The sequence below is a fragment of the Sminthopsis crassicaudata genome, chromosome 4 (assembly GCF_048593235.1).
Source record: "Sminthopsis crassicaudata isolate SCR6 chromosome 4, ASM4859323v1, whole genome shotgun sequence".
Taxonomy (NCBI): Eukaryota; Metazoa; Chordata; class Mammalia; order Dasyuromorphia; family Dasyuridae; genus Sminthopsis; species Sminthopsis crassicaudata.
This window is the reverse complement of record NC_133620.1, coordinates 271060267-271116805: the sequence shown is the minus strand read 5'-3', so window position 1 is coordinate 271116805 and position 56539 is coordinate 271060267. Positions and strand designations below refer to the sequence as shown.

General features: G+C 35.5%; 1 protein-coding gene across 1 annotated transcript; it reads right to left on the bottom strand.

Moving 5' to 3' along the window:
* Nucleotides 1–531: 531 nt before the first annotated feature.
* On the bottom strand, nt 532–53268 carry LOC141540729 (adhesion G protein-coupled receptor F5-like). The gene is given in 8 exon segments (XM_074264714.1): nt 532–594; nt 2117–2223; nt 2446–2481; nt 2484–2624; nt 6085–6255; nt 15892–15958; nt 32189–32315; nt 52842–53268. Coding segments are annotated over 7 exon segments (690 nt in total). The 5' UTR covers nt 32294–32315; nt 52842–53268.
* Nucleotides 53269–56539: the final 3271 nt, after the last annotated feature.

Below are 56539 nucleotides of genomic sequence, written 5' to 3'. Positions count from 1 at the left end.
TATGTATCCACCTATTTGCCTACCTATTTATTTTTTATGTAACTCTTACCTTTTGTTTATCTGTCTTTCTTCTGTCTATCTGCCTACCTACTTTCCTATCCAACTGCCTTTCTACTTGTATATCTTTATGTTCATTTATCTACTTACCTTTCTATTTGTCTATCATCTATGTATCTATCTATTTATTTATGTGTCTATCTACCTATTTATCTATGTATCTATCTAGCTAATCTACCTATATTACATTTTTAAGATAGAAATAGAGGTTCAGATGAATAAACACTTGCTTATGGTTACACAGCTAGGAAGAGTTTGAACCAGGATTCAAATTTCAAGCTTTCTAACAAAAGATTCAGTGTGCTCTACACTGTCCCATGGTTTCCAGTTATTCTTCCCAATTTCTAGGCAAGACTGAAGGAATTAAATGCCTTGTCTAGAGACATACAATTAACAATTTGGAACTCAGATTCAATTCTTGGCATGTCATCTATAAATCCAGTGTTCTTATTATTAATAAGAATAACAATATGCTTACCTGAAGCCTGTAATCACCACTGATTTGAAGCCTGGTAAAATACTGTAACCTTCCCAGAACTGAAAAAACAAAAAAGTTAGAAGAGAAGTTAGATTGCATTTTTTCCAACAAGGAATATAGCTTTGGATATAGCAACTTCAATTGAGAAATTTCATAAAATTTTAAAGCCTATCTCTTATTTTCATTGTCAATAGTAAGAGAATTTCCCCCTTTAATGAGTATATAGCCCTGCTATCAGATTCAAAAGGGTTTGTTTAGTAACATAACTAAGAGTTTCCAACTGCCTGACATCTCATTAGAAAGTCTGAAGATCTGAAGGAGCCTATAAAGTCCTTGTATTACATATGCTTCTTCAGAGCCTCTCTTTCTCTGAAAGAGAACTGAGTCTGCCATTGAGCTCTGACAAAGCTTTCTATCAATGTAGTAACTTTCCCCCTTGCTTAAGTGAATATGCCCAAAGACACTAATCTTAACCATGGACCAGGATGAGGTAGTGTTGGGATCAAGAATGTGGAAATGTTCTGACCAAAAAGATTTTATGAATTCAATTTTCAGAGTTTAGGAAGTTACAACAGAGATGAGACAACCGCACACAGCCATGCCTAGAGTATCGAAATTTAGAGCATCCTTGCAATGCCTCTATTTCTTTACCCAAAGTAACTACTTAGCATGTAGTAAAAACAGTTTTTTTAGTTAGATGGCAGCTTCATCCCCAGTCTCTCTAGTATGCATCTGTCTCTTTCTCCCTCTCCCTCCCTCATTCTCTCTTCCCCTTCCTCCTTCCTTCCCTTCCTCCCTCTCTCCCTCTTTGTCCCTCTCTCCCTCCCTCCCTCCCTAACTCTCTCTCTGTCTCTCTCTCTTTGTTTCTCTCTGTCTCTATCTCTCTGTCTCTCTCTCTTTGTTTCTCTCTGTCTCTGTCTCTCTGTCTGTCTCTTTCTGTCTCTGTCTCTCTGTATTCTCTTTCTCTCCTTTTTCTGGAGTTTGGCAATGGAGAACAGGATATGGTTGTGTCATGGGGGTCTTACTCCTTATGGAATAGTTCATCCCAAGGAACAAGCTCTTTTCTGAGGTCTTCATTTTGTTTGCAAATAAATTTGTCCTTAAAAGGCGATGTTGGAGTACCTTCTTTACTTGTTGCCCTGAGCATTAGAATTGCTTGCTTTGGCTCTGCTAACTGATGCTTAGTAAGTGTCAGGGCCAGCAGTTTTTGGATAACCTGTCATTTTGTGCCTGCATGTAGCTTTAATGAAATAAATTAGAATCACTAACTCTTCTGTCTATATCAGTTTTCCTTCCACTTACAAGTAGACCCTTTTCCTAAGACTCTGCCATATATTCTATATTCCTATTAATAGTTACACAGTCTAGAGGAGCTTATCTCCTGAGTCTTAATCTGTGTAAGCAAAACCCCAACCTGCTCTTTATTTGGGGAGAATTTGAAAATGACTTTAACACATGGAGAGTGGACAAGCTCAGCTTAAGGCAAAGTTACTGAAAGTATGCTTAACACTGCTCACTGAGATTGGAAAGTGAGACAAAGAGAAAATTGTTGTTTTAAAGGGCTCCCATGATGGCACATACCGCTCTTTCCAAATCCGTTTTGTATGACCTATACAGGGCAGAGGAGGAGTTCTTGAGGTCATCCTGAAAGTCCATCTTGAGTACGACTGACATCCTCAGTGTAATATCTTTTAATTGAAGAAAAAAGTAAAATAACATAAAAATTACACTAAAATGAATAAAGCAGGAATGGGGGTGTGAAAAGAGTGTGAGAATGGGGGGCATTTTTAAATCTCAAGAAAATTGTCTGCAATACCAGAATAGAGAATACTAAATAGTCTAGAGAGTTCCTCCGCTAATGTTAGACAAAACAAAGAAATAGCAAAGACACAAATGGAGCTGCTTCTAACCTTTTAGAATGACTTGCTGACAATAGGGTCCCTTGCAGGCATTTCCTTAAGGCAGCTACAGTCTTCTGGGGCTGAGTTGTGATAGCTTTGACAAGTACGGTTACTGAGGCATACTTCAGGGAGCCACTTATATCCACTTTCACAGGAACAAAAAGTCTCATTTCCATTGGGCCTGCATACTGGCATCAGGCAAAAAACAAAAGGTAGGGAGTTGTGATTTTTTTTTGTTTTTGTTTTTCAATAGGTTTTATTCAAGTACAAATACAAGTATAAATAAGGTATCTATGAAAAGTACAAATAATGATTGTCTCTTATATGTCTCCTGAACACGACTTCAATTCCTTCCTCCCTCCCTCCCTCCCTCCCTTCCTCCCTCCCTCCCTCCCTCCCTCCCTCCCTCCCTTCCTCCCTCCCTCCCTCCCTCCCTTCCCTTCCTTCCTTCCTTCCTTCCTCCCTCCCTCCCTCCCTCCCTCCCTCCCTCCCTTCCTCCCTTCCTCCCTTCCTCCCTTCCTCCCTTCCTCCCTTCCTCCCTTCCTCCCTTCCTCCCTTCCTTCCTTCCTTCCTTCCTTCCTATCCAGCATCTGGAAAGTGCTTGGAATATAGCAGGTACTTAATATATGCTTGTTGAATCATTGATTAATTATATATAATTTCCCCAGCATTGTAGGAAATCCAAACTGGACTTCAGCCAAGAACGTTTTTAATTTGTCTTAATACTATATTTTCTATAGCCACAAAAACACACTGGTATAGCATTATTATACTGTTAGCTAAAATACCATGCTGTGATCCTTTCTCCCATTTACCTGTCCTAATTAATACAATAAATAGCTTTCTGGATGCAAGCGTAACTAAGTTTGTGCTATGTACATTTCAAGGCAAACTTGGCCACTTCTTTGCAACTGGTTTGTACTGGAAGAGTACTGAAGGACCCTTGCAAACAAAAGCTGGTTAGATTTTTCCTAGGACTGGTATGCAGAAAAAAAAATGATTTCTTAAAACTTTCAGTGAAAGAAAAAAAAAAAAAACAACAACTAAGATCTTGACTAGACTCTCAGATTGTGGTGCAGAAGATGTATTCAGGCTTTACATGATCACAGAGTAAACCAAGCCAGGAAAATCAGATCTGTGTTTTAGAAGGGAAATAGACTGTGTTGGCTTTACATACAACTTGAATAGAGATGCTTGCCCAAAGTAACTTGAGAGGCAATGCCTAGGCTCTCTTCCTGTGTTGGAAAATACCTCTCCTTTGCCCTGAAATTCCATCACTAGATATTGTTACAAACAACCAAAGTTGAATACAAGGTAATTAAGAGTATCAAGTTTGGCTTCAAAGGAAAAAAATTCCTCTTTTTCTTTTTTTGCAGTCATAGAGGTTTTATAAGTGTGGAACATTGCACATTCTTTCTGACTTGGTTAATGTGTTTGTAAGAATTAGTTTTTCCTTTTTTAATTCTTTATTGCAAGGAATGACTCTCTTGGGAAGTGGTGGGGGAAAGAAGGTGAATGGGAATGAAAGTAATAAAAAAGATGTGTGTGTGTGTGTGTGTGTGTGTGTGTGTGTGTGTGTGTGTGTGTGTGTGTGTAATTGGTTAGACTTGTGATGGAAAGTACCATCTGCATGTAGAGAGAGAACTATGGAGACTGAATGCAGACCAAAACATAGTATTTTCACTTTTTTGTTATTGTTTTTTGTTTGCTTGTGTTTTTTTCTTTTTTTTTCACTTTTAACCTGATTTTTCTTACACAGCATGAAGAACACAGAAATGTTTAGTAGAATTGCATATGTTTAACCTATGTCAGATTGCTTGATGTCTGTTGGAGAGAGAGGGAGTACAGAAGGAAAAAAAATGGAACACAAGGTTTTGCAAAGGAGAATGTTGAAAACTATCTTTTCATATATTTGGAAAAAGAAAAGAGTATAATAAAAAAGAAAAATGTAATTGGTTAAAATATGTTCAGAGACGTAGTTGTATCCACTCTATAGAAGCAGATGCAAAGAATGTGGAATTTAGCAACATGTTGAAACTATATCTACTATCAGAACCCATCTTTGATTTGGTCAATCAGTACTTGGGAATTGCCTGAAGCATATAAAAGTTGAAGTACTTTGTTCAGGGCCAAGAAGCTAGAAAGTGTGGAATTTAAATTTAGGTCTTTTTATGTGTATATACCATCCATTATCCACACTTCCTCTTTCTCTGTGTAAGTGTAGTAATTTAGAGTGGTTGTCTGGTGGAGAATTCCCCAGATATCTGAGAAAATGTTCTGTCCCATGTTGTTTGTATTATGCTTTAAGGTAATGAAGAAAAGCCCTCTATATTAAAGGAGCTGACTCAGAACAATAAAAAGTAATCTGAGCATTCAAAAGAGAACAAAGAAAGGGAATGTTGGGACTACCATGTAAAATGTGATGATTGCTTAAAAAAACTTTTTTGGCTGTTCAGCCATTTCAGTCACATCTGACCCTTCCTACCCATTGGGGCTTTCCTGGCAGGGATATTGGAGTGGTTTGTCATTTCTCTTCAGCTTATTTCACAGAGAAGGAAATGAAGGCAAAGAGGGTAAAATAACTTATCCAGAATCACACAACTAGTGTCTATGGTCAGGTTTTAGGATGTTTTAGAATGAGTTCAAAGCTGGCCTCAGACATTCACTAGCTGGGCAAGTCACTTGAACCTGTTTGCCTCAATTTCCCTATTTGTGAAATGATCTGGAGAAGGAAATGGCAGGTCACTCCAGTATTTTTGCCAAGAAAATCCCAAATGGGATTATGAAGAGTTGGATATGATTGAAATGGCTGAATAACAACAATCTTAAATTTAGTACTATAATTGATGAGGGAAAGAGAAGGATAGGGTTTTGGAATTTTTAGATATTGATAACAATTGTCCTTCAGCAATATATCTTCCAGACTAGGAACATTTTCTATCAATGTAGATTATCTGCCTTGAAACTTTGAGTCTTAGAAAACTTCCTAGGACCTTGGGAGATGAAGTAATTTTCCAGGCTTGTATAGTCTCTATGCCAGGGACAAAATTTGAATCCTTGTCTTATTGATTTCAAGGTTAGCTCTCTGGAGGAGAAAATGAGGTTGATGACTTTGCATAATTTTCCCCTCAATGATGCCGCCCCCTCCCCATAATCACTATTTAAAACCAATTAATTTGTAAGCTATGGCACCACCTCCCTGATGAAATGGTGTGCCTCCAGAACAATGGACAAACAATATTTAGTAAAACTCAAAAGCTACTGAACTTTGTTTTTTTGGACTCTGATCCAGCCCTCCTCTTCTTCACTTTTACTTTGAAACAGATTCCCAGGAAGCAGCTTTGTGGGTTCTTGAGTTTCCTGCCCCTAGGAACTGATGGCCCATGGATTGCAGTATTTTGGGATCTCTTCCCACATAGTCCCTTGCATTTCCAGATCCCCCCATAGAACTGAATTTTTTAAAAAGTTGATTTGAGAACATGTTTTATGTTACTTAAAGTGAGTCCTGAGATTGTGAACTATGTCTCTTCTCAGTCACTGGGGGAAACTTGCTTATTAAATGATTTTTTTTTCAAAGGAAAGAGCTCTTGAAGATTAGTATCCTAATGTATACGTCCTCAAAGGATGCAGTGATGACTTGGTACTTACCTGTTGTAACTTTCATGCTTAAAATGTCAGTGCTCAGGTTGGCATTTATCCCTGGAATTGGAAAACTGAGATTTTTTAAGTAAGATTTGAAAGACTCCAGGAAGGATGCATTTTCAAAACTTATCTCAATCTCAATATCATATTCTTGTGGTGCAGGGCTGCTTGTGGCCACTGAAAAGAAAATATGAGAAGAAACACATCAGGAAGGGGAGAGGGAATGATGGATGGAATATCATTCATGGTTAACAGATATTAATGAAATGAGTTGGTAACTGCTGTGGTGTAATTCTGTATCAGTGACTTTGAATAAGGCTTTTACCAGGAAAAAAAAGTATAAATTTCTAGTAGAAGCCTAATTTATATATCTACATATCTATTTACATATATGTACATATTGTTGCTCAGTCATTTCAGTTATGTCTGATCCTTTGTAATGCCATTTTAGGATGATAGAGATACTGGAATGGTTTTCCATTTTCTTCTCTGGCTCATTTTGCATATGAGGAAATTGAGGCAAACTGGGTTAAGGGACTTACCTGGAGTTGCACAATAGTGTCTGAAGTCAAATTTGAACTCAGGAAGATAAATCTTTCTGATTCCAGGACTGACACTCTATGTATGATGGCACCATCTAGCTGCCCATCATATTCCCTTGTCTCACATTTAATCAATCACCAAATCTTGCTATTTCTGTTTCCACATTTCTCACCCCCAGCTTCTTCTCTGCACTTATTCAGCTAACATCTTAATGCAGTCCTTTATCATCTCTCTTTGAGACCAAAGCAAGAGCTTCCTAATTGATCGCCATGATTTATGTCTCCCTACAGCAGTCCATCATTTCATCCAACTGCCAAAGTGATTTTTTCTTAAATCCAGATCTGATCATGTAGCACTCATAGTTAATAAAATTTAGTGATTCCCTACCATCTTTTAGATAAAATATGCATTTATCTATATAGCTTTTAAAGTCTTTACAACTTTGTCCCTAATTAACTTTCTAGCTTCATTGTATACTCTCCATACAATTGACAATATAGAAAAAACGTCCTCTCTCTTCCTCACACATTTCTATCTCTATGCATTTATAAAGACTGTCCTTTCTGCCTCAGATGCACTCCTTTCTGACCATCACTTCCCAGAATCCTTCTCTTTCTGACAGTAGCAAATTTTGGGAGCATCCTGATTCTGATATGTAGCATATTACTATAACTACTCCTTTTAGCTTTCTTATCATCTATATATTTTGATAAATGTCCATTTGTACCCACTGTACTTTATACATAGTTTTTTTCTGTGTACTAAAAATATTTTATTTGTTTTTTGTTTGATTCATCTATGATAAACTACTAATCATCACCTTTACCCCACCTCAACCCCTTCTTTTTAACAAATATACAGTAAAATAAATTAATCTGGTGGCCATATCTGAGAATTGTGCATTTGTAGCCCATTACTCTCTATCAAGAAATAGGAAGTACATTGCATTATTGGTCACCTGAAATCTGGCATTGTTAAGCAGAAACTTATCTACCTATGGGCAAGTAGGTGGTGGGACAGTGGATAGAGTACCAGACTTAGAATCATCTTTCTGAGTTCAAATCTAAATTCATATACTTACTGGATCTGTGACTCTGGGCAAATTATTTAACCCTGTTGACCTCAGTTTCCTGATATGTAAAAAGAGCTGGAGAAGGAAAATGGTAAACCACTCCAGTATCTTTGCCAAGAAGAGTTGGTCACAGAAAATGGGATATGACTAAAACAACTGAATAGTAACCTACTGAAAACATTACTTTGTGAACTAAGTACATTTGGAAGAACAAGACATGTGGCATGAAAATTCTGTCTTTTAAAGCATTTATTTCTGAAAAATAACAGTGATTTTTCTTCACAGTGCAAACATAATTCATTGGAACATAGGAGTCAAAGGAAATGGATTTCAATCCTAACCCTGCTTATGCAACCTGGAACAAAACATTCCCTTTCTTCATCACCCCTTTACCAATCTAATAGGAACAGAGAGAAGTCAGCATTTAGGATTATACTGGTAAACTCCTCTAATCAAGGAAAGAACATTTTACATAAGGGTAGGAGAACCTAGTGCTAAAGTGAAAAGTCCCACTGATAGTAATAGCTAACACTTATTTACTTTACTAAGCCCTTTGGAAACATTATCTCAAAACAACTCTGGAAATTAGATATTATTATAATGCCTATTTTAGAGATGAGGAAACAGAGGCAAATAGAAATTAAATGACTTCCCTAGCAGCTCAGTTAAGAAGTGTCTGAGACAGAATTTGAACTCAGCTCTTCCTGGCCCTAGGCTAAGCACGTACTGACTGAGTCACCTAGATGTCCCACGTGATTCAACCTCATTACTATAGATGCCACAAAAGAGAGTTTCCTCTTGATTCACTACTTTTATTTGGCATAGATGTTTGAAAAAAATTTAGCAGAAGAGTTCTTTGCAGGTTAATGCTGATTAGTATTTCAGAATTGTCTTTCACTTCCAGTACCTGCTTTGTAGTTAGCTCTTGCAAAAATATTTTTAATTGGGTCTAAAATTGATATATTAATGACCACACAACTCAATCATTCAGGAAGCAAAGGTGCTGATAGTTATTCAGTAAATATTACCTACTTAACCACCTTTATAAATGCTCTCCGATCAAGGACATTTACTTTACTTTTTGCTTTACTGAGACTGAAGTCAATGTTGAAAGGATCATAGGACTTAGAATTGGAAGAGACCTTATAAGTCATTTGGTTAAAAACCCTCATTTTCCAGATAAATGAAACTGGAAAGTAGATGGTATTATTATCCCTATTTTACATATGAGTAAACTGAGTTTCATTGATTTGCCAAAGAGAGTCAGAACTAGATTTGGGATGATCATAGATCCAGAGCTGAAAATTGAACTCAAAGGTTAGTTAGTCAAACCTCCTCCTTTTACAGATGACTAAACAGAGTCAGAGACCATGTAACCTTTTAATTATTACTATTCTCTGAATTTTTCTGACTTTGATGCCCTATCTGGAATGTGGTCTCTTCCAATAATCATCAGTACCAGAGAGGGTGGATCTATCAGTAGGCCCAGAAGGCATAAGCAAACAATGACTTCCCTTCTTCTTTCTCATGAATCCCTGATGTACCATACTTATCTTGAAGGAACAATTCTGGAAAGTTGGCCCCAAACTGTAATTAGTGATGTTGGCTTCTGGGTTGTAAAGGATTAAGCAAACAAAACTATTCTGCCAGGCAGTCCTGAGAAGGGCCACTGCTTCCAGTCCCATCCAGTAAAAGTAGGCATAAATTAAGCTTCCACTCCCCAACCCAATGAAACATAAACATGTTGACTTCATCTAGTAGATGATGTCCTAGTACTCTGGAGGGTGGGGAGGGAGAAGGAGATAATTCTTTATCAACATTACTTCTTTCTTTTCTGTTCTTCCTTTGGTCCCAAATCAGGTGAATATCCAATTAAACAGAAATGTTTCCATGTTCCTTTATGGAAACCATTCTCAGTGGAAGGAACTTATCAAAACTGATCTCTCATTTGGATGGATTACAGTCCTATGAGTTTCTTCATTATATGATTTATGGAAAACAAACAATTTTAATCAATGGGTAGAAAGTTGTCCTCAGAGCCACTTTTAGTTTTTTCATCTGTAAAATAGGGAAGGAGAAGGATAGTGTTAGGTGTTCTCAAAGGTTCCTTTTAGAGCTGCATCAACCTGAGAAAGCTCTATTTGGTCAAATTTCCCATTTTAACGGAACAAGCCCAAGAATTTGTTCAAGATTCCACTAGTGTGAAATGATTCTGAATGGAAAAAAAAAAACAGAAACAGGAGAACATTGTACACAGTGACAAAAATATTGTGTGATGATCAGCTGTGATGGACTTGGCTCCTATCAAAAATACAGTGATTTAGGACAATTCAAATAGGTTTGGAATGGAAAATGCCATCTGCATCCAGAGAGATGGATGACTATGGAGACTGAATGTGGATCAAAGCAAAGTATTTTCACCTTTTTGTTTATTTTTTTCTCATGTTTTTCCCCTTTGTTCTGATTTTTCTTGTACAACATGACAAATATGGAAATATGTTTAAAAGTACTGCACATATTTAACCTGTGAAAAAACCCCAAAAACAAAACCCAAAATTCCTCTGGTAGAAAACATCTAAGATGGAATTTAAACTTAGGATCTAGGAGGATGAAAGGGGATAATGACAAGGGGAATGATTTCTTTTGAGGCACTGTTATGATCACCAGGGGGGAATGAAAGCTCTTAGTCTCTTAATTGCTACTTAGGTTTTCTCCTTTGGAAAAGTAAAGGGACAAGTGACTACTTTATAGACCTCTTCAAACATAGACTACAAGCCTAGAAACAAGCCTAGAGAACAGCAGGCTTTTGCACTTCCCTCCCTCCAAACCTCCTACATCACCCACAGCCTCGAGGACAACAGTAAGCACTGCATTTTATTGTAACAAAGATTATAACCATGAGAACACAGTGATTCCCTTGGCAGTCTCATAAACAGTTCACATTTCCTGGATTGGAGTCAGACCATTGGTTGCCAGATTTGCAGAAAGAGCTTGGAATTCAGTTTGTTGTACGGCACTTCAGATTGGTACGAATCTTGCCCTTGTTTGAAAAGATATTAAGAAGTAACTCTACCTGGTGCATGTTTGGGAAGCCCTTAGCTGGAAAGGACCCCAGACCCAACTCTTTCAGTTTACAGAATGGGAAACTGAGACTTAGGGAAGTTAATTAAATGGACCAAATTCACATAGATAGTAAGTATTAGAGGTGAGAATCAAACTCAGGTTCTTTGACTTCAGATCAAGTATTTTCTATTAAACCATCCTGCTTTCTCTGCTTTATGCATATCTTGATCTGTATCTTGCCCCTCCAGATGACTCTGGACCTTGCACAGTCCTCCCTCACTTAATTCTAATTCATTTGCATGTCATGGCATCACCTCCCTGACGTCATGTCCTCTTTGAGAACAAAGGACAAATAACAACAACAACAATCTGCTAGAGATCCTTTTTTATGATAATAACTATAACTATAATAATAAATATAAGTTAATATATTATCTAAATAACTATTTATTACAATAATAGTAATTAAACAGCTAGCATATAAAGAAAGCTTTGAGATTTGCAAAAGTAAATAATATCTTTTTTGATCCTTATAACAATCTTGAGCAGTTGGTACTATTATTATCCCCATTTTACAGATGAGGAGAGGAAAGGAAAGCTGATTAAGTGATATGCCCAGTGTCACATAGCTAGTTAAATGTCTAAGGCAGATCTTCAACTTAGAAGTCCTTCTAATTCTAGGTCCAGTGTTCTATCCACATGCCACATAAAGACGATATTGTTATTGTTCAAAATAGCATGATCTAAATAATTATGAGGCTTAAAATAGGGGGCTGAGATTCAGGAAAATTTGTGTTCAAGCCTTGCCTTAGGTAATGGGATTTTTAAACCTCCTTTGTGTCATGGAACCCACTGACAATCTATTGAAGCCTCTAGACCCCTTCTTCAAATGATGCTTTTAAATGCATAAAATAAAAAAAATCAGATTACAAAGGAAATCATATATATATATGTATATTTAAGCCTCATAATATATATCTTGCATATAGTTTTTTTCAATAATAACTTTTTTTAATTTTCAAAATACATGCAAAGATAGTTTTCAACATTCACCTTCACAAAACCTTGTGTTCCACATTTTTTCTCTCTTTTCCCTCCACCCCTTTGCCTAGATAGCAAGTAATCCAGTATATGTTAAACATGTCATATATAGTTTTATTTACATATTTATTTGCATATTGTCTCAACTATTAGATTATTTCCTCCTTGAGGTCAGGGACTGTCTTGACTCTTTTTTTATCCTTAGTGTTTAGCACAGCCTGGCACATTTGTTGTTGTTATTCCACTGTTTAGTCACGTGTGTAATTCCATGGACTTTTGTCTAGGAGATTTTCTTGACAAAGATACGAAAACAGTTTGCCCTTCTCCAGTATGTTCCTATTTACATGTGAGGAACTGAGGCAAATGGGATTAAGTGACTTGCCCAGGTTCACATCCTAGTAAGTGTTTGAGTCTGAATTCAAACTTAGATATTCCTGGCTTCAAGCTGAGTTTGAATTTACATTTTCTGGACACCAAGTCTATCATTCTATGATTGATCTCTATCTAGAATCACCTGTCAAGGAGATTATGATTCTGTCAGTCATTCAGGTTTGAATTGGTCCTACAACCAACAAGGCACTGAATCCTGTCCATTATTCTTCAAGATCTGTCTTATATCCATCCATTTCTCACTCTCTTCATTCTCACTGCTACTATCTTATTCCCTTATTCCCCATTCTCCTAACTTTGTCTCTAAATTACTAGAACATCCTCCTGGGTAATCTTCCAGACCCCAGGATTTCCCTCTTTGCTCTTTTCTCTCATCTTCTTCTCTTAAAATCCTTGGTTTTCTTTATAATTTAGCTTCAGAAATACCATCTTCTGTCTGTTCTTTTTTATAATAATAATAGTTTTTTTCCATAATAGATAGTATTCAACATCCCCCCTTGGAAAACCTTGTATTCCAAATTTTCTCCCTCCTTGCCCACCCCCTTTCCTTAAATAGCAAGTAATCCAATATAAAGTTAATATGTGCAATCCTTTTAAACACATTTCCACATTTATCATGCTGCACAAGAAAAATCAGATCAAAAGGGGGAAAATGAGAAAGAAAGAAAAATCATGCAAGCAAACAACAACAAAAAGGTGAAAATACTATGCTGTGAGCCACATTCAGTCCCTACAGCCCTCTCTGTGAATGCAGATAGCTCTCTCCATCATAAATCTATTGGAATTGCCTTGAATCACCTCATCGTTCCATGTCCATCACAGCTGATCATCACATAATCTTGTTGTTGCTGTGTACAATGTTCTCTTGAAGTCTTTTTTGATCCTGTCCCTTGTCCATTAGAGTCAACCTCCCTAAACTACCTCATAATGGTTTTACATATTTCTGCTTTTATTCAATCATTTCCAATTCTTTTTCCATCATGGCATGCCAACAATATTTGTGAGGTTTTCTGGTCACATTTGCCACTTTCTTCTCCAATGGACTAAGAATAAGTGACTTTCTCAGAGTCATATAACTAATAAGTATCTGATGTTGGATATGAACTCAGGGCTTCCTGATTCTAGATCCCTTGCAATATCCATTTTGTCTCCTAAGAGCCTCTAGTTATATATAATCTCTACTTGATATATGTATGTATATTTATGTATTTAGAAAATATAATGTATATATTAGATGCAACCTTCTTGAAAGGACCCAAGTTTTCTTCTTAAATCCCCATGACTTAACATAGGGCTTGGCATATAGTAGGTACTTAATATCAATTCCTGATCGATTGATTGTCATAATTCAACTTCTTCATTTTTTATAGATTAGGAAACCTAAGCTTGGTGTAAATAGAGGTTTGGTAGGGATGTGTACATATGCCTCCAGATTTAGGGTGCATCAGAACCCTTTGCAAAACTGTAATTTTGTAAATGTAAAACATCAAATCTAATGTCTTATATCAATCCCAGAAAACTTTTTCTGGGACCCTAGTAAGTGAAATATCTCAAAGTTTTCTCCCATTTTTTGAAGTCATGCCTTTGCCCTGGGCCTGAGTACTTTTGAGGTATTACCTACCTTGGGGGAAATATCTGACCTTCATTTGACTCCTGGGATCTGGTGAAAATACTAAATCCCAACAAAGCTAATTTTTTTTCCTAAAGCTGTTACCACCCATCTAATCCACTCAAAACTTCAAGAGCAAAGGAATATATATATATATGTATATATATATATATATATATATATATATATATATATATATATATATATATGTATATATATATATATATATATATATATATATATATATATATATACATATATATGTATATATATACATATATATGTATATATATATACGCGCACACAGACATACACTATATATACATATATATGTATATATATACACATATATATGTGTATACATATATATTAAGTTGAAATGATATTTTTCTTACAGATTTATCATTACAAATACTGTTTTTGATAACAACACTCCAGCAAAACTTTGGGGATGTCAATTTCCCAACTTAAAAAGCTGTTTCCCTTTCATGGGGAGAACTAACTTTTTTCATTGACAGTGTCAGTCAGGAGGAAAAAAAAAAAAAGAAAGAAAACCCACTCTCAACAGGAAGTTCAGGAAAACATTACTTTCACAGCTGTAAGGTCACCAATTGCTTTAGAGGAAGCAGAGATCCTGAGCCCAAGAAGGCCTTGGCAGGGACCTGAAGCAGGAACTCATCTTCAAATATTTTGATTTGGAAAGCAAAGATGTTTGAAAATACCAGGTTGGCCCCATCTCTTATCCTTTTCCTGTCATGGGATAGTCAGGTCGTGGGATGAAGTTGGGAAGGAGAAGTTTTATTTTTAAAGGCAGAAGGCTGGATGACAACCTTGTTTTGGTTTGAGTGCCTTTGGGAGGTAAGACAATGAGGGAACAAAATGAAAGCTCACTAGGAGATATAACCAATAGCGATAAAAAGGCTGCTGAATTAAGAATCATAGGCCCTAAGTTCAAATCTCATATTGAATGCTTACTAGGTCTATGATCCTCATATAAAAGGGGCTTTTTGAACTTCTGCAGATTTATTATTGTTTTATTGATTTTGTTATGTCTGACCCTTTGGGATCCCATTTGAAGTTTTTTGGGAAAAGATACTAAAGTGGTTTGCCATTTCCTTCTCCAGCTAATTTTACATATGATGAAACTGAGGCAAATAGGGTTAAGTGAATTGCCCAAAATCATGTACATAGTAAGTATCTGAGACAGGATTTGAATTAGGGAAGATGAGTCTTTCTGACTCCAAGACCACCATTATATCCACTGCACTAGTTAAGTGCCCATAGACAGATACCACAAGTAATATTACTCCCAGATCATTTCCAAGGTCCCTGACAGTTTTAGACCTATAATATCTGATCTTTTGGCAAAAACACTTGTAGAAAAATAGAAATCTGTGTCTATTTCACAGGATAGTGAATCTCCTCAGTAGCTTTCCCCTTCTCATTCCTCCCTCCCTTCTCTGCACTAAATGTATACTTCCTCCTCACCTCTTGATCTGTCCTAGGTGAAAGTTTTAGAGTGTTCAGTCTCTTGAAAAGATTCAGAGAGCTCCCCAGAGCATCACATTGATAATCTATATATAGGATGTAGCATGGCATATTGTGTATTCCATGAATTTAGGGATCTCCAGGTTTCAAAACTATAGTTTCACCAATGTTTACATTAATTCTGTATGAATCTATACATGTTATATAGTTTAAATGACTTTACCAGAGTCACATAACTAGCATACATATCAGAGGGAAAACTTGAACCCTAAGGCAGTTAAGTGGGACAATGAGTTCGTGAGTGGGACCAGGAGTCAGGAAAAGTTGAGTTCAAACCCAGTCTCTAAAATTTACTAGATGGACAAATGACTTAACCTCTGTTTGTCTCAATTTCCTAACCTCTAAAATGGGGATGATATTAGTATTGACTTTTGAGGGTTGATATGAAGATTAGAAGATATATTTGTAAAGTTCTTTATAAAGGCTAACTCTAACAGTTCTGAACTCTATGCACTGTAACCATGCTGCTTTACCACATAGTTGGTCAATAAGTATTCACAAATTCCAAATGTTTTATTAGAATTATGGGACTGTATCTTTTATTTACCATGTCGTTTGTGTCTTAGTGACTCTTCCCTATAGTTCTTGCCTTCTAGTCCATGGCCTTGATGGATCTGAAAGAAGAATGGAGAATTAATTTTAAAAACCAGTCAGAAATTTCTTCTTCCCATTGGCTTCCCACTGGCTACTCAAGTTTCAGAGTACCTGCTGTCCGTGATACTAAGGCATGTTTGGCACTTGGACATATTTATCAAATGTTAGTTGAACTATACACATAAATGTGAGTTACAATTACAAAGTAATTTTTTCATTGTTTCTGTTCAGTCATTTCTGTCCAACTCTTTATAACCCATTTGGAGTTTTCTTGGCAGAGATATTGAAATGGTTTGCCATTTCCTTCACCAGCTCTTTTTACAGATGAGAAAACTGAGGGAAGCAGGGTTATGTGATTTGCCCAGGGTCATAGATAGTGAATGTCTGAAGTCAGATTTGAATTCAGAAAGATGAGTCTTTCTAACTCCAGACCTGGCACTCTATCTATTAGTTGCTTTCTTACCAATACTCCCTTTCCTTTTTTTCAATTTCTGACTATACAATGACTCCCACTCCATTTTAACCTTTAGATTCATTTTTTTCTTACCAAAGTTTTGTCGTAGGCCCATTTAACCCCACTGGATGCAGACATAATTTGAATAAGTTGGGAGCCATAGTTATGACCATTCCAGTAAGATGGAAGACCATTTATCATTTACTCTGCTTCTGTGCCTTCCAGACTCCCCAGATATTGCCATCTGGCCTTAGGCTACAGATGTAGTCTGAGCACCCATGGCTCTTGACATCTCTTTTTCTACTTTATCCTATGCATCACAAAACCTGCAGCTAAACCTTCATATAGAGACAGTCTCCCTACATTAATAACACTTAGCATTTATAACATTTAAAGTTTGCAAAGTGCTTTACAAATATTATCTCATTATATTCTCAGTCCTAGGAGATAGATACTATCATTATCTAGGCAAATAAAAAGTAAAGTGACTTTCCCTTGCTCACACTGCTAGTAAATGCCTGAAGCCAGATTTGAACTCAGGTATTCCTGACTCTAGGTTTAAAATTATATTTATAATACCGCCTAGAATTAGGGCTACTTAATAACAGTATCTCATTTTTTCTATTCTTTGGTTTGACTTGTATAGTTGTGTTCAATTCTTTTAGTCATGTCAGACTCTTTATGATCCATTTTCTTCACAAAGACACTGGAGTGGTTTGCAATTTCCTTCTCCAGCTCATTTTACTGATAACAAACTTGAGGCAAACTGAATTAAATAACTTGCCCAGGGTCACATAACTGGTTTGAGACTAATTTTTTCATTCACTGTCCCTTAACCTTTATAAAGTTGTCCTCTTTGTAATCTCCTTTTCTTTGTCCTTTCTATGACTCTTCCTTCCCCAATGATGTCCCTCAAAAGTCAATCCTCACACTCTTCTTTCTCTTTCACTTGTTCGGAAAGCTAATCTATTCTAAGACTTCAACTATAACCTCTATGTAGATGATACTCAACCTGTATCTTTAGTCATTCTTTACCACTTTCTTGAATTCTAGGTTTCTTATATATTTTTTAAAATTATTTTTTCATGGAATAAAGCAAGCATGGCCATAACATAGTAAAATTTAAAAAATAATTACTGATGAAATTGAAAATCTACTATGTAACTTGCTATTCCTTTTAAATATACAACAAGGTTATTATGTAACCCCTCCTTTTTCTTCACTTCCACCTATCTTACCTGTATATGGGCACCATTAGACACACATGTGTGAGTATGTATATAAATATATATACATATATGTGTATGTAAATTATTCTACACATACTTCTACTTATTCTTTCTCTATATCTTTTTTGTGTCCTTTATAGTTAATTTGAGTCTTTATAATAAGAAAGATAACTTATTTGCTCAAAGTCATTTTAAGTCTTTGCCGTTACTGATTACAATGTTCTGTTACAAAGTCATTGTTGTTACTACAATGTTCCCTTGGTTCTGCTTATTTTACTCTCCATTATTTCTCCATATGTCTTTAGGTTACCTAGATAACTCTGTGGATAATTGAAACCAGAGATGGGAAAATGAGTTCAAATGTAGACTCATACACTTAACCAGCTGGGCAAGTTCTTTAACTTCTTATTTGCCTCGTTTCCTGATCTGTAAAATGTAGATAATAAAAGCATTTATCTTCCAGAATGGTTGTGAGGACAAAATGAGATAATATTTATAAAGCATTTTGCAAAACCCCAGAACACTGTATAATTGCTAGCTATATCTCCACTGGAGTGTCATATGGTAATTCAAAATAAAACCAAATTGCTGAGCTTTAATGTCTCCCTCTACAAAATGTTATCAACTCTGCCTTTTATATCAATGGTACAAACATTTCCCCTAGTTCTCTAGGCTTGAAACTTTTACTTCTTTCAATCACCAAGCTTTCTTGATCCATCCTTCAGAATGTCTCTCTGATGTTCCCATTTATCTCTCTGGCCTCACTGCCACTGTACCATTGTTTAATCAGTAAATATTCATTGAATGTCTATCATGTAGATAGCAGAGTAATAGGTACTATTTATTCCTTTCTCTCAGATATGGAAAGTTTCAATAGTCCCTAATTTTTCTCTCTGGGCCTAGTCTTTTACTGGTAGACTTGACCCTGAACTTCACTATTAAATTACCTTCCTTAAATATCATTCCTCTCTGACATTCAGTCTGGCACAGATTCTCATAAGATATCAGCCTCTCTCATTCTGGTACAAGCCTGCATCATATCTCACCTGACTACTGCAGATTGGTTTCTCTATCTCAAGGCTTCTTTCTATACACTAATCCATGTTCCTGTCATTTACCAGCTGCCAAAATTGATTTTCCTAAAATGCAAATCTGTACATGTCACATTTCATTCTGTCCTACTAAATAAACTTAAAATTACCTACCTAAACTCCAACTAATTCCCTATTACCTTCAGGATCAAATAGAAAATCCACTTAAAAAAACAAAACAAAAACTTTTTCCTTTACTCTGAATTCCTTATATCTTCAGTTCATACCACAGCATTTATTACTTACAAATTACCTAGAATTATTTTTATTTACTTCAATTAGTTTGTGTCTAGTCCTGGGACAAATAATAAAACTTAATGAATTTTTGCTTTGGTTAATCATCTAGTCCTTCCTCTTCCTTTAAATCTTTCCTTTCTCCAAAGTATAACTCCACTTAGAAAGAGCCTGATTATCATCTCAATGTGATTTTTATGTTATCTCCTCCCTAGGGCATTTCCATTTTTAAAAATGTATTTGATTTATTTATTTAGTATGTTTCCTCAGTTACATTCAAAACAAATTTGTTATATATATATGTACATATATATATGTATATATATATATATATTTTAAATTTTTGAGTCCTAGAATCTCTTCCTTATCCCCATCCACAATTAAGAAACCATATGTGAAGGTATGCAAAGCATTTCCATGCAAGTCAAGTAATGAAAATAAAAACCCTCAAGAAAAAAAATTAAGTAAAAAAGAGAGAAAGAAAGAACTCTTCAATAGTATTCAGACACAATCAATTCCTTAGATATGGATAGGATTTTTCATCACAAATCCTTCGGAGTAGTTGTGGATCATTGTACTGCTGAAAATAGCAAAGTCATTTACAGCTGATCATCCCAGAACTATTACTTTTGTACAGTATATTTCACTTTGCTTGAGTTCATGGACCACTTTCCAGGTTTTTTTTTCCCCTGAGAGAATCCTGCCCATTATTTCCCATAGAACAATAATATTCTGTCACAAATATATACCACACATTAATGAGCCATTCCTCAATTGATGGGCATCCCTTTAATTTCCAATGTTTGGGCATTTCCATTTTAAGATTGTTCTCATTACACTTGTGAAGAGATGAAAAGAGACAGGGGCAGAATTATTTTTTATTAACATTATTCTGGAAAGGGTCTTTAGCCTTCTTAAACAGATTGTAGAAAGAGTCTCTCTGTCTCTCTGTCTCTCTCTCATACACACACACACACACACACACACACACACACACACACACACACAATTAAGAAACCCTCTGCATTAAATGAATTTCCAATATAGGGTACAAAAGGTATTTTCTTTTTATCAGTATTCCTGTTCTTTTTTTCTTGGATTTGGAACACTTAGGCACACAGTAGACATTTAATAAATGCCTACTTTTTATAGTACTACATAGTCTTCACAGCTCTGCTATTGTTCCCATATTAGATTTTTATTTATATTCTTAGGAGCCAAGGAAAGTAGAGAAACAATATATACTGCTACTAATTTTGTAATTCCTATCCTTTTGGAGCTCCAATTCTCATGCAGAACAGAACACAAGGCTGCTTTAAATTCCTTTCTCTGATCCTTCTGGGTAAGCAGTGGGAGAAGTATAGGAAATGGGAAGCTCTCTCTCTGTCTCTGTCTCTCTATTATGTGTGTGCGTCTATCTGTCTGTTTCTATCTCACTGTTTTTGTCTCTGTCTCTATCTTTGTCTTTCTGTCTCTCTGTGTTTATCTCTGACTGTTTCTCTGTCTCCTTCCCTGTTTCTCTCTGTGTCTATGTCCCTCTCTGTCCCTGTCTGTCTCTCTCTTTTTGTTTCTCTGTCTCAGTCTATCTTTCTCTCTGTCACTGTTGCTGTCTCTCTGTCTCTGTTGCTGTCTTTCTGTCTCTGTCTCTATTTCTGTCTTTGTCTCTGTCCATTGCTCTGCCTCTTTTTGTTCTCTCTCTCCCTTTCCTTCTTTCTCTTTGTTTCTTTTTGTCTTTGTCTGTCTCCATTTTTCTCTGTCTCTGTCTTTCTATGTGTTTCTCTCTTCTTCTCTCTGTCTCTGCCCCTCAGTCTGGCTGTCTATCTCTCTGTCTCTACTTCTCTTACTTATTCTGCTCTCTGCCTCTGGTTCCTCTTCCTAGTTTTAGGAATGGAAACAGGTATAGTTATGGTCCTTTAGGATAGAGAAGAGAGACATCATGAAGGAATCTTGCTTCCTGATAATTAACATTTGGTGCAGTCCTCCCAGGCAAGAATAAACTTTCTTTCCTTCTTTTTTCCAAGATCATTAAAATTAAAGATTCATTTAATATTCTTCTCTTGGTCATAGGTGAAGGTTTAGAGAAAAAGGCCAGGTTTACAGTGGTAACCTAGTTAAATATTTAATAACTGTCTCTCTAAATCAATGAATAAATAATGCATATCTGTTATGTCTTCAGTTGTGACCAACTCTTTGTGAAACCCATTTGGGATATGGAAGTGATATGCTATTTCCTTTCTCAGCTCATTTTAATAGATGAGGAAACTGAAACAAACAGGGTTAAATGACTTGCCCAAAGCCACACTGCTATTAAGCATCTGGAGTCAGATTTGAACTCAGGTCTTCTTGAATTCAGGCCTGGAATTTTATCTACCAATAGCTGCCCTGGTGTATTTTTTAAAATTTTAATCTACATTGCTAGTAATTTCTCTAATTTTTCTTCTTCTCAATCTTTAATAAAATCATAAATCAAACCTTAATTTATAGCATTTGGCTATTTCTGAGGTATAAGTGTTCATACTGAAAAGTTAACTGTCAACTACAAAGTGGTTCCAAGTGGCTGTACAATATCCCTGGAAGGAACCTAAGTTTTAACCTTCATTCTGTCATTTGCTAGCTATGTTCTTCCAATTAAAATGCTTCATAGGATATAAGGAACACAGTTCTAGATGTGGGAAAGACGTGAGTGGCCATCTCATCTATCTAACCCTTTTCAACATTTTACAGATGAAGAAACTGAGGTTTAAGTAGATTAAATAACTTGCTGTTTGTCACATAGGAAACAAGTGTTAAAGATGGGACTTAAACTCAGGCCCTCAGTTTCAAAAAGTTAGAGCTCTTTCCATTAAACTATATTGCCTTCCCTTTCTGGGCCTTGTTTCTTTATCTGTAAAATGAGAGAGAATTATCTAACTTTTCTGTGAGGAATACAAGTAAAATAAAACAAAATTCTCACCATTAAGGATCTTACAATTTAGTTAGTTTAGATCCTAACAAATATAAATAAACAATATAAAGATTCTGCCACTTACTACAGGTCTGACTTTGGACAAATCTCTTCCCCACTTAGAAATTCATTTTTCTCATCTGTAAATGAGGTTGGACTAAATGATCTCTAGGATATTTTCCTGCTTTAATCACCATAATTTTCTAAGATAATAATTTATGAGATAATTCCAAAAGATATTATAAGATAATTTATAAGATAATAATTAGCATGTGCTGAGTGATAATTATAATAACAATACATGTATTAATAATTCAGATGAGTGTGAACTGGAATGGTCAGGCGAGGCTTTAAAGGAAGAGATGAGATCAGAAATATAAATAAGATTTGGAAAGACGCAGAAGAAGTACAGGGCTTCCCAGGTAAGGGAAGTAAGGTAGAGGAGTAAGCTATTATCCATCCTTTATATACCTGCCTAAAACTGATCTAAATATATTGCTGACTTGCTCAAGAAACCTCAATGGCTCCCTATTGCCTCTAGAATAAAAGAGACTTTTCACTTTAGCATTTAAAGTCACTCACAATCAGCCAATGGCCTACTTTTTTAAGCTTATTACATTTTATGCAAACTGATCTATTTGCTAGTCTCTATACTTTATAAATGATCTCTTACATCCATGTTTTTACAGCCTACTTTCCACTTCTGGAAAGTTTTCCATTCCTTGATGCTAGCTGATGACAAAGTTTAGCTTATGTGTCCCCTTCTTTGGTAAGCTTCCCCTGATCTTCCTACTTGTCAGCATTTTCTTCCTTCTCAAATTATTACATATATAATTAATACTTTACTTGTATTTCCTTCCCACTACCCCAGGAGAATGTAAACTCCTTGAAATCAGGTAGTTTTGTTCCTTTCTATTTCTAGTGCCTAATACTTGGTTGTACATTATTTAAAGGATCCTGGGCTAATACTTAGGAACATTGCCTTTATGTTTGGTAGTCTACTAGAGTGGGAACCCACAAGCTTTAAGAGGCAGCCCTTTCGATTTTGGATGTGTAAAACTTCCTAATCATTAGAGCCATTTAAAAATAGAATGTGGCCTGTCTCAAGAGGTGATGGATTGTTCCTCTTGCTGGATGACTACTTGTTGTCAGCCTCTCAGACTGAGTGCGAGAAAATATGGATCAATTTTCTGTCACTTGTGCTAATTTTGGCCTAACAATGAATACCAATAAAACAGAGTTCTCCACTAGCCAGCACCATACCATATATATGTGGAACCATAAGTATAGCAAATGGAGAAATTTTGAATGCTATGGATAAGTTCCTGTACTTTGGTCTAGTAATCTACACATAGGTGATGAGGTTTGATAGCTGTATTGTTGGAGCTAGCTTAGGGTTTGGGAAGAAAATGTGGGAGGGAAGAAGTATTAGAATGCCTATCAAACTGAAGGTCTACAGAGCTAATTTGCTAATCTCACTGCTGTATATCTATGAAACCTGGCCAGTATACTATCATCATGCCAGGAAACTGAATCACTTCCATTTCAATTGTCTCAGGAAGATTCTGAAGATCACCTGACAATATAAGTTACTCAACATTGAGGTCCTTTCTCAAACTTAACTGCTAAGCATTCAGACTTTACTGCAGAGAGCACAACTTTGATCGGCTAATCATATTGTTCAGATTCCAATGTACATTTACTTAGAACATTATTTTATGGAGAACTCAAACAAGGCAAGCCTTTAAAATGGAAATCAGAAGAAGCAGTACAAGGACATTTTCCAAGAATCAATTACATGATATAGGAGACACTGGCACAGGACAGCCCAACATGGCATGCCCACATCAATGAAGGCACTGTGCTCTATGAGCACAGTAGAATTTCAGTACTCAGAAGAAACATTAATTGCACAATTTTAGAGGCAATGTTCATAAGGACCATGTGTGCCTGATTTGTGATAGAGCTTTCAAGTCTCATCTTTGATCATCTAGAGTTGGACACACTGTATCTTGATTCCAACATAGTGATGTCATTTTGGTCCACTTTGAGCATGAAGGAAAACCACCAACCAATAATGGGGAATAGGTTAAATAAAAATTCAAATTCTAAGATTCCATTTTCATGGAATGGTACCAAGTTATCAGCTCAGTTCCTGAATGGATAGGATCTCTTTCCTGCCAGATCTTCTCAACTTTTCCCAGTCTTTGTACCACTCTAGATTTCCATCTATCCTTCAGAGTATGATTAGTTCCCATCAATAATTAATATTTATTTAAATTAATGATTAATTATTGAATTAAATTATTCTAGTCCCTATTCCCACAGAGTCAGATGGACTTCATGGGCATTTGATAAAAGAAATGGGAATTAGGATAGGACCTGTGATTGTTTTTCAGGACCAATCAGTTGTTAAGAATGCCCTGCCATGATAAGCCTCACACTGCTCCTGATAGCCTTAGAGAACATGGGTTGTCAGTTCAGTATTCTGGGAATTGGGATGCTTATTCTTTTGGTGGGGCACACTAGCAACTTGTTTTGTGTCTAGTGTTTTTGAACATAATATACAGGGACACACCATTCCTTGCTGGTGAGCTCATAATACTCTTTGGTTCATGGACTGCAGCCAATAAAGTTGTGCCTCCAGCTTAGGTTTCCCTTGACATGTCTCATGTAGATTGGACTAGATGAATATCTCAAGTGACAATGTCCAGCTTAGGGGTGGGGATTTCCTGATGGCAGAGTATCAGCTGGAAGAGACAAGGTCTTCAATTCCTGGAAATGTCCCACCTATTGGACATTATGGCTTCTACAAATTATAGGGGGACAAAAGTAGTGAAAGCATGGAGAAAAATCCCCTAGTTCCACCCTTGAAATAGAGGTATCAGAACAATGATACCCTCAAATGTGTGACAGTGGCTTATATCCAAAAGACCCATCTGCTCCCCATAAGATCCTCTTTCTCTCTTCTCCCACCTGTTATGGTAGCACCTGTTCCACATGGTTTGAAATTCACATTTTATTCATTTATATACATCTCTGTTGGACAATTGCCTCCAGAAGGATATTCTTAGGTGATTGATAGACTAGAATCATGGGATCTTAAAAACCAGAAAGGGACTATAGAGATAATCTAGTCCAATTCCTGCCTACAGCAAGATAGCACATTGGATAGAGCACTGTTCCTAGAATGAGGAATTTGTGAGTTCATATCCAGCTCCCTTCTCTCTTCCCCCACTATATTATCTGTGACTCTGAACATCCATGTTCCAGGGTTTTGTGAATATTAAATGAGGTAATATCTGTAAAAGGAAAAACAGTGCTTGGCATAGAGTTTATAAATGCTTGTTTCCTCCCTACTTTTCCACTCTCCTTTTTATAATGACCCTGGATACCTCCAGTAATCACTAACTACTACAGGAGAGTAACCCAATTCCATGTTGAATTATTCTAATTGCTAAGATCCAAATCTTTTTAGTTGATCACATTAGTTAATTGCCACCTTGAAAGGCACAGAGAGAGCTAAAGTCCCAGAAGAAGAAATACAAAGATATTTCAAATCAGAGGGAATAAAAAAAAGTAGTGGGGCTGGGAAAATTTACTTCTGTTCATAGGATCATAGGTTGAGAATAACAAGGGCCTTCCTTAAAGCATGTCTAGCTTAATCTTATTATTTTAAGGGTGAGGAAATTAAATCTCAGAAAGGTAAAATGGGTTGACCAAGATCACTCAGATAATAAGTGCCAGAAACAGTGCTTTCCCCACCAGATTCTACAACATGTCATACACTGAGTTAGGCACAAAACTAATATACTTTAGAACATTATAATATCTTGAGCAGAGAGCAACATGAAAGGGTAGAGTAAGCTGATTAGAGGCGATGGATCAGTTTGAGGACAGGAAAAAGTGTATTTGGATGAGAATGGATGAGAAAGGATGGTAAAAATACCCAAGTAGTATTCTCAGACCCTGAGCAAGAAGGGAAGGATGTCAAAGACCAAACTTCTGACATTTTGCAATTTTTCATAGTGTCTAATTATGCTAGAGATCTTATAGAGGGACCTTAGCATTCAGTTAAGGAGAGATATCCCTTCTTAGTGTGTAGAGAAAGTCTTTGGATTTGTGCCTCTACAAAGGAGGAATTTCTAAAGGTACATAGGCACTAACAGAGATGGATAAACCATTTTACTTGGGTGTTTCAATTAAAATATAAATTCCTTGAGGGAAGAAACCATTTTACCTAACTTTATATCCCCAGTGCTTAGTATAAGACAATGCTTAATATATTCTTGCTTACATTAGCAAGAACTGGAAGCTATAGAGAGATGGGAAATATGGGGCCATATAACCTTAGAGTGTTAACAGTAAATGTAAGGAAAAAAGTCACTAAAGATTTCCTGAGAAGAATTTTTTAAAAATGGAGAAATGCTTTATATTATTCAGTGGGGACAATCTACCTATCTCTCAGGTGACTTTATTTCTTGCTCTTCCAGGAGTTCCAACTGGCAGCTTGTGTTCCAAATGTGGTCATCCTTGTGGACTACAGATTAGGTAGAAAGTTGGCCAGTCTGTGAAGACACTGAGCACAGAGCTCCTTTTATGTGTTTAAGTTTGAGTCACCTGGGGAATCACATTGAGACCCTTTAAAGAGAAACAACAAAAGATACTGCATCTGTGTTCCCTGAGCAGCTGACTGGTTAGCTCGGGAATAGAGATCAGTCTTTATGAGAGTTGAGAGCAGTGAACTGAATTTTCCTTCCATTTGGACTTTGATCTGCAATTGATACTTAGAAATTTGCTTCTACCCCTTTCCAGTGACAGGAACAAAGCAATGCAGCATATCTAAGAAGAGGGTGGGAAGATTTGACAGAACTATACTGCTTCTATAATTCTTTTTTAAAAAGCAATACCTTTGTTAATTTTGATTTTGTTTTAGTAAATAAACACATCTACACATTAATAAGTAAATAACTCTATGGGAGACTTGCAAAGTTCTGGAAAAAATAAAAATCTTGTTGGAATGACAGTTAGAACTATTTGATAAATTATGAATTGTTGATGGGAATTATCATACCCTTACACTAAATAGGAATCCAGAGTAGAACTGTAAGGGGAAAACTTTAGGAGACCAGGCAATGGAGGCCCTACCCATGTAGGCAGTTAATTGAGTTTATAACCCAGGCCATGAAGTGCCCCTTGGTGGCTTGAATAAATGGTTGGTTGGTTGTCCTCTGTTTTTGAAAAGAACCAAAATAATATCACTGCTAGAGTCAACTGTGACTGATCAGATCAATACGGTCTATTCTGAGTACTTAACCATATCTGTCTTTTGTGAGAATGTAAAGACAATGGAACTGTGCAGTGTCCTCCATTCATATTCTAATTTATCCCAATATTGACACTGAAAGTAGTAAGCATTTTTTAAATTCTTTACACATTAAGAGAGTATAATAAAATTTAGAGAGATTGAGAGATTTAAATAAAGCCATATTACCTGGTTGTCATGTTACAAAAATTCCAAAGCCATATTACCTGGTTGTCATGTTACAAAAATTCCAAATCATATTGAGCAGGATCTTTATTAATGAAAGTTCTCATGTTACTTACTGATCTAGGCCTTTTTCTTAGTTTGGAGAAGGAAGTAGTCTCATGGGGAAAGCACTACTTTAAGATTTCAGGAATTCTATTTCTGCCTGTACAGGTGACTAACTGAATGAATCACTGAAGCTTTCAGTTATTTTGTTTATATGTTTCAAATATAGATGAAATACTAATGACCTTGTTCAGCTCAGGGGTATACTAAAAGGTAGAGTAAAATAATATTTGTAAAGTTGTTAAGGTTTTTTTTTAATTGCTTGGAAATAAGTACTTCAGATATTTTAAGGAAAATTTTACTTAATAATTTGACCTATATCTTTACTTTAAAGGTAATATTCTGACTTTCAGGATTTATGTCCTAGGTAATATAACTTTTCATAAGACTATAAGTTCTTTGAAGACATAATCCATTTTTCATTTTGTCAAGTTGGGCCAGAATTAAACAGAAGAATAGTCTGGATTGCCCTTGAGAAATTGCAAAATTCCTTTAATGTCTCCTTAAACTTCTCCTGTAAACAAAAATCTCATGTATTTTATACCCTTCTTTTAACTGTGTTATTGCTTGATCATGAAAAATAAAACATTCCAATGTGGGGAATTGAAAATGAGTATTGTTGGTATAGCATTGGAGAGGTGTATAGGAGGTAAGAATAGGCTGCAGTATCCAAGGAATAAATAGACAACAGCTAGGTGACTCAGTGGACAGATTGCTATAGAGAGTTCAAATCTGGCCTCAGACACTTATTAGCTGTGTGACCCTGGACAAGTCGCTTAACCCTGTTTGTCACAGTTGTCTCACCTGTTAAATGAACAGAGAAGGAAGTGACGACCACTACAGTATTTTTGCCAAAAAAATCCCAAATGGGGTCACAAAGAGTCAGGCACATTTGAATAACAGTAACAATAGCAATAATAATACAACTTGAAGAAAAATTTCATTAGGGAAAATGTATGAGTGTTCCCCACTAGGTCAGATGCATTAGAAATGAGGGATATAGATAGAGAGACAGATGGAGTCAGGGTTTCTCAGCATGCTTGGCTCTTTCAAGGGGATGTCATTGAGGAACCTTTGAGCACACATAGTTTGGACATGGAGTGACCCTTATTATATATGTGGATGGCTGCCTTTGACTACATTTTAAAACTGTCAAGATTAAACTATTTTCTCTCCCTCTCTTTTTTTGGCCATACTCTTTCTTATCATCTTTCAATGGTCACAGAAATGGGCACAAAGAACTGAATTAACAAAAACAGAAGGAATGCTTTCTCTATTCTTGCTCTTTTACCCCAAATCCTAAAAATGGATTTGGGGGTATTTCTGTTTCCTCACTTTCAGGTTCCAGAGGTGATCTCCATGGTTCCAAAAGTTCAAGCCATAGCAAGATGGTACATTCAGAAAGAAACAGTATGGAAACTTTGCAAATCCAGAAAGCCTGGGACCTGAAATTGAGGCGGGGTTTGTCATTGAAACTAGAACTACATTCTATGGGAAGTGAGCTGAGATGTGGATGAACATAATCCTCAGGGACTGGGAAGAAGGAGGGTTAGGCCTTTTATGAGTTGGAGGAGTAAATTTCTATTTTTGTGATTATATATTTTGTATTAAATATTCCTTTTGTAAATGTTACTGTTAAACAAGTAAGCATCCTGAATATTCCACTGGTATGCTTGTGATATCAGAAGATATTGAGAAAAACTTCTAGATTATTGTTTTGACTTTCTGTGATAAATTTAGGGAAGATCATGGGCAAGCATGGATGGACTGAAATCCAAATACCTGGTGTTACCAACTAAAGTCATGGGTTCTAAAATCCATTTCAGTATCTATTGTACCTAGCATACCTAGCATAGTACTGAGAATATTGTAGATACTCAATGAATGCATGTACAATTGTATGAATTCTCTCATCATTTTGTAGTTATTTGAAAATGCAATTTAAAGATTCAATAAAATAGAATGATAGAAAGAGCCCCTAGATCCAGAGTCTGGAGAACAGGGTTCAAATTGCCATTTTGCCACTTACTTGCTAAATGACCTTGGCCACTGTACCTTTAACATGATCTCATTTCACCTTCTATAATAAAGAGAGGGTGAGAAGTTAGGACTAGATGACCTCCAAGAAGCTCTAATGGTCTATGACTAAGCCTTTATTTTTAATTTACAGTCAACAATGAGTGCAAAGATACCAATTCCTGAGCACTGTACTAGTAAGTGCATTATTGATGCTGAGTCATGGTACAATCTTTTGTTCCATAGATTTTAAGGAAAAAGTAGTTCATAATGGAGCAATGCTTCAACTTGGAAGTCCTGAAAAAAGGCACGATGCTCATTTATAAACTGTACATCAAATTCGCCATTGTTTACCTAGCTGACCCAAAAAGGCCATGTAAAAATTTTGCAGATGATGTGATCACAAAAAAAAAAAAAAATAATTTGGCCTAAAAGTTATCTAGAACAGAACTTTATGATAAGTGGATTTCCCATAATGAGAAATACTTAGGTCAATGTGAAAAGGGACACATTAATTCACTATGATTTTGGTGTATAGAGGCAGCTATTTGGCATATTGAGCAAAGTGTTAGGCTTTAAGTATGAATGCTTGACTTCAAATCCTGTCTCAGAAACTTAGTAGCTATATGACCCTGGGCAAATCATCTACCTCAAAAGATGATTATGGTGATCAAATGAAATAAAGCATTTTCAAACTCTAACTGCCATCTACTATCAGATTGTCCCTCATATCCTATACCTCTATATTTGATTTTACACTTGACCCCCATGTTGTAAGGAATGGGCAAATCTCAATCTCTGCTCTTCCATTTGCAATGTGTTACCTAAAGCATGTCTTTCAACTCTGCTGCTTTTAGTTCCTTATCAAGTTTTCCTGTCTCTAATATAGCTCTTTATTCATTAAAATGGGCTGCCTCTCAATAGCTTTGGAAGCTGTAGCGAAGGATGTGGTTAGCATTTCAAGCTTTAAAATTTTATTACATAATTAAAATAACCAACTTTGAGTCTAGAACCATCAAGTTTTCTCCATATACATGTCTAATTAAATTTTATATCCTTTTTCTCAGGAAATTTTTGTAGTGACTTTAGAAAATATGTATTTTCAGCAAAATATGTTATGATTTATGAGAAATGTTTGATATGAAAAGAGCAAGAGAAAAGTTTCTCAGGAATTTTGGAAAAAATATACTGCCTGTCTTATATGCAGAGATTTATGTTTAATTTTCTAATGCGTAGCAAAAAGCATTAGCATTAGAAAGTGCATTAAATTGGGAGACAAAGAATTGGGTTCTAGAACTGGTTCTAGAATATAAATGTCTTAGTGCAGTAGTTTCTGGTGGCTTAGGAAGAAGTGACTGAAATAAGGATGGAAGAAGTAAGTGAAGGGCAGTGAGCAAAGAAGCACTTTAATTTCTATTAAATGGACTTTTATTTTATGTAAGGTACTATGCTTATCATTTTAAGGATGAAGATGAAAAATGAGCATAGTTCCTGCCCTCAAGAAGCTTGCTGTCTTTTTGGAAGTTAAGACATATGCGCTTTAATGACAGTAGTTATGAGATGAGGTCATAGGAGGGTTCTGAAAGATTTGCACAGGGAGGGAGGGATCACCACTATTTGTTAAGATATAGTAAGGTGATGCAGAAGAAATAATCAGAGCTATCTTGAAAGAAAATGAACTGTCTCAGGAGGTTGTACTTAGCACAGTACTTGTCACATCGTAGGTCTTTATAAATATTTATTGATTTTTATCCTCCTCAGTAAAAGCCTTCCAACAAAAACTGCATAGAACAGACATTCTTTCTCACATCCCACCAGCATTATTTGAATTAAAAGGTCACTTCAAATTTTGAACTGTGACTTTGAAACAAAGTTTAAATTAGATTTTATTGAACTTGGTGTGATTCCATCCCACTCAATCCAATCTTCATTTTGAAATGCTGGATGAATCAAATATTTGATCGAATCAAATTTATCAAGATACCTAATAATATTTCAGTATCCAGTACTGGTTGCATTGAAAGGCATTATGATGGTGTTAAAGATACAAAAAGAAAAATAAAAAATAGACCCCAGTCTCAATGAGATTGTATTCTATTACAAGATTTTAGTTTTTAAGGAATGAAGCTTTTTCAGAGTAAAAGTTAATATATTAGGATGGATGAATCAGTTTGCTAAAATTCTGAACAACTGATTGTTAAGTTCCTTTTGTAATTCTAACCCACTATGACTTAGCATCTTCAATAGGGATATCAATATCCTCACAATGAATTCCAGAAATATAGAATCCTTATGTAATTGTTCAGAGCTTCAAAAGTACCTTCTGAGTCCACACTGACTAACACAGCTTAGGCAGCAGTAATAATTTGTCCTTTGAGGAAGCACTTAGTTCTGTTTTCTTTTTCCTCTTGGTGAGTTAAGTTTATAGTGACCACTTTACTCAAAGCTTGGAATGTATTCTATTTTTAGTTATTGTTGACATTAAAACACTCCTAACAATATGCCATCTACTGTGCTTATATCACTTTCCCCTTATCTTACCCTTTTCTCCTAAGAGCAACAAACTCTACCCTCCAAATGCCCCCTTGGTGCCTTTGAAATTTGTATAAGAGTAGATTTGTGATACATCAAGTTCCCAGAAAAACAGGCAAAAACAAGGGAGGGAAGGACTGGGGTTAGGTTTACTCACCATAGAATGGACAATGGATTCAAGATTTAAGTTCAGTGCAGCTTGAGAAGAGTAAGTCACAATCAGGAACACAAAACAGAAAATTGATCCCCCTGGGGAATTCATGTCTTCAGGTTTGTGGTATGGCCTAAAATGGGAATAAGATGATTTGTAGAGCAGTAGATTGATAAAATTGTTACTTATTTATAGCATGGAAAAAATTAACTAATTTTATTTGAAAAGCAACAATTGTGAAGGACTTCTTCAAGTGGAATGAAAAAAGAAAAGCCTCAAAAAATCATGGATAGATTTGGAGAAGGAAGAATCCTGAGAGAAAATTTAGTACAAGCCCCTCATTTGATACATGAGGAAACTGAGGTACATAGTGGAGAAGAGACTTGCCCAATGCCACACATGTAGTAAGAAGCCATTATGGGATTGAAACATTCTCTGACCGCAAATCCAGAATTCTTTCCATGGCTCCATGCTAAAAGACATTAATATTAGAGTAGTTTTAGAAACTGAATACATCTTTTTGGCAATCTAGTGATTTTTGGAAACTTTTGCAATGCTTGATTAAGGGAACACATTTTTTGTGGCCAGATTAATCTCTATTGCATCTAAAAAGTGATAACATTGCTTCTTTATTAAAGCTCAATTCTCTTTCCCTGTGACTCCCTCAGGACGATTCTCCCTGGGAATGAAATCCTGGGAGGTTAAGGAAGTGATTTAATTTTTTTTCAGTCCTTTAACTAAACTCTATCATGACAAGTCATTCTGCAGAATTGAAATCAGCTCAGTCTGAAGACCTGAAGGAGTGTTAAATCATCCTAATTTTCCATCAAGGAGAGAGTTGAGCACAGAGACAAATTGACTTCATGCCAACTTTTCACTCCCCCCGCAATGCTCAGTATTGGGGCACAGTGGATAGAGTATAAGGCCTGTAATCAGGAAGTCCTAAATTGAAATCTGGCCTCAGACACTTCTTAGCTGTGTGATCCTGGGCAAGCATCACACTTAATTCTGTTTTTCTCAGTTTCCTCATCTATAAAATGAGCTGGAGAAATAAATGACAAAGCACTCCAAAATCTTTGCCAAGAAAACCCCAAAAGGGTTCAGGAAAAACCAGACACAACTGAAAAATAAGTAAACAACAAAAACAATAATGTTCAATATGGATTTCTAAAACTCTCAGACTTTTTTTCTTTAGGCAAGCCAATCAAAAAGTTTTTATTAAACTCAATACACACACACACACACACACACACACACACACACATCAGACACATGAAAACACGAATGAAACAATCTCTCCTGAGTTCTACAGAATTTATACTTTTACCAGGGAAAACAATATGTGCACATTCAAAAGTATCTCAATTGCCTCCTGCCTTTGCCATAAATAAGGAAGTGTGGAAGAGGGGTGGGAATTTTGAAGCTAGAAAATGAGTACTATTTTGGACATGTTGAGTTTACAATAGCTGCTGGATAGCCAGTTTTAAATTTCCAATAGGTAGTTGATGATATGGCCAAAGAGTTTATGAGAGAGATGAAAATTCAGTAAATAGACCTGCATGTCATCTCTGTAAACATGATAATTGAACTCAAGAAAACTGATGAAGTCATCAAAAGAGAAACTGGAGAAATACGAACAAAAAGGGACAACAGAGCCTTGTAGTACATCTGCAGCTAGAGGGTGGGATCTAGATGGTAACCCAGCAAAGACTGAAAATGAGTGGTCTGTCACCCATTGCATCCTGTGTTATTGCCAGTCATCTTGACCTTTGTCTTGCCACTGGACTTTGATGGCTTTGGAGGATAAAAGAAGCTGACTTTATACAACTCTGCCCCACTTAAATCCAATTCATGGGCAAATCAAGACATACCTGCACAATAGTATTGGTTCTCTTCAAGAACAAAGGACAAAAAACAACAATAGAATAAAAAAGAAGTAGAAATAAGAAGTCTTAGAGAAGAGAAAGAATTCAAGAGTAGAAAGCATCAACATCAAATATAAAAATTAAAGTTAACTATCAAATGCTATAGTGAGGTCAATAATGACAGGGACTGAGAAAGACCATCATATTTACAAAGAAGAGATCATTAACTTTTAAAAGAGCTGTTTCAGTTGAGTAAGGAGGTCACAGCCCAGGGTGTAATCAATACAGCATACCTAGCTGATGAATGTGGAGCAAGAAAAACTATATATCTAGCTAAGCAATGTTGAGCAATTAAGACTTCTCATCTGTTGCTACTTATTTGTCTTCTGCAAAAACCCATCTTAACTTATTTGTCTTCCTGTAAAAGCTCTTGTCTCCTTTCCTAAACCATGATCTTAATTATCTTTCTTTTATAATTTACAACCTTGTAGGCTATTATCCTGCTAGCTAAGTCCCAATTTTGCAGTATAAAAAGTCCTAACAAATTATTTCTAATTTGCTAGACTTCTTTTAGAGACTGGTCCACCAGCTATGGCAGAAATTCGTTTGTGACTAAGAGAATCGCTTTGAATTCTTTTAAACTATGAACCATGACTCACACACTTCAAAGAGATGCAGATATTATGGGCAGGAAAGAAAGTAGAGATTAGGAGTAAAAAAAGCTTTTTTTCCCCCTAAGGTTCACAGTTTATAAATATAGGAGAAGCAGCTTTAATGGGCTTCAAGCCCAACATTCTCATTTTGCAAATAAAGAAACTAAGGCACAAAGCAGTTAAATGACATGACAAAGATAATATAATTAATAAATAGCAAAGCTGAAATTTGAACACAGATTACTTGATTCTAGACCCAGAATTCTTGCTACTTTACTATGCTGGTTTGGTTATTTAAAGGGGAAAAGAAAGAAGATGGTAGCTTAAAAGAAAGATAGGATCAAGTGAACATTTTTTAAAAGATTATAGAAACTTAGATCCATTTGTAGATAGCAAGAAATGAAAGAGTAGATGGGGGAGATTGAAGGTTAGAGAAGATAATAAATATGGAGATAGGTTATCAAAGGAGATGAAAGAGGAAAAGCTTGGAGTACAAGTAGAGGGATTGGCCTTATGGAGAAAAAAGTCCACTATTTCATCTAGACAAATGAGGAATAATGAAAATAGTGTCAAGAGGATTTTGAATTGGAGAAAAAAAGAGGTTAATGGCTTCTATTTTTCCAGTAAACTATAAAGAATTGTTTTCTTGGGGGAAGGATCAGACAGTTGAATCAGAGACTTGAGAAGAGAAGATAATGTTTGGTAGGCTGCAAAGGGAGGCAGTATAGAGAATCAGTTAGGTTTAGCAGGAATTCATAAATTTCTCTTAAAATATTAATGTATCAATAAAGAAACTTGTTTAATTTTTGCTTTGAATAATAGTATATGGAGGTAGCCAGACACATTCTAGAGACTTATGTTTCTCTCAGTCAGTTTTTGGATTACTCATTAGTACTCAATACGCATACCTACTCAACTCTAGATTGACCTTCTGATTTCACCCTCCATCTCAAGTGATGGGACCAGGTTCTTAGAAAAGGATCTCCATCAAGTGGTCACCAAGATCAGATTACCTGAATAATACTATTATGGGGGAATACAACTCTCCTTAGTCACTATGTTGTTGACTCTCAAGTCCCCAACAATGTAATTTCTCTTATACAAACCAATTATTCAGAATGATGACATATTTAAACTCTAAACATTGCCATTTCCTTAAGAATAAGACATAAGAATTAATAATAATATAAATATAGATTAAAACAAATGACAGAATGATAATTATCTTAAAACCCACACATAATCATAATCAAATCATTAAAATAATCAAAAATTAACAATAAATGTGGATCGTACCCTCTCACTAATGCAATTCAATATTTGTTGAGGACAGTGGCCATACACATATAGAAATCTTCCAAAGAGATCCATGAAAATAGTGAAGAAAACCTATGTACTTAGGATAACTCAAAAACTTTTGTGTCCTCTTTCTTTCTTAGGAGCTAATTATAACATTTCTTTGATCGACATAGCTTCTATTAAACAAATTCTTCCACATCCATGTTGTATTTGGTTTGATGGTTCAGCCAAACTAATCATCCTGGATGACTTCTCTAATTCTCTTCTACCCATGATAAATGATTTCAGAATGATGACTCTATTGTCATTTAAAAATCCCCATTCATCAAACAATGATTCCAGTGTATTGTACTTACATAGGTAAGAAAGTTAACTAATTATTTTAAATTTTTATTTTTAGCATCAATACTTAAAGCTAAAAATATTTCTCATTCAAAAACTGAAAACTAACATTTAGATAGCAATTTCATGGTTATGAAGCTTTTTCACTCTTATTATCTCCTTTGATACTCTCCCAACAACCAAGTGAGATAATTAATGTAAACATTATAACTCCTCTTTTTCAGAGGAGCAAACTGAGACCCAAAAACTATTTATAAGTAGTAGAGTCAGAATTCAAGTCTAGATCTTTTTACTCCAAGGTCAGTACTTTTTGCCCTTGCACCAATTTCTGTTAACCACAAACTCTTATTTCTTCTTCTCTGAGTAGCCCAGCACATATTTAGTGGACCATGGCATTTTTGTATAATCATAAAAGCTTCAAAATAGATGAGACCTCAGATGCCATCTAGTCCAATCAACACATGAACAAGAAATTCTTCAAACATGTACTAGAAAAGCAATCATTCCATTTTTGCTTAGAGATAGATGTGTGCTGGTATTTGGGCAGCTAGGTGGTAAAGTGAATAGTGTTTCAGGCCTGGAGTCAAGAAGACTTCTCTTCCTGAGTCAAATATGATTGCAGACACTTACTGACTATGTGACTCTGGGTAAGTCACTTAATCCTGATTGCCTCAGTTTCCTCATCTGTAAAATGGATTGAAAAAGGAAAAGGTATCTCAGCCAAGAAAAACGCAAATGATATCAGAAAGAGTTAGATATGACTAAAACAACTGAACAACAACAAGAGTTGCTCCAGCTTTATTTGTGAATATGTACTCAAGTCAGCCTTGAGTCTCCTAGGAGAAGCTGGTCTCCCATGATCTACAGTTAAGTGGCTGTATTTTTTTAGAGTTTGAGCATTGGTGATTCCTGAATTATGTGGTACAATCTGAATGGAACCTTAGATCTAGCCTAAGAACTGCCTAATTGATATCATAGGACTCACTTAATTGAACTCTCTGCTTCATCTCTGACAAAGGTGTATATTTTCTTTAAAAAATGAAACATAATGCTTGGGACATGCAGTGTAAAAGAACAGGAATAAGCATTTATTAAGCCGCTCCAGTATGCAATAAACTGTGCTAAGCATTTTATAAATATTATCTCATTTAATTGATACAATAATCCTAGGAGATAGATGCTGTTATTATTCACGTCTTAAAATTGAGGAAACTGAGGAAAACATTAAATGACTTGCCCAGGGTCACCCACTTAGTAAGTGTTTGAGGTTAGATTTGACTTCAGGCTCAACATTGTACCCACGAAGATGCCTAATGCCTTGGAACATTAATAGAACACTATGTCTCATTCTTATATATACTCCCTTAGCTCTCAGTGCAGTATTATAAATATAGTTTTGGAGTTGAAGCTCAATGTAAAGAATAAGATCCTAACAATGAATGGAATGGAGAATGAATTCCCATTGGTGAAAGTCTTCAAACTGAATGATATTTGTCAGGAATGTTATTAAGGATATTCTTTTCCAGGTCAATGTTAGACTAGAATTCAGAGGTCCCTTCTAATTGTTTTCAGTTTGGTCATTTTTCAGTCATGTATAATTCTTCATGACCTTATTTGGGGTTTTCTTAGCAGAGATACCAGAGTAGTTTGCCATTTCCTTTTCTAGTTTGTTTTACAGATGAGGAAACTGAGGCAAACTGAGTTAAGTTACTTGTTCAAGATTATATAGTCAGTAAGTGTTGGAGGACAGATTTGAATTCAGGAAGATATATTTTCCTGATTTTAGGATTGACACTCTATTTGCTATGCAATTTAGCTGCCCCTTTTAATTATAAGACTCTATACAATCCCAAATCCACAATTGACAATTTTGGTACCTGGAACAAGTTACACAAAATGCTGTCCAGATAATAAGTATGGCTTCAAATCAGCTGTAGGAGCAGACCCTAACACTGTGTCATATTATGGGGGAGATTCCAGAAAACCAAAGCGTAAGAAGACATGTAGCATTGGATCCATTGTGAGGAGAGAACATCTGCTTAAAAGGAAGGGATATTACAAATCTCTTCTCAGGAGACATTGGCCCTAGAATATGGAAACTGGAGTGAAGGGAGGAGGGTCAGAAATATAATTTTAACTTATTTTAACTATTCATTCCAGTTAGTTTCTACAGTTCTTAGTGAAAATTTTTATTAATTTAATAATTTTTTTCCAAATACACAAAAAATAGTTTGCAATAGTTTGCAAAACCTTGTGTTCCAAATTTTCTTCTTTTCCTTTCCTCTCCCCTTCCCAAGACAACAAGCATTCAATATAAGTTAAATGTACAATTCTTCTAAATATATTTCCATATTTGTCATACTGTGCCAAAAATATCAGATCAAAAGAGAAAAAAAAAACATGAGAAATGGAAAAAAAAAAACACAAGCAAACAAGCAACAATTGAAAGTTTTAACAAAATAGAAATGTAATACATTCAAAATCACTCATTTAAAATCATTACTTTAGATTTTTGTATGCTCCATATTTTGGCAAAACCCATTTTTCTGTCCTAGTTACTGCTTTGTCAGAATCTGAGCATAAAAGGCTCTAGGGATACATCTGTTGAATGAAATGGGGTCAATTATGCATAAATCATTGTGGACCCACTACTCTGTTATTCAGATCAACAGGATACATTGTTATCAAAGGCAAGGATCTTTTCAAAGACAACTCTCTTCTGAAATTTTCAGCCATTTGCCATTTTATAAACAGGAAAATAAGTGACCTTGAACCCCAGCCACCTCAAAGCACCAGCAATTCCTCAGACAGAGCAGAGAAATAAGTTTTCTCATCCTTGATTTAAGAACCTGTCTGTCTGTAACTGAGAAACTTCCTTATTTTTTTCTGATTTCATTTTCCTGTCTGGGAATTAAGAAGGGAAGGAAAGGAAAGTGAAGAATATATTGACATCATAAGCAAGGAATGAGCAGGAATACTCTGTCTGGCCACATTTTGGTGATAAATGTTATTGTTTCTTGATCCATTTAGTAATGACACTCATACGTACTCTGCCACTAAACTCACAGAAAGTACTGTATTTACTTAGGGACAGGATTTGCAAAGTCAGTTTTGGGCAGAGATGGATGGTGTATCATCATTGTGTAATAGTGGGAAAAGTCTAGACTTCAACGTCACAGTGCCTAGATTCAAGTAACACCTGCTGATTACTGTGTGATCTTGGTCAAACCGCTTAATGAGAAAGTTGGATTTGATGGCCAACCAGACGCTTTCTAGCTATAGACCATGAATCTAGGATCCTTGGAAAACAAAGGGAAATAAAGAAGAGAAGTATTTATATAGTACCTACTATGCTTCAGGCACTTTATAAATATAGTGCTTTATAAATATTATCTCATTTGATTCTCACAATCACCCTTTGAGGTAGATACTATTATTATATTTATTTTACAAATGAAGAAAATGAGGTTAAGAAACTGGCCCAGGGGAAAAAAAAAAAAAAGAAGAAGAAGAAACTGGCCCAGGTTTATATAGGTAGTAAATGTTTCAGGAGGATAATCCTAACTATCCACTATGTCATGCTGAGTCTGCTTTGTAAATATAGAGATAGCTAATTACTAGGCATGGATATAAAACAAAGAGTTGGACATTTCCCCAAATATACTAGAAATCCTGCACCAATATATGTCTCGTCCGTCCAAGTAATTTATTTGGGAAGCAATATTTATCTAGTCATGCTATAGAAAGGACATTGCAGTACATTGGAAAGAACTATTGAATCACAAAGAGTAACAAGGTTCAAATAACTTCTACCAGTTACTTCCTCTTTCTTAGTGAAGAAATATCATTCATTCCTGTGTCTTAGATCCTTTATCCAAAGGGGGAAAAAAAAAAAGATTAAAGAAGATAATTTCTGAGTTCTATGAGTCATTGATCAGTGACAAAACTATTTCTGGAATATTAATTGACTCCATGTCACTCTACCAGCCTCCCTTTGGGGAACGATGGCTTTTTAGCTTTCAAGAATCTCTTTTAAAATTCAGTTATCCCCTGGGAGAGATTGGTAAGTTAAAAGGAACCTATTATGGTATTGTACATCCTAAACTTCAAATAATATCTACTTCTGGTTACCCATTAATGTGTTGAAAAAGATTAACGTCAACTGAAAATAAGAGTTGGCTCTAGAATAGATTACTTAAAAATAAGGGTCTGGGAATTCGGGGTGAGGTGAGAAGATTGAAGAAGATTAAGTGGGCTAGAATTCTCACCTTCTGCAAAAGGCTTTTCCTGACCTGGACACTTACTAATTGTGTGATCCTAGGCAAATCAATTGAACTCTTTACAGTTTAGATGCTTATCTGTAAAATTAAGATTCCTTTTGGCCCTAAATCAATGACACAAGGAACTTTATTCCAATTAATCTAATTATTTGGATGGGGGAAAAGTGCGTATAAGCACACACACACACACACACATCCTCTTGAGGTGTTTATGTGGGATATGGGACAAACACTATATTCTGAGTTCTTTTTTTGAAATCTTCTGGCCCACTGAGTGAAATGAAAAGATCTCAGGACTAAGAAACAGTGATTTTCTAGATAGCACAGTGGATAGAGTACTGGGTTTGAAATCAGAAAGACTCTTTTCCTGAGTTCAAATCTGATCTGAGACATTTACTAGTTGTGTGATCCTAAATAAGTCATTTTACCCTGTTTTCCTCAGTTTCCTCATCTATAAAATGAGCTGGAGAAGGAAATGGCAAAACACTAATATTTTTGCCAGGAAAAGCCCCAAATGAGATAACAAAGAAGCAAACTTGATTGAAATGGCACAACAATAACAAAAATAATAATCAAAGGCTGACTATTCTATTTGCTAACTGTCAAATTATAGGCAGGATCTGTTTCCTCTTTGAGTCTCAGTTACCTTATCTATAAAATGGCCATAGTAGAGGTAGTAACTATCCCACAGTATTGTTATAATCAATCATAAACCTTAAAATGCTCATAAATATTTGATACTGACTGTGGTGGATGTTGTTGTCTTGAATATAGAAATGCCAAATCCCCCTTTGTTTTTGTTTAATTATTTATTTGTCAACTTGACTGAGAAAAAAAAAAGACAACTTTAATTGTACTATTCTCTAATAGAAGTTCAATATTTCCTTCAATTATGAATTTGAAAAAAGATTGTGAGAAAAGGAATATAGATTTGAGTATGACTCCTGCTCTCAGCCTGTCATCCTTCTCCCCTCCCATGTTAACCTTACATTCCTCCCTGGGCTTCCGGCTGATACCCAAGTTCTTGACTTCTCCTACCTTAATATCACTTCCCAATGGTCTTCTGACCATATGTACCCTTTTCCAAAATTCACCAATCTATGGCCCTCATGTTTGAAATGTAATCTGCTTCAGAAAAGGGAAAGGCTTGCTTGCTTGAATTTTCATCTTGGATATTTAGCACAGAACCTGGCATATAGTGAGTGTATTATCATCATCACCATCACAATTATATTATATAGCACTTTCAGGTTTTCAAAGCACTTCACAAATATTATCTTGATCCTTACAATAACCTTGGGAGGTAGGTGCTATTAATATCTTCATTTTAAAGGTGAAAGTATGTTGAGAATTTCAGTGACTTTCTGAGGGTCACATAGCTAGTGTTTGAGGCTGAATTTGAACACAGGTTTTCCTGCTATCTATCTATCTATTTAGCTATCTATCTATCTATCTATCATCTATCTAGCTGCTTGTCTTCCTGTTTATCTATTTTTCCATTTCTTTCTCTGTCTCTATGTCTCTGCCTCTGTCTCTGTCTTTATCTCTCTGTCTCTTTCTCTTTCCTTCTCTCATCTTTCTCTGTTTCTCAGTCTCTGTCTCTCTCTATCTCTCTCTATCTTTTTCTCTTTCATAATTTATCTTTAAGTAGGGAAGGATAGAAATAAGCACTTTTCTCCCCCCTCCTCTTTTGCTAAACACTGTTATCTCCCCTGATTTTAGATTTTGAATTCTTGTCCCCATAGTTTCCAGTGAGTCTGGAAAATAGAGAATAGAGTCAGTAAAGGCTCTGAGAACTAGCAATGCTGGGTGACAGTGACAGATTTGCAGCTTTCATCATCTATGTATATTGACCCAAAGCCCAGGAATGCTACAGCAGAAGTGAAGCCAAGTTAAATCAACAAGCATTTATTAGATACCTACTATATACCTGGCACTTTGCTAAACACTTAGCATTTATAGTATTTCCTATAATATTCTTGGAGGTCATTTCTGTGTTCTTTCTGTCTTTTTGTTTACTACATTGCATTTTTCAGAATCTTGAATATAGTTAAGTGCTTGAAATATGGAAGGAAAGGAAGGCAGACAAGAAGGTAGACAAAAAAGAAGGAAGGGAAGGAGGAAGGGAGGAAGGAAAGAAAGGAAGAAGGAAAGGAGGAAAAGAAGAAGGGAGGGAAGAAGGAAGGGAGGGAAGGAGGAAGGGAGGGAGGAGAATGGATCAGAAATTTCAGGTAATTTGTTTAGTTGGGTCAGAGCTTGTATTTAAAAAAGTCAAGTTTAAACTCTTGACTTCAAGTTTAACAGATCACTTCCAGTGTTAAAATGTGTATAGAAAGGATAGGATTACCTCTCTGATTTTGTTGATATAGGACATTTCCAGAGGAGAATACCCCTATAGCAAAGCAGATCAGTACTTTCTCTGCAATTTGTAATCTTACAAAGTTACCTAGAATACTGAGAAGTTAGGTGATTTGTTTAGAGTCACACAGCCTACATTGTAATCAAAGAATGCAATTGAAGAACAAAATGTTCAACATACTATTGTCCTCAAATAATTTAAGCTCCTTCAGAGCAATGATTATTTCATTTTTCTTGCTATTTTCAGTGTCTAGCATCATGCTTGGCATAGAGTTGACAATATTTGTTGAATTGAAGTGAAATATGTATTAAAGATGGAATTTGAATCCAAGTCTTCCTAACTCTGAGATCAGCCAGCTCTCTCTCTCTCTCTCTCTCTCTCTCTCTCTCTCTCTCTCTCTCTCTCTCTCTCTCTCTCTCTCTCTCTCTCTCTCTCTCTCTCTCTCTCTCTCTCCATTGTTCCTTGTTGGAAATTGTGTATTTTAGTCATTAAATGCTGTAGAAGTTTAGAGAAGTGGGACTATCCTCTATGGAGTGGAGTGAGCTGGCAATATTACATGGAGGAGGGGGTACAGAACATTAAAGTATAGGCAGTATTGGGAGGGGCACAAGACATTTTAGGCAGTTTTCTCTCATTATAAGAGGCCATCAGGGCAAACGCAATTTTAACAATGGAAAAAGGACTTGAAATCCCACTTTATCTACCAATCCCCTACCTGCTGTATAACCTCTAACATTCTCTATTAGGGAACAGCCCAAGTTTCAGCCATTCCATATAATGGTACTAGGGAAAAGAATTGTTCTCCATGATATCCCTGGGGATAAGCCTGGAAGGGAAACTTCCTTCATATCCTGAAACCTTTCCTCTGTGCCACCAAAGAAGTAAGAACTATTTTTACCTTGTCTTGGGAAAGAAAAAAAATTGAAATGACATATGCGGCAGTCCCTGTATTCTATCTTTAGAATGAAAAATGAACATGGGGTGAGGTTTTTTTTCCTTTTTTTTTTTTTTAAGTCACTCCATTTCATTCAATTCAACCAGTTCATGGGTTCATAGATTTAGAGCAAAAAGAGAACTTACTTGAAGGCTAGTATCATGCCCCTCCCCCACTATCATAGAAGAAGAAAATGAAACATGGAGATTTTAAGTGACTTACTACTGATAAGTGCTTGACTTGAGAATTGAATCCAGGTCTTTCTGACTCAAGGTCAAAATCCCTAGCTACTTTGCCATGATGTCTCTCTAGTTTTCACTGAACATTTTTATGTGGGTTTATCATTAGAGAAATGAAATGTGAATAAATCATAGAATGTGAGATCTGGAAAGGACTTTGGACATCATAAAAGCCACAACATCATCCATCTAGATCTGGAAGGGAAGTCAGAAGTTATCTAGTACAATTCCTCTTTTTACATATGGAGAAACTGATTCTTAGAGTGGGGAAATGATTGTTACAAGGTCACACAGATAGATACAAACTTATAAAGTCAAACCTTTGTGACTACAGATTCAAAGTTCTCCCCATTCAACTTGTCTTTCTTCTATCTCTGATACTGATAATTAGTTAATCTGACAAATTAATTTGTGCAAATAATGAAGCATTTCTAGGTTTCCTACCATCTTTTCAGTCAAAGTAGCATCTTCAATATGAGGAATGAATTTAATGCTGCAGCAGGAGGAGGTTTTTTTTTTTTTTTTTTTTTGGATTTTAGCCAAGTGCTAAATCTCATCTCATCTCATCTCAAAGATGTGCTTTTTAGCCAAGTGCTAAATCTCATCTCAAAGTGCACTATTTGGGTCTACCTATATTCAATGACCTTTCTAGCTGAGCTATTTTTGGATGGAGGACTAGACTTGGGAAAAACCAAAATCATAATAGTTTAGAAAGACTGCCAGCTCTCTATGTCTCTTGCCTCTCTAGTTTGTCTTTCTTTGTACTCTCTTACCCTCATGTATCTCTCCCTGTGTTTAGTAAAGAGTTCGAGTATTTTTTTTCTGAAAAGAGGCAGAAAGGCACAAAGTAATTTGTGCTCCACATACAATGCCAGTGGCCTCAAAGAGTCAATTTCCTTGTCTGTAAAATGGGATAATAATGGCTATCTTTATCTCAAGATTGTTCTGAGATTACATAAAATTATATAAGCAAAAGCACTATATAGACAACCCTAGAGCAAGAGTGAGATTTACTCTATCGTTATGATTATTAAGGAATAAATGAGAAAACCAGATCTTTTGCCTTTCCTTGTCTCTCTAGTATTGAGTACAGTGCCTGGCAAATAGCTGTCATTTACTAAGTGCTTATTGACCAATTAACTGCCAGACTGACTGGATGGCAATATAAAGCAATTCTATATTTGGAAAGTGAACTTGACCCATCTCCTATTCAGAGACTAGCTTAGAATTCTTTCCAATAAGAAAAATGTGCTTATAATTGGGAAATATTCAATGAAATAAAAATAAATTAAAAAATAAGAACAATGTCTTTATTTTCCTTTCAATCTTATAAGATAAAGTGTTAAATGAGGAAAAGGTATCACCTTTAATGACATAAAGTCCTGGCTCCCAGATGTATAGCCTGAAAATCTCAAACTGCCCCCTATATTGGTGGAAGACATAGGGGAAGACCTAACTTTACTGCTTTCAATTAAATAATGTGTCACTAGCACATGTGGCATAACAAGCTTCATGTTTATTTGAAACACACAAGAAACACAATACTAATTTTACAAATTTTCCTTACACTCCTCCTATTTAATTTTCATTTGCCTTGAAATAGCATTCAGCCTCATATTGTGTCAGGGTATCCCAGTCTTATCAGATTACTGCAGAACATTTATTTGTATACAATGGAGTCACATTTTCCAAAACAGATCCAACATGTGTGCTAGTTTGATAACATTTTATCCTCTTTTCTCCCACTGTAATTCTCTGGGGACTTTTAACCTTTTCACAAGAGATTTCCATCTTCATAAAAACAGAAAGTTCTTAAATCTACTCTTATCAATCAATCTCTGTACTTGACTATACCCTTTGGTAGGTTTCCCTTAATCTTGGTCAAAATGAGAAGCATTTCAACTTAAAAAAATAAATAAATAAATAAAATTTAAAAAAAAAAAGAAAAAAAATATATTTGTCTACTGTCTTTATACACTCCTGAAACAAAACTCTCAAAGGATATAAATGGTGATTGTCAAAACCAGGGATCTCTTCTCAGCCCTTATTTTTAACCCTCTCCTAAATGTGCAGGGTGAATGGAACTTTGTCCAAAAATCCTGTATTGGGGGAAAAAAAAAAGAAATATTCCCATGGGGACCTTTACTTCCTACCCTGGTGACTGGTGACTTTTTGTGTTTCTCAACTGATTTGCATTATTACAAAGCATGATTATCTTCTGGGATAACACTAGAATTCTATAAATAAAGCACATTCTTTTCAGGGCCCCTTTCTCCTCTAATCACTATAGCAGCAAGGGATAAAGACTTTGAAAGCTAGGTCACTCTCTCTTAGTACAATTTTATCTATGGCACCTGCCAACAAGCATTAAACCCTGCCCCTCATTTCCATCCTCAAATGAATTTGCCCCAAAAGTCAGGATTCCTAGTTGAAGTTCTCCCCTTTACTTCTTAAATTATTTCTTCCTTTTACAATAGTTTGTTTTTTCTCCATATCTCTAAGATTGTCTATTTCTTTCCTTGGCTTAGTCTCATTCCCAAACTATGATTAACCTGGTACTATCTTAATACTCTTTCCTTTAGAAAATCATCCATTCCCATGGTTTCATCTATAACTTCAATGAGAATTATCCCCATATTTATATCTTTAGCTATGATCTCTCTTCCAAGTTATAACTTGTATATTCAAGGATATGCTAGATCTTTCTCCTTAAATGTTCCTCTATTAGCCACAGACTCAACAATTCTAAAACTCAAGTCATCTTTCCTCTCAAACTGGTTTCTTCAAATTTTAAAAGTTCTGTCAAGAGCACTATCATTTCCCCAGTAATCTGCTTTTGAATGTCTAGAATTCCTCTTTATTTCTCCATTTCCCTTATTTCCCATATCTAATCAGTCAACAAGTTATGTCAATTCCTATTTTATAATATCCTACTTCCTTTTCATTCTAACTGCTATACAATCACTTCCTAGTTGATCATCCTATCTCCAGTCTCTTTTCACCTCAAATCCCACCTGAATGTTGTTCAACAGGTTAAAATTTCTAAAACACCCTTTCTAAAAACTTTTCTCAAAAACTTTTAATGTCTCCCCCCATACCCATTGCATAAAGTCTAGGTTAGCATGTAAAGTACTCCACAATCTAGCCCCAACATTCTTTTCCAAATTAATCTCCTATTTCTCCCTTGCATAAATCTCTAGCCAAATTTATGTGCAATCTGTCCTCGGGACATAAGATGTTGTATTAAAGAAAGTTTAGACTTGAAGCCAGAAGACTTTGCTTTTTAAGTCCCTGCTCTGGTACTTACTAGCTATTAAACCTATAACAATTTTTTAACCTCTCCCTGCCTCAGTTTCTTCATCTGGAAAATGAAAGTATTAAAGCAGGTGATGATGTGTAAGAGCTCTTTTAGTTGTGGAAGTCTATGATTCTATATCTTTTGCATTCCTTTAGATGGAGTTTTATAAACAGTAGGCACTCAGTAAGTGCTTATTAAATGAACAAATCCTCATCTCCAATATTTTTCACAAGGGCAGGTCTATTCAGTGGGATAATAAGTGATGAGCTACTGAGTTAAAGAATTAAGTTAAAGAATTCAAGCTGGGAGAATTTACAGTTAAAATGTTTCCATCAACATGTATTGCTTCCAGCACCAGAAGGACTCATAAATTATAAAGACATTGATTTAGAACTGAAAAGTGCCTCAGAGATCATTTAATTCAGTGTCTTCATTTTGCAGGTAAGAAAATCAAGTCCCTGAAAGATGGTGACTTGCCCAGGTCACAAAGGCAGTTGTTACAAGAGTCAAGATGCAAACTCAGGTCCTCCGACTTCAGATTAAAACTTTTCTTGCTTTATCCCATTGCCTTCTCATAGATTAGGTCTCTCCTTTTCTCAGGAAATGGGAAGTAAAGATATTAAGGATGAACTTGAGTTTAATTTGTTTCACAAGAATCATTTGGCACTTTTGGATCATATCCTGTTTACAAAGAACATTTAATCTGATTTGGTATAATCTGCAAGTAACAAATCCAAAGCACCAAGCATGAAGTCAGTGCAGGACATAGGGCTCTCTTTCCTTTTAAAAAGCTACCAACAGTTAGTCCTGGGTGGGGCTGAAAAGACTTCTTCCTGTTTAGGCTGTCCTTTACCAAATAGCTCTTGCAAAAGTTTGCAACTGCTGTTTTGGTGTGCCATGGTAAAATTATGGAGCAGGTGATCCAGGTTAATACATAGTTCATTGGGTAGTAGCAAGTGAGTAAAATCATATCAAAGAAAGGATTATGGCTTAACCTTGAAGGAAGCCCCTTTATCCAGTATCTCTTTTAATTCTATCTATATTAGGAGGTGATTTTGTTTCTGTTCTGGTAAAAAATCAGACTACAGCAGCCTTGTCTTCCCTACCCAGATCAATTCTTTTGTGAGGACAAACTAGGCCATCTTTTATCTCAATTCTTACCTAGCCTTTAATCACTCAAAGGATGTTGCCTTAGACAAAATGAAACTTGGGAAAGACCTTAGCTAAAAAAGGCCAAGGTCTCCCAGTGACTCTGGAACCATCACTTGTTATCTTGACTTATGTCTTACCACTGGATTTCTGATACCTCTGGAGGAGAAAGTGATCCTAATGATTCTGCACCATTCTGCCTCACGTAAATCCAATTTACATTCAAGTTAAGATATCACCCTCTTGATGTTATTGGACATCTTCAAGAACAAAGGACAAACAAAAGTAAACAATATTATGGACTAGTGGAAAAGGAGTTGAAGCAAAATGTGACTGACTTTTAAAAATAATAATAATATTAAATAGACTAGTTGATCAGTGGAATAGGTTAGATCAAAGGACAAAATAATCAATAACTTTAATAATCTAGTGTTTGACAAACCCAAGGACCCCAGCCTTTGGGATAAGAACTCAATGTTTGACAAAAATTGCTGGGAAAATTGGAAATTAATATGGCAGAAACTAGGCACTGACCCACACTTAGCATCATACATCAAGATAAGGTCAAAATGGGTTCATGACCTAGGCATAAAGAATGAGATTATAAATAAATTAGAGGAACATAGGATAGTTTACCTCTCAGAACTGTGGGAGAGGAATGAATTTATGTCCAAAGAAGAACTAGAGGTCATTATTGATCACAAAGTTGAAAACTTTGATGATATCAAATTGAAAAGTTTTTATACAAGCAAAACTAATGCAGATAAGATTAGAAGGGAAACAATAAACTGGGAAAACATTTTTAAAGTCAAAGGCCTCATTTCCAGAATATAGAGAGAATTGACTTTAATTTATAAGAAATCAAGCCAATCTCCAATTAATATATGGTCAAAGGATATGAACAGACAATTCTCAGATGAAGAAATTGAAACTATTTCTAGTCATATGAAAAGATGCTCCAAGTCATTATTAACCAGACAAATGCAAATTAAGACAACTCTGAGATACCACTATGTACCTGTCAATTTGGCTAGAATGACAGGGAAAGATAATGCATAATGTTGGAGGGGATGTGGGAAAAAGGGACACTGATACATTGTTGGTGGAATTGCAAATAGTGAATACATCCAGCCATTCTGAAGAATGATTTAGAACTATGCTCAAAAAGTTATCAAACTTTGCATACCCTTTGACCCAGCAGTGTTACTACTGGGCTTATATCTCAAAAAGATCTTAAAGAAGGGAAAGGGACCCATATGTGCAAGAATGTCTGTGGCAGGCCTCTTTGTAGTGGCCAGAAATTGGAAACTACGTGGATGCCCATTAATTGGAGAATGGTTGAATAAATTGTTGTATATGAATATTATGGAATATTATTGTTCTGTAAGAAATGACCAGCAGGATGATTTCAGAGAGACCTGGAGAGACTTACATGAACTGATGCTGAGTGAAATGAGCAGGACTGGGAGATCATTATATACTTTAACAATAATACTATATGATGATTAATTCTGATGGACGTGGCCCTCTCCAACAATGAGATGAACCAAATCAGTTCCAGCAGAGCAGTAATGAACTGAACCAGCTACCTAGCGGGAGAACTCTGGGAGATGACTATGAACCACTGCATGGGATTCCCAATCCCTCTAATTTTGTCCGCCTGCATTTCTGATTTCCTTCACAGACAAATTGTACACTATTTCAAAGTCCGATTCTTTTTGTACAGCAAAACAACTGTTTGGACATGTATACATATATTGTATTTAATTTATACTTTAACATATTGAACATGTATTGGTCAACCTGCCATCTAGGGGGGAGGGGAAAAATTAGAACAAAAGGTTTGGCTATTGTCAATGTTGTGAAACTACACATGTATATATCTGGTAAATAAAAACTATTAAAAATAATATTTTATTTTCTCCCAATGACATGTAAAATAATTTTAACATTCATTTTTTTTAAAAAACTTGAGTTCCAGATTCTCTTTTTTCCCTTCCTTTTCCTTACCCCAATAAGAATGCAATCACTTTGATAGTTATACACAAGAAGTCATGTAAATATATATTTCCATATTAGTGACTGGATTTTAAAAAATCTTTCCTAGGCTTTCGAGGAAGTTTTGCATCTGGTCTATTGCAATCCCTCCTACCCTTAAGTATAATAAGAGGAGACTCAATTATCTAAATAGTTTTCATCCACTAACTTTACTGGGCTCTTAAGCTTCCTTCTCAAAATGGCATCCAAAAAAGTTAACAATGAAAAGTGATGGCTATAATGAATAAATCATCTTTGAACTGGAATGAGAGCACCCACTTTGAGTCTTGTCTCTCACATTTATTAATTTCATGACCCTAGACAATTCATCCTTGAGCCTTAGTTTCTTTATCTGTAAACTAGGGATGATAATATTTGCAGTATCTACAAAGCTGTTGTGTAATAGAATGCCCTATAAACTTCAAAACTTTCTATAAATATGAACTATTATTAATAGTAGTGAATTGACAGTCAAGGTGAATAAAAGTCACGGACGTCAAAGAGAATTGGGTAAGTAAAAAGTTAAAATCGCTGGTAAAACCAGAATATAGTTATTGGACACAGATATATACAGTTTTGGATGCATTTGCTTTAATGGATAGAAAAGCAAAGTAAAAAAGACAGGTTCAAATCCCATAAATTACAAAATGAAATAATTGATAACCCTCCATTGTGGGCCTAATCCCATGATGGGTTTTATATAGGATAAAAAATAGTTTATATACATATATACACACATTTGTACATATGAACACTCATGTATATAGGAATGATACATACAAGTATTGTATAGGATACATACATGCTCACATATGTGCATCAAACACACATTCATACATGCATATGCCAGAACCTAGTGTTGGAAATGACCTTTGAGATGATATAGCATATTTTCATTTTATAGATGACAGATAATGAGATAGAGCTGAAGTAACTAACTTAAATGACAGAGAGAATTTAAATTCATATCCTTTGACTCTAAGTTCAGTATTCCTTCAAAGGACTTAGTCAAATCTTTCAAAGAGTAAGAAAAGGACAGCAAAAAGAACAATGTGGAAAATGTGCTAGTTCTGCTAGAGGCAACTCTCACAGGTTTCCAAAAATTCCTAGCTCCTTTTTCTATGCAATTTGCACATGCCTTCTTCTCTTTGCCAAAGATGAATAGCTTCAAACTGGTTTTAACATTTTTAGACAAGCCATTTTTCTTAGATAAAACTTTCAACCCATCTCATCCTTTGTCTCAAGTCTGAATTGCAGAACAGACATTCTGCTTCTGCAAGTACTTTTTCTTCCTCTGTACTCAGTGCCATGGTTGTCATGCCAGTGACCTGCTGAGCAACCCTCAACATCAAGGTGATACAAGAGAATTCAGCCTGGTTCCAGAATCAGACAACCAGAGTTTCAATATTGCTACCTTCAACTGGTGATCTTGGACAAGTCATTAATCTCCCTCAACCTTAATTTCCTCATTTGTAAAAGGAGAGAGTTGGACTAGATTGACCTTTGAGGTCCCTCCCAATTCTAAGTCTACAGTACTTTGATCCAAACCCCTTTATTATCTATTCACTTATGACAATTTGGTCAGACTAAAGAAAATCTCAAAAGAATAAGTCACTACAAGTACAGTCTCACAGACAGGAAATGCAATGCACTCTAGATGTATGATTTCATCGGAATAAGGATTTCCCAGTGTTGAAACTGCAGATGAGTAATCTTGTTCATATCTAATAACCCTATAGAATTGCTTAATTATTTTACTAAATGATTTGCCTATGATCTCATAGCCATTATAGATCTGAAGTAAGAGCTCAATTGCTAATTCCAAGCATATCACTTTATTCATTATATTGTGCTGGTTGCCATACAGTATATTAGACTCAAATAATTTGCATTCCTCCCATAAAATTCCTAACAAAATTGAGACAAACAGGCAAATCAAGGGGAAAGCAATTCTAAAATGAGTGACTCTTTCTGCTTAGCTTTCTGCTGAATCCTCTATTTTTATTAAAAGCTGTGAGATCATGGAGAAATCATTTTCTTCCTCTTGCCTCAGTTTTCTCCATCATAAAATGAAGGCATCTTATTAAATGATCTCTGATAACCCTTTGAGATCTATATCCTATGATTCTATGATCCATCAAATATTGTAATCCTTCTTAGGTTCTCTTGAGAAGAAAAAGACAAATAACAGGAATTCACTTTACCTGTCCAACACTGTTGCTGGGCCAAAATGAGATTCTTAATCTTCTTTGGTGTTGATCTAAATCCTGTTTTCAGTTAAGATGTCATTTGCTCTGTTTCCTCCTTAGAGGAAATCACGGACAATAAGAATTCCTTTTAGGGATCATGACTACAATTTTCAGCAGTAAAATTCTCCAGCAAAAAACCAGTTTCGAACTGGGTGTCTCCCCTGGCTGTGCAGCCAGCCCTCTGGCTTTCACAGTGCCATCGAAGGGAGATCAGGAGCTGTCTGGAAAACAAGAAGCCATTTCCTGGCCCCCTTCTCCGGATGGCGTATGCAATTTCCCTCACGCCTATGGGAAGTCCTTCAGTTTCTTCTTATCTGCAATGCCTCTTCCACTGAGTGGTTCAACTTGTTCAGCCGATGCCCCTTTCTTTACTTTTCTTCTCTCCAAGTAAAATGTCAGAAGAATGTAACCCAGACCAACCCCCCAAAAGAGGGCTGGGCTATGGCAGAGAGGTTCAGTGGAGAATGCTTTAAGTCAAGTGATACCTCCTAACTTTGACTCGGATTTCCAGGAGGTAGAAAAAGGAAAAAACAATGAGAAAGCAAAGCTGGCTGGCTGCCCTATGCTCACACATAAACTTATTCATTCTTCGGAATAGCGCAGAATAAATGAATGCAAGATCTATGAGGAAACACCCAGGGACCATTTAGTCTTGTCCCTTATCTCTAGGTAGAGTGGTCCTTAAATTGGACCAGAGGAGGAGGGCCTTTTCTTTGAGGTCTCTGGGGAAGAGACTGGAAACTATCCAAATTTTAAAGACTAATTTCTCATCACTGATACTAAAAGATGAGGAAGTATCATCATAAAGAGTTGGTAATCTTCCATCTATTTGTGTTTTTTGTTGTTTTTGAGGAAGTTAAGTCCGAATTCTCAACCCATTCTTATTTATAGATGAGAGATACAAGGTCCAGTTAGGAGTTACTCAGAAGTCATGGCCAAGTTGCTTTCTAGTGCATTAGAGAGTTTGTAGGATGAGAGATAATTCCAGAAGTGAGACTCCTGACAAAAGAGCATATATTTGGAAAAGCAAGAAAATTCCACTTTTCATTCAGAGGGCTAGAATTTTAGAAAGCAAAGAGGTCTTAAAGGTTGTCTGATCCAACTCCTCATTTTACAAAGAAAGTTGAGGCCAGAAGAGAGGAAATGATTTGCCCAGAATGATCCCCATTAAAGCTGTTAGCGCCAGAAAAAAAACTAGAAGTATGCTGGTAAATATTTAACAACTGACTCTCTAGGTTGGGAAAAAATGTACATTAGACACATTCTAAAGTTTCATCTTTATCATTAATATTTTTCCAAGACTATTTTAAAGTCTATATGAGGAAGTTACCTTGTTACCTTGCCCAAATTATCTAACTTGTCTGTATTTCAGATTTCCCATCTGTAAAATGGGAATATTAATATTTATGTTTGTCTACCTTACAAAATTATTGTGAGGATTTTTTTATTCTTAAAGTATTAAACAAGCTAATTATAATTAAACTTAAATTAACTAAAACTTTTGGGACACCTTCTATAAATGGAATTATTAGTATGTGACTACTTGAGGGAAAAATAAAATTGTGAATTGGGGATTTCAGGAAAATCCCTTTACCAAATCCATGACTTGGAGTAGAACAGTCTTAGGGAGACATTTGGTGACCTGCTCAGATTGTCACATAGAAATTAGATTTAAACTGAGGTATTCTTGACTTCAAAATTTAAATATGCCTTTATTTATGGTAATTGCATATAGAATGTTGTTTAGATAGATAGATAAATATCATAACAACTTACTTCAATCATTAGCCAGTATCAGCAACCACTATAAAAATGCATTTAGAGGCACTGACTAAGCTGTTTATAGCTTGGATTTTAGGGTTTGGGGGGGTTTTTTTGGCCAATTTTTGTTTTTTCAGGGCTAAGTACAGTGTCTGTTACATTGTGGTGCTTAACATATGCTTGTTGACATAAAAAGAAAGTTCCCAGCTGAAACTGAAAAAAAAAAAATCACACTTAACAATTAGGTTTAGCCAATCAACTCTCTTATTGAGACTTAACTGTTATCAGTTACTGCTTAATCTAAATTAGAATCACCATCTATATATAGTACAATCAATGAGACAATTAAGTAGAACTGGTTTAATTCCTCTTGAATTGTTATTCTTTCTGGTGAAAGTCTTTCAAGTATATATTTAAAATCCTTTGCTTTTTACAAACTATTCGAGTACCTTCTGGAGTTTTCTGACTTTGGGGTTTTCCCAATCTGCTAGCAATGTTTTGTATTCTCCACCTTTGCCTGCTATCACTGGGCTTTAAGCATGCACGTGATCATAGGTTTTTAAATTGAAAATTCAGAAGGCTTAGACATCATTTAACCCAAATCTCACATTTTACAGATGAGTCTTAGAGAGGAATATACTTCCAAGAACACACTACTAGTAAGTAGCATAGGAAGGATTTTGAAATCTTTGATTACAAATCTAAGGCTCTTTTCACTGGACATGTAAATTTTGGCTAGGTAAATTTGAAAATCTATCATTAAGTAATCCTCAATACATAAATTACTTGCTGGGAAAAATGGAAAGCAGTTTGGCAAAAAAAAAAAAAAAAAAAAAAAAAAAAAAAAAAGGTTTATTCTAGTCTCAAAACCATATAGCACAATAAACACTGACAAATATTTGATCTGAATAGTAAAGATTGCAACAATTAGAAGAATTGAATCAGGTACCATTCACAAGCATGTATAGAAGAAAATCATTGGCCAAACAAAGGACAGAGGCAATCATAAACAGTTAAAGTTAATTGTAGTGACTGAAATTGATAAACTTTTGATCAAATAAAATAAAATCAACATACCAGAATGATAAGGGAAAATTTTGAGAAGGAAAATATTTGCATCACATTTCTTTGATATCAATATGATTCCAAGATATATATAATACAAGATATATAATATACAAAAATATATATACAATATACAATACTATGATGCAAAACTATATAACCAAAATCTATTCCACAATAGAAAAAGGATTAAAGTTTATGAAAATAAATTCTAAAAAGAATTGTAAACTAGTAAACAGCATGCAAAAATGTTACAAATCATTAATAATAAGAGGCATGGAATTCAAAACTACTCTGAGGTTTCATTCATTGATCTCAGTAAACTGGCAAAGATGAAAAAAAGATTAATTTTGGAGGACTTGTGGGAAGAAAAGTACATTAATATGCCTTTGGAAGATTTGTGAATGGGTATAAGCATTATGCAGAGCATTTTGACAGTATGTACATTGCTCAGATCTCATTGCTAAGCATTGACCCAAAGAGGTCAAGGATAAAAAAAAGAATCCATATGCATGAAATATGTATTTATATCAGTGTTTTTGATAGTGCTAAGGAGATAAAAACAAAGTAATTTACTATCAATTAAAATATGACCAAATTGCTACATGAATATAATCTAATACTGCTGTTCTTTAAGAAATACTAATATGATGAATATAGAGAAACATGAGAAGAATTAAATGAATTGATTCAAAGTGCAAACAGGAAAAATACACGACTGCAGCTATACAAATGGAAAAACAACAACATCAAAATGGAAGTGGAATACTGTGAAATTATGATGAACAGGGTTGACCTTAAAGAAGAGAATTGAAAATGCTCCCCAC